Below are 72089 nucleotides of genomic sequence, written 5' to 3' on the forward strand. Positions count from 1 at the left end.
ACTCTAATTAAGCTAGTTACAGCAGTTCCTGTAAATATGTGAAAGATCACTAAAACATGTAATTATGTCCTTATATCATTAATTAAACTATATCAGCTGGGAATTACTGTAAATATGTCTGGAGGTGTCATTAGTCTGTGTAATGGAGACATAGAATTCTTTATTGAACTACAACAAAGTGCTCTGTACTAATAATCCATGTAAAGCACCACTTGTGATTTTTAGAGTTCCACATCTCAGGCATAAAAGGAAAATGTATCTTTCATACCCGTGTGGTTTGAAAAGCTGATACGCACAGGTTTTAGACTTCCTTTATCACCAACCTGGGTGGAATGCACATTGACAAGTGGGCCCCGTTCCCTAGTGGTCATTCCTGGAATTGCCGCGGCAGTGGGCGGAGCCTGAGCCCTGAGCTCTTCTGAGAGAAGCCCAGCCAAGGCCCATACTGGACTGTTCCCTCCTGGATTCTCCTTTACCTACAACCATCCTCTTTTCTCAGCGTTTATGTGTACATAGCTGTGCCAATGTCCCTAACAAAAATATTAGTTTAATAATAGTAGGACTCCCAGGTAAGACTGCATTTTAAAGGACACAAACATCAGAGGAGTGAAAATCTCAAAGTACATTTCCAGAGAGAGAATTTCAGACATTGTGGGCATGATTTGTGAGGCTGAGAGGTCTGGTCACGTCAATAGAAAAGACAACATGGGAAGGAATTGAGAGGTGGGCAAACAATTGTTAGAATTTCACGGTAGAACATCAGTCATAGACTCTACACATATGTCTTGAAACACAGAAAGAGCATTTAAAGCCTGATCCAAAGAAACATCTTTGTGTGTGAGTGTGATGAAAACAGAAGCTTTCAGTTAAAGACAAGACAAGAAAGGGAATGAAAGAGAGGTGTAAGGTTTGTCAGCCTTTGGTCCCTTCAGAGCAGACATTTTTTGCCTTTGGTCCCCTTGGTCCCTTCAAAGCACACATCTCCTGCCTCCCCTTGAGGCAGGCCCCTGCAGTCAGCATTTGGAGGTACAGTCGGCCCTCGTTTATTGCGGTTAATCATTTCCAGACTCTGCCGCGATAAATGGATTTCCGCGAAGTAGGGTTCTTTATACATACGTACTACAAGCCTTATACCAGGAAACGGTACACTGATTCAGTCAAGAAAAATCACAGACAGCTCTGCCAGGGCATGGCGAGCGGCCCCACTGATTCAAAGGATGCTTGCCATAAAGGAAAAAGTAACTAGGACTAAAATGATGAGGGGATCCCCAGAGCTTCAGAAAGACACACAGGAAACCCCCTCCCTCAGAAAATAACAAACAGAGAAAGCTTTCAGTTCTTCAAGTGCAAAAAATAAAAGCTGTAACTCTAAGTCTGATTTTCTTCAGTTTAATGTTTATTTCTGGGGAGAGGAAAAGGTTAACTTTGTTCTTGTACCAAAATCACACACAAGTTTTCATGTTTTTTTGGAAATCAGCATCTACATTTTAGAAGTTTCAATTCTTATTTGACTTTGGGTGGTGAACACACAATGCAATATACAGATGATGTATTATGGAATTGTACACTTGAAACCTATATAATTTTATTAATCAATATCACCCCAATAAGTTTAATACATTTTTTAATTAAAAAAATAAAGTTTCAATTCTTTGAAGTGGACATTTCTAAGTTTAGGAAGAAAGCACATGATTTTATTTTTAATAATTTTAAATATAATACTGCCATTTGTCTCTAATCTTTGTATGTAGTGGATAACATACCTGACTGTGGTTTCATCAAATTCACATTTATGAACTAAACAGTTATTGAAAAACTAGATTTAAATGAGGACTTCTGCCTTCTATCAAATTTACTCCCTGAGGCAGAATTAAGTAATTCTACAAAATGACATATAATAATATACCTCACTTTTGGGGTGCACCAATGATGTCATGAACCTAATGACTCCTATGAAAATCTTCCTCTTAAAAAATGAAATGAATATATTCATTATAATTTACATGCAATTTAAAGTGTCCCCTAAAATCTACTCCCAGATCCAGGTTGGGAAGTCCTGAAATACTCTTTGGATTTGTATTATTTATTGGATTGTGAGTGTTCCCTGTTAGGAGCTCTAGACTAAAGTGAAAAATCTACAGAAAACCTTTAAGGAAAGAAAATCATGGCTTATAATAAAGTGTGATACAGAATACTGGCAATATTTTAATGTAAATAAACACTGGTTTAGAAATTAGACCAACTTATAGTACACAAATTCTACAAATACTACTAATTCCACTCCCTCATTCTTTCTTCCTTTGGTGAATTTTCATATAAGCTCAGAATATTTTACATATATAAACCATTTTCCCACATATTCCTGAGGCAACATTGTCCATTCTGCAGTGTGGCCGTATCTGGCCCGGCAAGTGAGGCAGCCGGAGCAGACCACAGCGGCCCCAGACGGTCAGCTTCCTCTTCACCTCAGGACTCACCTACCTGCAGAGCAACCTGTCTCAAGGTGAAACATGACTCTGAAGGTAAGTTCCTTTCCAAATAAATCCCAGTAAAGGCTGGAGGTCAGGGAGCTGTAAAGAAAAAAAAAAAAAAAACACAGAAAACTAGAGAGATCTTACTAGTTTTCATCACCCCTAAAGTTGTAACTGGCTAAACAGTATCTCAGCAGCAGATACACCTTCGTTAAACTGTACGATGCTACCTTCAAAATCAAGGTTCTCTCAGATCTACACTGAGGAGGAAGAGCAAGGTGAAAACTGCATTTTTTCATATTAACTTGAGTTTTATTTCTTTGAGCAAGTAATTGCAGGAGCTTATCTCTTGGCCAGCCAAAGTAAATAAGAGTTTAGGATCACACACCTGGCCACAGAGTTCATCTCAGGATATTGGACTACAAATGGAGTCCCTGATACCATCAATGAATTAACTTAACCTCATTTAGGTTCATGGTTGCTCTCACACAGTAGTTCAACTGGCATCGGCATGACTGTTTTCATTAAGGAAAACAAGAATCTAATATGTAATTGTATCAACTTCAGTGTTTTCCAAAACATCATATATTTTTGAAAAAAATTTAAAAGACATTTTACAGCAGGGTGAATATAATGTACACATTATGGGTACTGTATTTATTATGGACAGAGTTAAGGCCTGGGCAAAAAGGAAAAAGCCAGGTTAATTCTAGGTTTCTTCCCACATCCAAAAAGTGGGATATACTCACTAAAATTTATCTCCTACAGAATGAGGTTTTTTGTTCTAGTGTTTAATCTGGGTCAATTCTCAACCAAATTCCAACTCAAAACTGAATTCACACTAATATGTCATACTTATAAAAGGATCAATATGGTCGCTAAATTCAAAGCCATAGTCTGACCAAGAGTCTCATATCACCTAGGGTTGCTGTCAGGTGGACAAGGAAAGTATCCTTGGACAGGCCAGTCTACTGAAAACACAGTAGACTGGGTTATACATGGGAAATCCTCACCAGTGTCTTCGTTGGTTATTTTATAACTATGGATAACCTAAGCTCTCTCCCACAGAACTTTATGCACCTTGTATGGTAATTGCTACACTCTGGTATCCCCTCACTGAGCTCCTTCAGAGCAGGGACTTGTCACATTCACCCCTGTCACCAGTGCTGCAGGACTGGCTGGCAGCTGCACTGACCTTCAGGTATATTACTCCGCTGCTGCTCCTGCTCCTGCCGACCCCGGGGAAGGTGCTAATGGCCATCCAGCTTTGCTTCCCCTTGGCTGCCTGGGGACCGTGCTGAGTTAGGCCTGACCTGCCCAGAACCCAGGAGATGAGGCCCTGGGGATGGCAGTAGACACACTCTTAAAGATTGATGGGGTGTCTCATTCTAGCATGGATTTCACAGATTAAACCCTGAGTGAGTGTGTGTTGGCCTCCAAGAAAGTAATAAGATGCTCTATTTATATAAATTTGGCCAATACAACACCATAATAACTGTGAATCTTATAATTGTTTTTTAAAATCCCAGAGAAAAAAAAAAGACAAATGTAATTCTTTCCTACTGTACCAAAGCAAACTAAAGTTTGTAAACCACATTGCTGCCTTGCATCCTTTTTGGTACAAAATGGGGGGTCGAGAGGGTAACTAAAAATGTAAATATAATTAAAGTCTTTTTTATTTTTGGACTTCAATATTGGTCACCTCTGATGATTTGGGTATTTGCTGTTGATTCCCTTTCTTCTCTGAACATCAAGTTACGTTGACCATTAAAAAAAAAGCTTTTAGATGTACATGAAATCTGACCACAGTACTACTAGGGCCCAGTTGTTTTCTTTAATGAATGTATGTCTAATTATTGCCAACTAATTCCTATGGTTCCAGGCATGACTCAGAGCCAGAAATTCCAATAACTGCTGACCTAGAAGGTCATATACTTCTCCTCTGGGAAATTATCTAGAGTAAATCACACTCAAAATCCCTGTGGAGTTATACTTCATTCCATTTGTTACAATGGGTAAGCCCTCATAGAGCCTAGGATTCCACTACTTCTCTCAACATGAGTTACATTCTCAGCTCATGAATTATTCCCAAAAACCATAATCAGATTAACTTATTACATTATTAAAAAGAAATTTGGGGACCTTACTTTTTTGTGGAGTTGGGGGGGAGGGTGGGCAAAGTTTCTAGGAAAGCCCATAGGCTTTGGGATCAAAAAGGCTTAGGTTCAAATCCTGGCTCTAAACTTGAAAGATCATGTAACTTTGCACATGTACTTAAACTTTCAACAGTCTGTTTCCTTCTCAGTCAAATGGAGATCATATCACTTACCTTGCAAGAATAAGAATTAGAGTTAGCCTGCAAAGTACCTACCATATAGCAAATGCTTAAGAAATGGTAGCTATTAATCTAGTGTTTCAATGTATTAGTTGTAAGTTATCCACAGTTTACAAAACACTTTGACCTCTATTACCACTTGATCCTCACTTCGATTCTATAAGATCGTGCATAGAATGGGTACCATCTCTATTATGTAAATGAAGATAGACTTAAATCTTAATCATTTTGCTTAAAGTAACACAATTTGTTTGAGAGTGCTAGGCCAACTCAGTGACTTTAACTCCAATGGCATACATATTTCTGCTCTCATGATACCCTGCCTCTTCTCACTGACCAGGTTAGCCTTTTCATTCAGTTGGGGTAAAATGTTAACTATTCAAGTAAAATGCCAATGTTAGGTAAATAAAACCAATTGGGGAAAGTTTCCTTAATTTTAGCAGTCAAGAATTCTGAAAGTCTTATTCTTAGAAATGATGAGTGTAAGTATCAACAGCTTGAAGACAGCTAATTAGTAAGCACCTGGTGTTGAGCAACTCTATGTTCTAGAGTTACACTGTCTACCACAGTAGCCATTGGGTACATATGGCCCCTGAGCAGCTGAACTGTGGTTTGTTTGACTGAAGAACTAATTTTAAATTCTTTTTATTTTCAATTAATTTAATAATACACTAAAAACTTAACACTTGCTTCAGTTACTGGTAAACTTTTAAGTATGTTGTGAAACAACACGGGTATGTAAATTTACTTTTTCAATTGTACATTTTATAAATTCTAATAACAGATCAAGTATTTCTGCTGAAAATTTAACATTTGAGTTGAGATGGTCTGTAAATATAATATATATACCGGATTTCAAAGAAAAAAAGGATGCCAGGTATGTTCTTAATAATTTTTAATGTTGATTTGCATTGAAATGATAATTTTTTGGATATAGCAGGTGAAATAAAATGAAATTGTAAAATCATTACAATTAGGGTTGTCAGTTTCTTTTTACTTTTGAAAACATGGCCACAAAAACAATTTCAAGTAAATATGTAGCTGGCATTAAATTATATTTGACCAGTACCACTCAACATGAAATCCAATTATTTATGTAACTAGAGAAAATCACAGATAATAGTACTTTTCATTCTATTGATAAATTTTAATTTTTGACTGGCCTTAGTCCTAGATTCTTCATTGCTAAGATCTTTCGGAGACGCTGCTTCCTCTGAGACAGGAAGGCAAGGATGTGTGTGTGTGTGTGTGTGTGTGTGGGGGGTTGTTGAGGTAAAAGCAACAAGATAGGCCAAAGGCCTAAAAAAAAAACAAAAAACCTGAAATTGACCTAACTCTTAATTTAAAAACAATGTTCAACCTAATTCAGTGCCTCAAACATCCATGGAGTATCTACAATGTGAAAAATAACTTGTTATATGAAGGTTAATAGAACCCAAAATACTGGTTTCTGAGGTGCTTGTCATAAACCAGCGCATCAGCATTACCTGATTCTGGGTCATAAAATGTTGATTCCTGAATCCCAGCGAGGCCTGTTGAATTAGACTCTCTGGATCTGGTTACTTAGGAATCTGTGTGTTGAATGGCTATTCTTATGCCACTAAAGTATGAAATGTACTGTTCCAAAGGGTGAGAGAGACATGAAACAAAGGTTGACTCGAATGTATTTCACTGGAGGCACTGAAACATTCATGGTGTGCCATGGAAGACTTTCTTGAGCAGAAGGCCTCCAAACTGAGGCTGGAATGATAAGCATGAATTAGTCACCAAAACAGGAAAGAGGAGAGCAGCAAGCAGAAGGTCAGAATGAACAGGGTACCCGGGCACAGATCTTCATGGCAAAAGTGGTGACATGTAAGCAGTGGACTCTTACTAGGTCATAGGTATGACATGAGGCTATGAAGAGTCTTAGATGCAATGCTAAGGATTTTGATCTTCAACCTGTAGGTCGGGTGTTTTTTAGGGTCAAGGGGACATTGGTCGAGGTGGCAAGGGTGGCACATGTAGTCTGATGACCCAAATATTCTGGTCAAGAGCCACTGCTATAAACAGGATTTTAAACAAGGTAGTATTGTGGCCAGGTCTATGTCTACAAATTTTTCTGTCTGAGAACTGTGATGAGAATGGCTTTAAGGAAGGTAGCCCAGCATTGGGGAGTGGATAAGTGTCTAAACTGAGGTGGTAGTAGAGGAGATAAAAAGGAGGGAAACTATGGGATACATTTTAAAGAAGTGAACTTAACAGGAATTTTAGCTTAATTGAATGTTGGGCAAGAAAGAGTTTAGAGTGAGTCCCAAGGTTCTGGCCTGACAAACTGAAAGGGTGGTGTGCCATTCACTGAGAGGAAACACCAACAACTCAACCTGTTCTACTTTCAGAACGTTGCTTGACATGTTCTTTTGAATGAATGATTCTATGCAAAACCTGTTGACAGTCTTCAAAAGGAACCAATAAAGCTATAACATAGCGCAAGAGTATCAGTCCACAGGAACTGCACCAGGTTTTGCATTAATAAAATCTGTTCCCACATAATATTTACAAAGAAACCTACTTACTATGAAATGCTTTGGGAGTTTGAATCAACATTAACATCATGAAAATCCTGATATTCACATTCTGAAAGGTACCTTTAAGTATATTGCAGTGAGATTTTTTTTCTAAGTTAGGAAGGAAGGAAAGGAAAAGGAAGGAAGGAAGAAAGGAAGGAAGGAAGAAAGGAAGGAAGGAAGGAAGGAAGGAAGGAAGGAAGGAAGGAAGGAAGGAAGGGAGGAAGGGAGGAAGGAAGGAAGGAAGGAAGGAAGGAAGAAAGGGAGGAGGGAGGGAGGGAGGGGAAAGGCATACTTGTGATTGGAAAAGATGCCAATTCTTACCAAATGAATTTCACAAAGACTAAGAAAGCTTTTCCTATCTACTGGAATTAAGCATTCATTGATTTTATGACTAGATTCAAAATAAATGGCTCCTTGAGGTAAAGGAATAGAATTCAATATTCTGTATAGATATAGTGAAGTAAATGAATAGAGATAAATATGTAATGATAGAATCGGCAGGGAAAAAATAAGATTCAGACAAACAATGTGTGAAAAAAACATGCTTTGAAAGAAAACAGTTCCACAGTCAAGTTGCCAAAAGTCAACAATCTGTGCAAATATTGGAAAGGGCACTGCTAGTAAGATTAGGCAATGGTTTTTATATAATTTGTAAGCTTATCATCTTTCATTTGAGGACTGAATTGAATTCATGTGAGGTATTCACAATTTGAGTAGAATTACAAGAGAAACGTAGGAATTAAAAATTGGAGGCTACCATAGAGGAGTGGAAGGAACTCAGGATTTGTAATTTAAAAAATCTGGGTTTAAACAATCCCAGCTCTTCAATTTATTATGTATGTGACCTTGGGCAAATCACTTCACCTCTCTCAAGTTTAGTTACCCCCCTCCCCCCACCTGAAAATAATGGGCGGGGGGAGGGGGCTATAGGCAGAAAGACAAGAACTACTATGAGGATTGAATGAGGTAGAATATGACAAAACTCATTGTAAATTCTAAAATCCAAATATAAAGCATTATTACGTATATTTAAAAACATACACATGCAACAGCTCCAACTAATCCCTCATGAACTGTCATCAATACTACAAACAGTTATGTGCATACTTGTGCCAAAGACCCTGATCCAGGAACTTGGCATGCAGAAAGGTAGAAGATACTGTCCCTCCCCTCCAGCTTATAATCAATGATCAAGATGAGATAAGGCACATTATAAAAAATAAAGTGATTGATAGATAGATGATAGATAGATAGATAGATAGATAGATAGATAGATAGATAGATGATAGATAAGTAAATAAACAGCAAAGGAAGGTTATACAGGTCATATGCTCAATTAAGACATTATCACAACTCACAGGTGGGAACAATGACTGTGGATTAGGGAAGTCATGATAACTTCAGGAGGAAGGTTGGGCTTTAGCTGGGCATGAAGGACGGGGTGGTGGGGGCACTTATGTAAGCAGAGAGGAGGAAGGAAGGCATTGCAGGCAGGAGGCATGGTGTAAGCAAAGGCCCTGAGATTGCCAATGTTTTTTAGGGGGAGGAAACACGGTGAACAGAGGGTGGTAGGAGATAAGGTTGGAAGGTAGGTTGTGTTGTGAAGCAGAATGACATTCAGCCAGAGCACTCCAGTCGAGCTATGCAGGTTATCTAGTCAGGCCCACTCCAATTGGTCTGTACGCGAGCCCCAATTATTAAATACCATCACCCCTGGGGTAAGGGTGCGTGCGCACAGAGGCCAGATCAAGCTCAAGACAGGGAATGCCGAGCTAAGTTCAGATCCTATCTTTTCAACATTAAGAGGCCAATTATGGGTTTTTAAACATTTGACTAAACCACCAAAAGTGGTTATAGTGAGATTGATTCAGCAGTGAGGTGAGAATGGGTGGGGAAGAAAGAGATCATAGAGTGGAAAATTGGTTAGGGGCTGTGAAAGCAGTTCATGCTGAAGTAATGATAATCTAGAAGAAGGTGTCGACGTGGGAATGGAAAAGCGGCCCAGAATGTGCACACATCATCCAGCAAAGGGCCCAGGTCTTTCTTTCTGCGAGTTCATGCAGAGCACCGTGCCTGGCACTGAGTAAACACTCCGCGTGCTTATCAATGACCAGAATTATGAAAACATTGTCAGGCTTGGACACCTTATCGTCCTTTTGCTTATATAAGCCCCTAAGTGTTATAGTCATTGTTATTTCTGTTAGAATTTCTATTAATAAAAGCTCGCTATTTTGTTGACTGATTTTGAAAGCGCCATTTTACATTTATAACATATGTGGGGAAGTATAGAGAGGGAGGAGGAATTGGCTAAAAGAGTTGTGAGAAGAGATGGGAGAAAAATGAATTCTGTAAACTGCTTTGAGGACTTTCCCCCAAAGTTTTGAGAAGATAGGACACTCACTTGAGGAAAAGTTAGCTATTCCAAAAAGCATATTTTCTAAAGTAGAAAGAGGTGAGGCCTTCATCCTCCATGCAGTGTTTTTCAAAGGTGGTTCACTACCTATAAGCAGGGCACAGAACAATGTAGGGTTCCTGACCGGGAAGGATTTAGAACAGAACAGAATAGAACAGAACAGAATAGACTAGATCAGATTACATGGTTGGTACTACAGGGTGAGACTGTTTCATGAAACATTTGTGTGTGTGTGTATGTGTGTGTGTGTGTTGAGATGGGATGAAAAAATGGGTTTCTTATTGTGAGTCACAGCCAAAAGTATTTGAAAACCACTGCCCCAAATACTTTTTCTCAAAGTAAGTTAAACCCTTTCAAAACCAGTTGACAAAATACATAATTCTGTCAAAAGAAGAAAAGACAAAAGCATTCATTTATATGTATTTAGAAAATTTTCTTTGCTCTGCAGCAAATCCCTCCATCTAGCCCCTCAAGCCAGTCTCAATCTCATCCTCGAATTCTCCAAAGACCTTCCCGGGGTCATCTCGCTATACAACGTCGTATACTAGCATGATTGCCGACTTCATGCAGATTACTCTTTTTTTTTTTATCCTCACCGAGGACATTTTCTCATTTTTGTTCAGACAGAGTGGGAGGTAGAGAGAGGAAAAGAAAGAGAGAGAGAAAGAAACATCGACGTGAAAAGGACACATCGAGTGGCCGCCTCCTGCACAAACCCACCTGGGCCTGGGACAAACTGCAACTGAGGTATGTGCCCTTAGCGGGAACCAAACCCGGGTCTCTCTGGACTTCAGGCCGATGCTCTAACTGCTGAGCCAAATTGGCCAGGGCCAGATTACTCTTAAATATAGCCTTTACTCAGTGTTGCCCTGGTCAAGGTTTAACAACCAGTTTTCTGGGGGAAGGCCTCATTTGTAGCATTTGCTACTATGTGGTGTAAATACTACAATCTTGGTCTATTGCAAGCTACCCAGATGACTTCACTGAACATGGTATGCACATTAATACATTACATAGTATTTCTACCATGCAGATATGCTAGAGATAAATAACCTCAGAAGCATATGTAGTAGTAAAGTGTAGCAACATAATTAGGAAATGAAGAGTTATAAATATTTATTACCTTAAAAAATATATTTAATTGTAGATTTAAATAATTTCATTTTTAATAATGTCTGTGTCTAGCAACTGGCTCACAAAATTTCACTCCAGCAAACCACTGTCCTAGCTTGACCTCTCCACACTGGGATCCCACACTCTCTACCACCTGCTAAATAATGCTACTCGGATCTCTTCCATAAGAAACCACAAACTTGACACACCGAAATCTAAACTCACTTTCCTCTTTGAATCTCCTTAGCCCACACTTCTCTTCCCCTCCTGACTTCCCTATTTCTATTAATGGTGCCTCCAAAAGCCATCCAATCAGTTGCTAAGTCTTAAAGGTTTTTCCAATGCATGTTCTTCTCATATGACCCCTCCTTTTTTATTCCAGTTAGGGTTACTGTCCAGACAGATTAATTGACCTCTTCCCCTTCACCTTCTCACTCTGATCTATCCGATGGTATTGTTAGGTTAATTTTCCAAATGTAGCTCTTCCATTACATATACAAACTCTCCCCCAGCCCCCCCACTCTCTCTCTCTCCCTCTCTCTCTCTCTCTCTCTCTCTCTCTCTCTCTCTCTCTCACACACACACACACACACACACACACCCCTGTCCTTCAAAGCTCTCCTTGCTCCAAGCAATGTAGACACCTCCTTGTTCTCCATGCTTGCAATATGCCTTATGGTTTCTGGTTGTGTGCTTTTGCTCACATTTTCCCCTTCCACTGGGATGTTCTTCCCTCATCATGAACTCTTACCTTATATTCAAGACTCCATTTAAATGGCTAGGAAAATATGCAGGTTGGTTGTCATAGGAATATATAAGTTTAAGAGAATCAGGAGGATGAAATCGTAAGAAATGCCAAACCCAGGAATTATTTATGTAGTCACTATCTCATATGGAGGCTCTAGGAAACATTGCACTTCCCCATGGTTATTACTAAAAGGTTTACTGTGAGCCAACATAAGGTTTATCTCAAACCTACAGATTTCAATTATTATACATGATCCAGCTATTTGTCATTCATTAACTGAAATGATCAAGAATTTTATTATTTTCACCATTTGGTGTTTACTGTAATTATTCCCCCCTGAATGCTCTGAAACAAATTACGTTGAGGGAGTGGGGAAAGGTGGGTGGTTAGAGACACAGAGACCCTAAAACCTGGTCTGTCACCATCATTGATAAAACTCATTCATCTTTGGGACACTGGTCACAGGTATTAAAGATCTACTACATGTGCAGGATTTTTCAGCAACCAGAAGCAAAAGAGCTGGAACATAGATCTTTTATACATTTTTCTTCTATCAACTCTTCCCCAATGTTTAGAGTAAAATAAAATGCTTTAAGTGCTTGCTTTCCTTAGGAGAATCATAATGATAATTAGCAAGTGATTCCTTTTCTTCCAAATATCAGATGTGAGACTGATGTTTAGTAGCAAAAGAAGAAGGAATACCTTTGCTAGGTATTCCTGTGGTCCACCCTGTGATCGCTTGGTACCAACTTTCTCAAGGACTTGAGTTAATTGGGGTCATTGAGAACCTGCATCCTTAAGAGGTGAAAGAGAATGAAGTAGGGGAAGGTGGTGAGATGACTGGCAAAGGTAACTATCATCCTGCCTTCACTCTAATGTGAAGACTGTCATTCAGTGGTCTGGACATCTCTTCCACCATAATCATTTGTGTATTTGTCTAAAATGCGGATTCCTGGGCCCTGCCTCAGACTTACTGAATCGTGGTCTCTAGGGGGACTACCTGGGACTGTGCATTTTTCATGGCAACACCCAGTGGTTCTGATACACACTGGAGATTGAGGATCACTGTTTTAGTGTTGGCCAACTATGGCTTGCAGGGTGGATACAGCCTTTGAGCTAAAAATGGCTTTTACATTTTTAAAAGGTTGGAGAGAGAGAGAGAGAGAATAATACTCAACATAGCTATCTTGCCCTTTACAGAAAGTTTGCTGACCCCTGCCTAGTGCATTGCAAATAAAAGCTTGTGTGTGAAGTTAGCTCTATCCTAGCCCTGCCACAGCTAGAATAATGGATACAACAGATACTTTTCTAAATTGAGAGTAATGAAAAGTATATAAATTCATCTAAAAATGTGTTTGTAATGTAAGTGGAGAAAGGAAATGTATATAATTACAGTAAACATTCTGCAATGTGTTTTTTTGTTTTTATTTATTTTTTTTAATCCTCACCCGAGGACATTTTTCGATATTTTGTTCAGATAGAGTGAGAGGGAGAGAGAGAGAGAGAGAGAAACATAGACATGAAAGCGACACATCGAGTGGTTGCCACTCACACGACCCAACCAGGGCCGGGAACAAACTGCAACCGAGGTACATGCCCTTAGCGGGAACCGAACCCGGGTCTCTCCGGACCGCAGGCCGACACTCTAACCACTGAGCCAAACCGGCCAGGGCCATTCTGCAATGTTTTTGAAAATATATTTTTATTTACACAAGAATGTATGGTAACTCCATTATACTCTATCCTTCCATATACGTATCAGGTGGCAATATATCCCAATTAGCCTAGTAAGAATCATTGCATGTATACTCTTTATTGAACTATGTTTGTCCCCAAATATATTTTTGTCACACATATGACGAAAAATGTGAACTGATATCCCAAAATGTCTGGGGAATGAAAGTATTATAAATTCTCAAAACAACACATAGGAAAATGATGCACAAAGGGAATAAAGGAATTTGGTATGTTTCTACTTAAAAGGAGTTTAAGAATCATAGAGCAGTTTTAACTCCTAAGAATCTTGGGAAAGAGGCTATGAACTCACTTTGGGAAGGGTTCAGATATTCTCATTGTGGCAAAGAGGCTCAGTGTTCCGGAATCTTGCCAGTGAGATTCACAAAGTAATCCCAAAGACAAAATACAATTCCTTTAGGGGTGGTTTCAGATGTTTGTTCTAGACACTTTTTAAATGTGTTTATTTATTTTTTTAAATTTCTGTTCTTTATTGATTTTTAGAGAGGAAGGGAGAGGGAGAGAAAGAGAGAAACATCAGGAGCCAGACCATTGATTGACAGCTTCCTGCATGCCCCCCACTGGGGATTTGGCCCACAACCTGGGTATGTGCCCTGACTGGGAATCGAACCAGCAACCTCTTGGTGCATGGGTCAACGCTCAACCACTGAGCCACACCGGCCAGGCAAATGTGTTTATTTTTGATGTGGAGAAACTTTATTATAGAAACCAGAAATAAATACTGGCTTTGAAAATATATACACTTACAAGTGACTTACTTGCCTTTGAGAATTGTGAACTGAAACATCTCACAAAAATTTTGTTTTAGTGTTGTTTACTCACGAAGAAAGGAATTTTAAAACTTTACTAGCAACTAACATTTTTTGATAAGAATTTAGACTATATTTCAATTTTTAAGAAACAAAGTTTAAAACACCAGATAAAGACTTGAAACCTAACATGCTTCACCATTTAATAAAATTATGACTCATTTCGGTAAGAAAATGCTTTTTTAGTAAGAAAAATGCTTTCTGAGCTAAGTTTGAACTGCCAGGGCACATAGGACACCCACAAACCCAGTCAGCAGAAGTCTCAAACTCCTATAAGATTAAAGGAAAAATAAATTAGTGTGTACAGAGAATGAAAAAAAAAAAAAAAATCCCCAATGGTACAAGTGTATAAACGGAAGTAAAACTAAAACTCCCCTAAAATCCCCCAATCATCAATCCTTATAAATTCAGCACTTATCTTCTCCCTTAAATTCTTCGGGAGCCCCGAGTTAAATGAACATGAAAGTCTTGGATGATTTTTATCTACTAAAGCAGTCTTCAAACTAAACTAAACTCGGATACCAACCTCCGTATCACAAATTGTTTAACTTTTAGAACCACGCATGCAAACGTGGGGTTTCCTGAGTTCTGCTAGGGATGGGCTGTTTGGAACCCGGTGGATTTTGCAGGTGTGTTATCCAGGCGCGCGACCCAAGAGCTGTGCAGGGGCAGAGATGTGTGGTGGGCGCTGTCAGGGCCGGGCAGCGTGGGTGGGGCCGGGCGTGCGCCCCGGTGAGAGTGAAAGGCACGTGACCGTTCGAAGGTGGCGTGTGGGCCAGGATCTAAGAGGGCAGTAAGAGCTCCGCCAGTGTCCCATACGTGAGCGGTGGTCTCTCCAGCTCCACTCGAAATTTCCGTCCCTTTTCACTGAGTTAAACTAGAGGTGTTTTTTTCTTTCTTTTTTTTAAAAAAGGACCTTAGCCAAACGTCCTATGAAAATATATGCTCCCATCCCCTACTACCCCATCCCCATTTCCCCATCTCCAGAGAGCTGAGTCTTAAACCCAGCTTAAAATGCGATCCCTAATGCGGGAGTCGCCCCCTCCCCAACCCTCCGCGCGCCCATTGCCACCCCCGCAACAGTGAGTCAGAGCCCAGCAAGCTCTGGTGCTGGTGCCTAGGAGCATGCCGAGTGGGAAGACGGTGGTGTGGCCGCCGAGCAGGAGGGAGGCGGCATAAGCGCGACGTGGCGCGGGCCCTCGCGGCCGCACCGGGGAGCGGGGTTTGCGCAGGAAAAGGCGCCGCTGCAGCCCCGGACCACCCCTCCCTGGCCCCGGGCTCCCCGCCCGCGCGCCGCCCGGGCCTCGCGGCGCGCCAGGCGCAACACGGCGGCGCGAGAGCCGAGGGAACCGCGGCCCAGCTAGCTCCGCAGCCCGGCGGGCTGCAGCCAAGACGACCGCGGAGGCGCGGAGGCGGCGAAGAGGGCGCGTGCGCACTGCAGGGGCGCCAGATTTGGCGGGAGGGGGGAGTGTCCAAAGCTCTTTGTTTGATGGCATCTCTGTTTACAGAGTTTACACTTTAATATCAACCTGTTTCCTCCTCCTCCTTCTCCTCCTCCTCCGAGACCTCCTCCTCCTCCTCCTCTTTCTCCTGAGAAACTTCGCCCCAGCAGTGCGGAACGCCGCTGCGCAGCCGGGGAAGGACGCAGGCAGGCGGCGGGCAGCGGGAGGCGGCAGCCCCTTGCGGTCCCCGCGGCTCCTGGCGGAGCCCCGCGCCCGCCGCGCCATGGCCCGGAGACCCCGGCACAGGTAACGGGGAGCCCGGGCGGGCGGCCGCAGGTGGGGGCGCGCGGGGCGCCGGGCTCCCGGAGAACAGGTGGGAATTCGATTCCGGATCTTGTGCTGGGCTGTCAGATCCTGCGAGGACCTAAGAGCCTCTGCCTCCGTAGCAGAAGCCGCTGGAGAGACTGATGAATGGAAGAGCCTAATGCAGGAAATATATCGGGATGTCGGGACGCGCGCCCTGCGGCTCATTTTGCAAGTTGCACGGGGATACATTTCTATCTAGGGGAGAAAGCAGCATGTTCCAGCCGGGGGCACAGGGGTGTCCACCAGCCCCTGGGAACCCACTAGGTCCCTGGCTTGATGCAGCGGGTGTCGGCGAGGGAGTCGCAGCGTAATTACTGGATGCATTACGATTTGTTTGGACTTGGAAATGCAGAGCATATGGCAGGTATAGGGAAAATGACGGATTGTTTAGTAGCTGCAGGTAGTTAATTTAAATTTCATTCATTCTTTATGGAGTCGAAGAAGAGCGGCAGCTGACAGGCGGCTGGAAAAACAGATTTTAGGGGAGGAAATGATTCTCTACGTTTGCAAAATTGTTTTAAACCCTGTTTTAATCATTATTTTCTGCGAGGTTATTATTTCTAATACAAACATTGCACATGCGCCCGCGCCGCACATGTCACCGCACTTGGGGTGGATGGGTGAAGTCCCCTTACATTTTGGCCGGACAGAGGGGCAACGGGAACAGAGAAGGGAGGAGACACTTGCCCGAACTGTCAGTTGCTGGCGCTATCCCTTCCACCCGTCTCTGGACTTCCCAGAATGGACGCGCCGGAGTTCCCTAAGAGCGGCTAGGTTTGGAGGCTAGTCGGTGACCGTCTCGGTTGCCACTCAGCGGAAAGGGACGGAGGCGGGCAGCACCCAAGGCCGCTGCCGCGCAACCGGGACGCAATCCCCGCGGGTTCTTTCCCTGGCTTAGAGGTCCAGGCGCGGCGCGCACACGTGGACGTAGCTGAGGTCGCGGCTCTTCCCTGCACCCTGTTCCCGCCGCCTTAGGTCGCCCGGGCGGAGGAGGGGTGACCAGACGGACCCTAGCGAAGAGGTTCTTGGAAAAAGTCTCTTGAAGCAAAGCAAACTCAACCTCTTTTTCTCCGGGTTGTTCGGTTTGCTTGTACTTGTTTTGGAACCGGCGATCGCAGTTCCCCGCGCAACACTGGGAAGTTGCAAAGAGCGTGGGTGTGGGCCCTGCAGCAGCACCCTCGGACCATGCCCGGCGGGGAGCAGTACAGAAGCATGGCTGGGCGCCGGAGAAAAAGAGAGGCGACTTGGGGGAGGGGGCTGGCTCCCTTCACCTCTCCCCGGGACCGGCCGAGCGGGATAGGGGTGCTGCTCCTTAAATGGTTTCACCTTCGCTTTTGGGACTTAACAGTAAAGTTCCGAGGTCATCTATTTTTTCTGAGAGCACAAACTGGAAGGAGCTGGACGAGAGCTGGGAAAGGGTGCTGGGAGGAGGCCCGCTGAAGGCTCCGCTCAGGGAACTCTTGATTGTCCCCGCGGGGCGGGGCCTCTCTCGTTCCCTGCGGCTCCCAGGTAGCGGAGGGGGGAGGCGGCCTGGTGGGGCGGGAGCCTTGAACCTGCCTCAGGGGGAAGAGAAACCCGGCTGCGGCTCGAAGCCGTTTCTTGCAGGGCCGGCGTCAACTCGGCTGGGATTATTAACCAGGTCAGCGAAATGAGTCTGAACCCCTTTTCTAGAATCACAGTAGCGGCCACAAGGCACTTCCTCCCGCTCCCCTCCCTCTTCCCAACCCCCAACACCTTTTTGCTTTTTCGTTTCTTTGCACGGTTTGTTTCCTTGACAGAATGTAATATTCATAGTTGTACTCTTGTAACCACACCAGGTCTAGCAGGTGGGGGAGTCGAGTACATCAAGCCTGAAATCAGCCTTTGAAAGTTCTCTGACTGTTGGGTCTGAGATCTTGTCAGAACAGATAAAGGAAAAGTTATTTCAGGCCCTTAGTAGAAATTAATCATGCTGCTTAGGCGACCGGGACAATTTAGAGCAAGGAAATCGCATGCAAATCTCACAGGCGAGACCCCGTGCCCAGCCTGCTGGTGGACCCAGGAGCCGTGCGGGCAGCCCTTGGCTCGCTCTGGTCCGCACACGTCTTCCTCGGGACCTGCAGAAGGCACCACGTTTCCCCCAAGACTTTGCTTTAGCACATCTCTGCTTCTGTGCTTAATTTTTAAGAGGCACGGAAGACGCGGGACTATTATTTGCTAGCACTGGAAAGTACCTTAGAAATAGAATCCAAGCCCTTTCTGCATACGCGAGGAACTGAGGTCCTGAGAGAGAGGAAGTGATTTGTCCCAGTCACGCAGCTAGGTGGAGGCAAAACTGGGACTGGCACCTTTGCCTCCAGAACTCTAGTCCTGTTTGATGCCTGTTCTCCCTCAACTGATGTTGGCTGCCCCCTATGGGCGGCTGAGTATGTTGCTTGTTCTTGGATGTTGAGCTGTTTCCAAGAGAGAAGTTCTGAAAATGTAATCTCCAGATCCCGCCAAACCTGAAAAGCTAAATTGAGTTGAAACTATGGCTCCGCTTTCAGATTACTCTGATTTTCTTGGTATCCCGGATATTTCACAAGGATGCCATTTTATTTGGGGGATTTCTGAGGAGTTCCCTGTGAACCTTTCAAAAGATGCTGACCTACAGCTCTAGGCTTCTAATAAATAATGTTTTCATTTATGATGCTTGTGGAGTTTGTTTGTTTTTAAAGGGAAATTGTTGTAATTATTGATCAGAAGTTACAGCCCTCTTGTTGACACTGCAGAATACTATTAAGCTCATGCCTGAAGGGATGGACATTAAATGAAAGAAATGGCTATATATTATGAATACAGTTTAATGGCTGTGTGTGTGTGTGTGTGTGTGTGTGAGTGATGGCATTTTATGTGTGGATCACATCCTACTTGTCACTCCACATCCTGGACCTTCAGATTGTTGCCCAAAATAATAGTTTTAAATTATAAGAACCTCAAATTCAGGATTTTTGGTAAGCAATTTTGCTTGCTTTATAAAGGGTGGGTAATTATGCTTCTAAGTTAATTTGGAAAGACAAACCTGATAGTCATATAAACTTCCTTTTTAAAAAGAATAAGTTTCATTTTGATATTGCTTTATATCATTATTTTATTGATCTCAGTTTCATGGATTTCTCAATATTACAATGATAAATTTTATTGACATTTTAAGATAGTATAATTTTTATTCATATCTTAATTTGATAAGTAAAATTAAGTAAAAGTAAACTGTGACTGTAAAATTACTCTCGTCTAATCAGTATATGATTAATAAACATTAAGTATAGAGTAACTCCAAACGTTATTAAAATGCATAGTTTGGGCCAACTAGGTAAGAGAAAAGGCTCCTTTGAAAACAGTAATGGGTTTTTTTTAAACGCACCTGGGGGAATCCCTCAGTTTTGAATTAAGTACATTTGAAGATATTTCAAACGCCATTCAGTAAGAGGTAAAAACAAAACAAAACAGTAAGATTCTGAGTATCAAGTGGCCTAATTATTCACTTAGTTACTCTGGAAACTGAATATTGTAAACATGGCCACATGTTGGACCAACCTGGCCTGGAGTTTTGAACTGTTTAATATTAATGTTATTTACAAAGCAAATCACTTGATTATATTATCCTTCCTCAGGTTTTTAAATCTTTTCCTCTTAGATTCCCTTAATCTTCTAATCTTTAAGAGATGATTATAATTATATTGTTGGGTATATTACTTCCTGAAATATTTTATCTTAATAAAACACTAGTCCCATTGGAACAACATAATTGAGTTGTTTATTGTAGTGGGGAACTATTATTTAAATATTGTGACATATGCCAAAGATCTTGAGTGTATACTTATATAAAGGACTTGGACTCTCATTCCATTTGTTGTCCTTAACATTAAGTTTTAAACTTAAACCTTCATTGGTTGGAAGGTTGCCAAATGTGTAACTTGTCACTGGTCTAACATTAACAGCAGGTTTAAACATGCAGAGCAATAAGAAAGTGCCAGGTCCTTTGCTGTATCTGTGGAGACCAGTAACAGCAGAACCAGTTTACACTACTAGAGCAACAGAATGCAGAAAACAATCTTGTTCAAGTTTTCAAAGTTCTATTTTCATAACCTTTGAAAAGATTGTTGAGAAGTTTTTGTGTAATTTTTATAATGCCATAGCTTAAATTTTCTTGTTTCAGTCCACGTCTGCCCATTTTTTATTTCTGCAGCATATACAGTAGTGACGAGGATGATGAAGACATTGAGATGTGTGACCATGACTATGATGGGCTGCTTCCCAAGTCTGGAAAGCGTCACTTGGGGAAAACTAGGTGGACCAGGGAAGAGGTAACTAATCATGTTATTAAAACATGGGGAAAAACCTAGAATGCGTCAATGTATGGAAAACAAAATTTCAGCTAAACTACAGGTGCTCAAACTCATTATCAGGCTTTTGAAGTCGTATACTAGCTTGCCTGTGCAGCATGCTTATACTTCCCTCTCACTACCCCCCCCCCCAGATGTACACTATGCCATCAACTTCCAACCTTTTTGTGGTTCATTGAATGTCCTCTTCTTCTCACTTAATGTTTCCTGCTTCATCTGTGTTTCCCCCTGCCTATTCTGTTCTTATCCTTTTGCCCCACAACTTCTTACTACTTCTTCATTACCTGTGAAGATATTGCCTCTTCTGTGAAATCATCCCTTGCTTCCTAAACAGGTTAGATGCATTCTCCAGTCATTAGATACATGTTCTTACTTTTTGTCGCTATAACACACATGCCTTTTTCAGTAGGCTACAAGTCTACTGAGGGCAGGGCTACATGTCTGGAATATTAACAAATGTTCCCTGAACAAATGGATGAATTGCAATTTCCAAAAACAAAACAATAGAATAAAACAAAACACTCACAGAACTTGTCTTGTTTTAATGGACTCATTTTACATTCTTGATATAGAATATTTCACAGAGCCCTATACATGGAAGTATGTTCTTAAAGCAGCCAAGGAGATATATCTGCTTCTTACCTTTTTCAGATAGCTTATCAAAAGTTTGATCTTTGTAGGGATAAAAAATATTTAAGGAAAGAAATTATTAATGTATGGGGAAAGTTGCTTTTTCTTTAAAGTTTCAAATATTTTGGAACTGATTTTTAAAGATTTTTATGTTAGAATTAATGGAATTGACTCTTCTTCAGTTTCATTTCACCCTACTTCACTTAAACCAGAGCTCCTCTTGATAGATAGGTAGGATTTCCAGTGAGGTCCACAGGAAATGCATATGTTACCTGTGGAGATTTTGACTTAGGTGATCCTTAACAGATATAGAGATATAGAAGATCTGGTTTCCTCAGTCCTATGTCTGTATTATGCCAGGAATCCAAGTTGTATGTGAAGTTACCTTTGGAAAAATGTGAGCCTTCTCTTTCACTCGATAGAACGAGTTTAGAAAGAGTGAACTGAAAGATTTTCCCTTGATGTTTTGTGTCTTCTCCGTTCTAATAAGTATGTTCTATTAAGTTCTGTGTTCTAATAAGTTTAAATTATATATATCTTGATACAAAAATGAAATGATTTTCTTATACATGCCTTCAAGTTTATTAAGAAAAGTGATCTTCCATATTTCATATGAAAGAGGTTAAACTATCTAAATGTTAGAATAGTGGTTGAACTATTTCTTATTTGAGATCCTATCTATTGCCATTGTTAAATGCCTTGATTCTAACATTGGAGTTCTTTAGTTTCTTTCCCCACAGAGTAAAACTTTAACAGTTACCATGTTTTAAACATTCAGCGAGCCAGGAATTATGCTAAATGTTTTGCAGAGTTACTTCATGTTACCCCCAAATAACGCTGTTGACATCAGCATTCCCATTGTATACTAAGGCCCAAAAAAGCAAAATGATATACCCAAGCTTATACTACTAATTAGTAACTGAGTCAAGATATGGTCTCTGGTCTGTCTGACTCTAAATAAATCTATGCTCTAAACCAGTATATTACATTAATTATCTGTTGTATGTGGATATTTTTGAGCAATTAGATGACTGAATTGATTCCCCTTTACTCTAACTTGAATAGAGTTGTACAGTAAATGACTGATATCCTCAGATACTTTAAATATCTTAGGATGAAAAACTAAAGAAGTTGGTGGAACAGAATGGAACAGATGACTGGAAAGTTATTGCCAATTATCTCCCGGTAAGTTAGTAATTTTTTCTTCCTGTAAAAGGAAATCTCCCAGATTTAAAAGAGTATATTAAGACATTACATATTTGCTACACGTAAGAAGTAGGGGGAGAAATCCCTCATCCGTAACTTGTAGTGTATATTGTAATACATATAATTGGGGTTTCTAAATATATTACTAAAGGATTTTACAACATTTAAAAAGGTTTGCTTTTTGTTTTGTCTTGTCATTTGTTAGGATAAATTAGAGCTTTAGTGGTTTGTTATATGGTAGATGACTAACCTTGTGATATCCCCCCCTCCCCCATCAGCTTCTTTTAAATTACCCATTTTTTAAAATAGCCATGTTTGCCCTGGCCAGTTTGGTTCAGCGGTTAGAGCCTGCGGTCCAGAGACACCCAGGTTCGGTTCCCACTAAGGGCACGTACCTCGGTTGCACTTTGTCCCCGGCCCTGGTTGGTCGTGCGGGTGGCAGCCACTCGATGTGTCCCTTTCACGTCGATGTTTCTCTCTCTCTTTCTTCCTCTCCCCCTCCCACTCTTTCTGAACAAAAAAAAAAGGAAAAATGTCCTCGGGTGAGGATTAAAAAATCAATTAAAATAATAATAATAATAATGATAATAATAAATAAATAAAATAGCCATGCTTTTGGTACCCCAGTTTAAAAAATGGAGTGCTTCTAGACTTATTTCACTCCCCATCCCCTACACCTAAGCCTGACTAAGAGTTCTGGAATTCCTTTGTCATACTTGCCTTCTTTTTATTCCCCTCCATCTTCCACAGGTCCGGTCTCCTTCCTCTTCTCTGGATCATCACAATGGCTTTCTAACTGGCTTCTCTACTTGTAGCTTTCTATTTTCTTATCCATTGGCAAGGGGAGCTTCCTAAAATGCAGCTTCCCCTTATCTTTGCAAAACCAACAACAGTGACTTAGTCTCACAAATTAAGTCTACTGCCTGGCCCTGGAGCACAGGGTCCTCCCATATGGCCCCAACATACAGCTCCCGTTCTATTTCTGACTTCTTCTCTATAAACGGATGTAGTTGACTTCATTTCTGCTTTCCCTCCTCTGGGCTTCTGTCTCTAGTGGTGCCACCTCCTAGAATGTTCTGCATAGTTCATAGTCCTTCAAAGTCCATATCAAGAGCTTTCCCAGATCCCTCCTATGGAAACATCATTTCTCCTCCTAAGGAGGTGTTCCTTTTCCCACCCCAATATAATTTTGCTTTGATTTATTCTTGCATATGAATCAAATTCTGCCTTCTATTCATTATGTATTTGTTTTTTCCTTCTTATAAGATTAAAAGCTCTTATAAGGCAGGGCCTGTCTTTATTCATCTTCGTTCTGAAATATTAACACGGGTGACCCTAAATTGAAACACATCTCTTAGTTTGCGTGGGAGTCATTAGCGTGGGTTTCCATAAAAGCTTGACCTTAATATGGAATCTCTAACAAGGCTTAGTCTTAGTCCTAGTTACCTTCACATGCAACAGACGGAGGTTAAGTTAAATTCACAGCCATATGTGCAATATGATGGCCCTTTTGTCCACCTGGCAAGACTGTTGCCCTCAGGAGGAAGAACTTCTAATTTCAGATGCAACTTTGATATAATCTTTGTATGTTCTTTAGTTGTAAGTAATGAGGGATAGGTGGGCTCTCCAAACATGCCATAGAATGTTCTTGAACATTTTCACTGTATGTTATCTATGTATGATTCATATTATAACAAAGTCTTCCTGTGCACTTATCACATCACAGCTACATGACAGTGCCTACTTTATCTTCTTTGTCTAGAATCGAACAGATGTGCAATGCCAGCACCGATGGCAGAAAGTACTAAACCCTGAGCTCATCAAGGGTCCCTGGACCAAAGAAGAAGATCAGAGAGTAAGTTTCTTCTTCATTGGCATGTGAATCATAATGAAGAATATCCCCCAAACGTCTTTGTTGAATGTTTCCTGACTTGAAGAAACAGGTAAAGTGTGCAAACAGGAAGCAGAGGAGTCTATTCCCCTATTTTCAATGAATGAAAGCAAATTTTTAGAAATTTTCTAAAGATCTTGTAACAGAATGATTACATTGACTCATTACATAACTTTAAAACCTAGGTTATTTTTGTGTGTTTATCTGAAGGTGATAGAGCTTGTACAGAAATACGGTCCGAAACGTTGGTCTGTTATTGCCAAGCACTTAAAGGGGAGAATTGGAAAACAATGTAGGGAGAGGTGGCATAACCACTTGAATCCAGAAGTTAAGAAAACCTCCTGGACAGAAGAGGAAGACAGAATTATTTACCAGGCACACAAGAGACTGGGGAACAGATGGGCAGAAATCGCAAAGCTACTGCCTGGACGGTAATAATATGTCAAAAAATATATTGATTGGGAAGAATGAGGGAGTGGGTACGGAACAGTCTGTTTGAAATGTGTGGTGAGTGAACTACATTCCATCAAGTGTAAATGTTCCATTAGTTAAACCAGATCCATATCTTTTCAAACGCGAGGAGATCTTAGTTTATCCGGTTGAGTCCTTGCAGCCCCACCCAACAGTGAGCCTGGGGCCAAGTCACTGAACTTCCCTTAGTCTCAGTTTCCCCATTTTTAAAATGAGTAATAACCTACTTCATAGGGCCAGTGATAGTGTCAAGTAAAATCAGTGTCAAAGCACATTGTAAACTGCAAAACTCGAAACAAACAGAAGGAAACTGAGATAGACAGTTTGTCTCTGTCTGAGTCCATATTGCTGGTTAAGTGACCAGAAGGACCTCAGCTACCATTTTTCTGATACCAGCATTTTGTTATACCACTTGGCTTCAGTTTTTTGTTTTTTTTTCTTTTAAAGAAAGAAATAGTATATTTATAGATCATCATACTGCTTCCAAGTTTTTAAATAATGTCAGTGTTATGCTTTCTTTCAATGAACAAGACAGAAAAATGACCTCGTTATGAGGGATATGTGTGGAATGATGGAAGCTCATTTCTATCACTTTCCCTATTTAAACAGTTATGAGGGGTTTTGTTTTTGTTTTTGTTTTTTGTAAAGCTGACATAAAAATACATAAGACAAAATGTTTTAAATATTTTTTCTTGAGTTTTTTTTTTATCCTCACCCGAGGACATCTTTTTCCACTTTTTGTTCAGATAGAGTGGGAGTGAGAGAGAGGAAGAGAGAGAGAAACATCGACGTGAAAGGGACACATCGAGTGGCTGCCACCCGCACGACCAACCAGGGCCGGGGACAAACTGTAACCGAGGGACATGCCCTTAGCGGAAACCGAACCCGGGTCTCCCTAGACCGCGGGCCGATGCTCCAACCGCTGAGCCAAACCAGCCAGGGCGAGCTTTATAATGCAAAAGTGGAGGAAAGGTCATTTCAAAGAAGGCCATGGCTCTGATGGTTTATCTAGTGTTCCCTTGTGATGTCCCAAAGCATTTCCTCCCTGGTGATTCAGTGTAAGCTGTGAGAACTCAGGAGGTTGATAAAAGGATGCCTTTTCTCCCATATGGTCTCAGAGGATATGCTGTTGATTCTTCTAAAAATTTAAGGGGTGATTGAACTTCCTCTTTCTTCAGCATACCTTCCCCACCCCCATCGAAAAAATAAAAAGGAGGCATAAAACGGTTTTTGTTTTGCTTTTTGAACTGAGAAACTGTTTTCCTGAGAATTGAAAGACTTTGTTAAAAATGCTTTGCAGTTAGAAAATATATCGGGAGTGAGCATCTTCCCTTCTGGATCCCATTTCCATTCTCACCTCTGTCTGCCTCACAGAACAATTTGAAGTGGTTTTTTAAAAGGTGGGCATGTTTTCCACTCAAAATCGCTCGGTAGTGCTATTGAAGATAAAGAGAGGACAGTGAGGTGACAGCAGCATCCTTGTCATTCACCCACTTTCACTGTGATGTAAGGGTGGACCCCGCTCAGCGGAAATCAAAGGAGAAGGTTCTAGGACAGCTGGAACTTGACGTTTCATCAGCGTCGTGTACCAGTCAGAATAAACACGAGGGGTCGTTGTATGGAAAATACTCTTATCAAGGAAACAAAAAGGTTGAAGGATTTCAATATTTACAGAAAACTACAACTCCATATTTTGTAAGAGACATGTATGGATTTTAAATCAGGTCATAGGGGAAGCATGGTTTTTAGGAGGTAGAAAAGACTGAAATGATTAAAAGGAAAAGACACTGTGAGTGGACCAAAAGCAAAGGTCTCTGTTAGAAACAGTTTTCTGTCAATTACCTAGACTCTAAATTGAAATGTTTGTTTGTGGAACCGTGATATATTTCTGTGCAGAACTGATAATGCAATCAAGAACCACTGGAATTCTACAATGCGTCGGAAGGTCGAACAGGAAGGTTATCTCCAGGAGGCTTCCAAAGCCAGCCAGCCAACTGTGGCCACAAGTTTCCAGAAGAACAGTCATTTGATGGGTTTTGCTCATACTCCACCTTCCGCTCAACTCCCTCCAACTGGTCAGCCCTCAGTGAACAACGACTATTCCTATTACCACATTTCTGAAGCACAAAATGTAAGCCACTCCTGAAAATTTTGTTTAACAAGAGAAGTGGTTATTTTAGCTCCAGGTGATGATAATACCCTGCAGTTGCGTACTTTTCAGAGAGCTTTCATAAACAGGATCATGGGGTAGGTGTTGTTCTTTCTGCTGTGTTTCCAGAAACGAGGGCGTTCAATGATTGTCCAGGTTGCACAACTCAGGGACAGTGCAGACTGGAATCCAAGTTCCGATGCTGCTTCTGATCTAATTGGGAGTTAATGTTTGAATGTAAACTTACTTAACAAGTCCTGCTGAAGAAGAATCAGGGAATGGGGATGCAGCTGTTGTCAAATATTTGTCTCTCCCCAAATGACAGTGAATGTAATATTATATTTAAAGAGGAGATAATTCGATGCTGAAATTCAACAGACAATTGTAAGTTCCATTCTGGTAGTGATCCAGCAGAAATGTCTTAATTTATTCATTCTGTGTTTACCATCTTACTCCAACTCAGGGGCAGGTTTTTTGTTTTGTTTTAATTTTTATTTATTCATTTTAGAGAGAGAGAGGAAGGGGGAGAAAGAGAGAGAGAGAGCGAGAGAGAGAAAACATCAATTTGTTGTTCCACTCATTTATGCGGTCATTGGTTGATTCTTGTATGTGCCCTGACTGGGGATTGAACCCAAAATTTTGGTGTATGGGGACGATGCTCTAACCAACTGAGCTACCTGGCCAGGGCTCAGGAGCAGTTTTGTGACATTGTTCTCTGGTGTCTCCTTTTATCCTCCTTGGATCAATACAATTCCTTTTTCACTTCCCAATATTTATTTATACTTAGGAAAAGAAATAGTCTTAGTGGGTAGAAAGAGAAGAATAAAGAGAAAAAAAAATCAAGAAACTTTAATCTTTATATTAGCAATAAGAAACAGTGAAATTTACCTAAGAATACAGAGCTCATATGCAAATTCTATGCAAAACATATTTGTAAGGCGTTTTGACATGTGTTTGACTACAGACTTTCCAGAAAAGTCTCAGGTGAATGAACTAGCATAAGAGGTTCTGTCATGTTTACTAAAACTCATATTATTCCCAGAAAAATATTTTTATTTATAAACAGCTAGTGCCATCACTTTTTCCCACCAAAACACCTTTCATGCCTTTATGGATATATTTGAGATTTATTTTTTATTGTGTTTTTCTCTAATTAAGGAAGACTTTCTGCCAGGATCGGTGAGCACTTCAAATTTCTTTCACTATGTTGCTTTAGCTATTTAGCCATTATTAAAGGCCTGGCTACAATTTCAAACGAGAGGGTTTTTTTTGTGTGTGTGCACGTGTGTGTGTTTTTTATGTTTAGTGAATTTGATCAGTGAAGTACTTTTTTTTTCTCAGTCCTGCAGCAAATCCTCAGGAAGCCAGGTGCCTTAACGCATACGTAACTGTGAATGACTCGCCCTTCGTTTTTGCCTTTTTGCCTAGGTCTCCAGTCACGTCCCGTATCCCGTCGCGTTGCATGTCAACATAGTCAATGTTCCGCAGCCGGCCGCTGCAGCCATCCAGGTAGGGGCATTTTAAGGTCATTTCATAAAGAAACGTTTTTGCTGTTTAAGGTACCGTTTTGAGACATGCTTTATTTCTTTCTTCTAAACACTTACTGTCACCTGACCATCTGAAGTTAAAAGAGAAGGGACGAGTGGAGAGGTGGGGGGAGCTCCAGCCAGCCATCTGCCCATCTTCACTTCTAGAGTGAGTTTGCTCAGGAATCCCCGGATTCTCTGATGTTCTGAACAACCGCTCAGTCAGCATCCACCTTAGCCTCAGACTTCACATCACTCCCCTACATCTAGAATAGCGTTCACAGAGATTCAGCGGTGGCCCGGTCCCATTGCCACGGTTGCACGGCTCTCTGGGCCGCGTGTCCCCTCGTGACTGCATGCCACGGCCGTTGCGTTTACAGCCTCCAATCGGGCCCTTGTCTTTTTTTCTCCCCTAACTTTCAATTTCAGAGACACTATAATGATGAAGACCCTGAGAAAGAAAAACGAATAAAGGAATTAGAGTTGCTCCTAATGTCAACTGAGAACGAGCTCAAAGGACAGCAGGCGCTACCAGTAAGATTGTCACCGTGGGCGGGCCTGGGGGGAGAGGGCTTTACTCCAGGGCTCTCTGTTTCTTTTCCCTTCTCTCCTGAATATTACGTAATCCAGACTATATCCCCATTAACCACATTTAAACACGAGAAGTTGTGTGTAATAAAACACGGTTCGTATAAGAATGTTGACTAAGTTGGAAGTAGTCTTTTTGTGTTGCAGTGGAAACTCAATATCTATTAGTGATTGTATCATTGATTTTTTTTTTCTTTAGAAGGACAGGAATCAATTTGAAGACTATCAGAGATAAAATGAATAAAAATAGGCATTTTTTTTACATGCTTTGTATCTGTATGATGCCTATTTATTTTACTTTTCTTCATTATTTTTGTAACCTAGATTTTCATACTTTATGATTTCAAATGTGATCTGATGCATGTCTAGTATATACATGTGAAAAAGGTACATATATTCTCTCCATGAATAACATTAGCTGCTGTTTTGTTTGCGTGCATGAATGCTGTGTGGACCATACTGAATGCTGACGTCTTTTTTAGTGATTGGGCAGCCAACTGAGAAAGCAGTTTGTACTTTGTAATATATGTAGTTAACCAGCCAAGAGAATAAAAGAGATGTGATACAGAGTAGGTATTCTTAGAAGTAAAATGGGGTTTTTATTGGTTAAATAATAAAATGATTATGTTCTTATGTTAGTTCGACCACTTTTTAACTCTAATGTTTTGCAATTTCTCCTGTTGCATGGTCATGCTGAAAGGAGACTTCTGTTAATTTGCTCTTCTGCTTTCCTAACCACGTAGATTTGGCAGCCCTTCCCTGCATTAGGGCAGACCTTAGCACAGAAAGGGATAGAAGCAACAAGAATATATAAGAGCGACTCTAGCTCTTGCATTCTCTAGCCTTTATGTAGGTTAGAAAGAGAGTAAGAGAATTCTTAATTCACAGTAAACATTTATGGTCTTATTGGAAATTATATTAAAGTTGATTTTTAACTCCATATAAGAGTTGTGCTTTGTAACATAGTCCCCCTGTTTGCATTATTAACAAAAGGATGATAATTAAAGTCACCGTGTAAATGACAGATTATACCACCATTAAAAAGCAGGGTCTTGCATTGATAAAAGGAAACATCTTGACAACTGTTTCATAGACGCAAGTTCTGGATGATGCAACTACTTTTATCTTTCCTCCAACAGCATCTGATACCTTGTGCAACTTCATTGCTAAGTTCCTTCTCCCTTTCTTCTCCCCGCTCTTTCTTTATTCCCCTGCCCCCCTCCTTAGACACAGAACCACACATGCAGCTACCCCGGGTGGCACAGCACCACCATTGCCGACCACACCAGACCTCATGGAGACAGTGCACCTGTTTCCTGTTTGGAAGAGCACCACTCCACTCCATCTCTGCCTGTGGATCCTGGCTCCTTACCTGAAGAAAGCGCCTCTCCTGCAAGGTGCATGATCGTCCACCAGGGAGCCATTCTGGATAATGTTAAGAACCTCTTAGAATTTGCAGAAACACTTCAATTTATAGATTCTGTAAGTAGAATTGTTCAGGCATGTTAATGTTTTTAAAAAGGGAATGAGGAAACCCATTTCTCAAATCATTGCCATTTTCTATAGCAACTAGCATGTAATTAGCATATTTAATGTAAGGTAAAAGTATGATTTTAGTCTTTGTGTGTATGTTTTTTCAAAGATCTGATTTCATAGGCTACGCAGATAAAAGGTAGCTTTTCACACATTTCTTTCAAAATGCATATTTTTTAAAGTAGTGAAGTTAATGACCCATAAATAGAGCTTGGGTTATGGAAATGATGTTTGAGTTATTTTTTATCTTTAATTTGTTGACTTCTTGTGTTTCTCTAGAATTGTGCTTTGCACATTAAGAATTATGTTTGCTCAGAGCTTAGGGCAATCTTTCAGTATATTTGAAGTGGTAATAATTTTATTGGCAGTATGTGGCTTTCTCCATAAAACGTTGATTATTGATTACTAGCCCAAGTGGTTCGCCAAGACAAACCACCTTTAGTGAAACAGCCTTGAGTTCAGCCCCTCAAAGGCAGACATTCAATTAATTTTCTTTGTTTCCCAGTTGGTTAAAAAGCCTTTATTGCCTACCTATCAGATGGGGTGAACAATGCCCCTATCAGATGGGGTGAACAATGCCGAAAGGGCTATTTGCTTTGGGTTGCATGCAAATGCTAAAGTACCCGGAGGTCCCTGCATCGCTCATGTAGGACCGGCCTTGAAGCAGCTTGGCAGACCTGCCATGCAGGGTATCAGAACGATTGTTAATCCCGAAGGCATTGCTCAAGAAGTCAGACAAGGGGTCCAGGCAGGTTTTTCTTTGCACTCAGCATCTCTCTCTCAGTGCTTTCAGGTGACGGCACACCATGCACACACTGTCTGAGTTCTGCGCCTCCCACATTGTTTCAGGAGTCTTCACCATGGTGTGACCTCAGCAGTTTTGAACTCTTTGAAGAAGCAGAATTTTCACCTAGCCAACAGCACACAGGCAAAGCCCTACAGCTCCAGCAAAGAGAGGGCAGTGTGACTAGACCTGCAAGAGAGCCTAGCAAATGCAAGTTGAGCGAGGGTTCAAGCCCGCTCAAGCCCGTACCTCCTTCGAGGCACAGCATAATTCCTCTGGTCATCCTTCGAACGAAGCGGCGCCAGGCCAGCCCCTTAGCCGCTGGAGACTCTAGGTCCTTCATATTTGCTGACGTCAGCAGTTCAACTCCCAATCGGTCCCCTGTCAAAAACCTGTCCTTCTCCCCCTCACAGGTAGAGCACAGTTTCTGCACAGCTGTTACTAATTTTCAACAGAAAATTGAGCCTTAATAATCTAGAAACTAATCCTTTGGAACAAATGACTAATTACTGTTGCCCTTACTGATTTCATTCCATCATTGAATCTAGTTGTTGCTAAGTCACAATGCCTCCCAAAGTTCAGGCTGTCTGTAGCCTGGCTGATGATTTTGTCATAATTCTCTCTTTTGGGATATTTGAAGATGGTTAGTTGCATGAGATGTGCTTTTATTTCCTTCAACACTAGAGTTTAACATTTCTATCCCTTTCTCTTCTCCTCTCCCTTTAAAAACTTTAACAAATTGTCTGCCTCTTTGTTTACTTATGATGTGATTCACTGACCCAGGGGAGGAAGAAGCAAACTATGCTTGAATTGCAACTACAAATTTTAAAGGTTCCACTCCATCTTTAAGTGGAAAAGTTTGGGAAGAGGATAAGGAGCAAATACTTAAAAAAAAAAAAACAATTTATGTTTAAATTTCAATTTCTCAACATTGGCTCTTTTGAGTTGTGCTATAATATTTTATTAGCTCAGTTTTATTTATTTATTTATTTATTTGCCAGTGAATATTCTTGTTTCATATAGTGTTTTTTAAAGACATGGAAATTATAGTTTTTATCAGAAACTTATGTTTCTTGATTATTAAAATAATTGCAGTTAGTAGGTAATTTGGCACTTTCAAACATTTTTCCAATTATGTCTGCTGAGTTTGTGTTAAGAACAGCTTTAAGTACGAACAAATGTGATGCACTCACCAAAACAGTTATCTTGCTTTTTGCTTGTATTTTCCAAATTGGATTCTGGACCATATTCATTCTGCAAGATTTTAATAGATGTTCCAGAAAAACATCTATGTATATATGTATATAAGTTTGGGAAACGCTGACACACTAAGTTAAAAATAGGTTTCTTTACTGCAGCACCTGTCAGAGTTTTTTTAATACACTGATGTGCATTGTGAATTTTTGGGAGGAGATTCCGATATGTTTCCCAAACTTAGTTCACCTTGGACCTCTTTGAGGAATACCTGTTATTTTCCTAGAACATCGATGTTCCAAGAGAGACAACTTACTATTGAAAAATTTTTCACCTAATGTAAACCTTCTATAATAATGGCTCATAGATCATTAAAGAGAGAAAAGAGTATAAAAGGGAAATAATCGTTACTTGCCCCAAAGTCACTGTAACACTTTTAATCTTCATGAAGAGTGCATCTCATTTCTTTAATGGCAAGTGTCATTTATCGAGAATATTTTCTTAACATTTTGCAAGTTTTCCTGGCATTGACCCTAGATTTTGTTTCTTGGAAACCACATTCCAACTCTTGGTGCTCAGTTAAAATAAAACAATACCCTAACACTACATGTTGTTAGCATCTTTATTATTTTATATAGTGGGTCAGTAAAACATACTTGTTTGTTATCACAGTGTGGTTTTAACATTTGGTTGAATAAAGAATGACTGTTTAATCTAAGTAATTTTCCCCCTCTATTTAGTTCTTAAACACTTCCGGTAATCATGAAAACTTAGACCTGGAAATGCCGTCTTTAACTTCCACCCCTCTCGGTGGTCACAAATTGACTGTTACACCACTTCATAGAGACCAGACTGTGAAAGCTCAAAAGGAAAATACTATGTAAGTCCTTGGTTCAAGAATAAAATTATTTATCTTATTTACTTGTAATATCTGATAGAATATTGCCCCCAAATGCGTGATTCATTTGTATGTATATAATCGTGTATACTCCGCCCTGAATATGTCTGTCCCGGGCCTGTTACAACTAACAAGTGAAAGGCGGGAGGATAAACTAAATTAACCTTTGTAGTTCACCTTGCATTTTCCCACCTATGTAGACCCCTACATACAAAGTTTTCATACAACTTTTTTACTTAGTTCTCCTGTTTGTTCAATAGGGCCTTTTCTTCTTCACCGAAAATAAGATTTTCAACCTCCGTTTCTCTTTGTTGATAAACTTCAGAATGAGTATGGTTCTTTACAGTTCATATCTTTTTTAATCTTATTTTTTTCTTTTGGAATTTATCTGTAGATAGGTCCTCTTCAGACACCCCCAGTAATATCATATGATTAGAAGCCTAGGAGTGATTAAGCAGTCATTTATATACAATAAAGTCTTAACCAATTCAAAGAAATGGCAGAGAACATCAAATGATAGACCTTTAATCTTATTGTCTCCAAGTAAAATAAGTACAGTTTAAAGGATTCTTATGTTTTCTATTGTGGGCCCTGTTTTAATGAGTAGGTGAAATTGATTTGTAAATGACATCAGATCTTTACAATGTTTATGGGCATTAGAGAGAGACCCAGGGACAATACTTGTGTTTTCAGAATGATTGAAAAAGATCAAACATATTTTAATGCTCCTAGTCTTATGGGGTGTAATAGTTTGAAATATTTGAAAATATGTAATGTGTATAATATCTTTTGCTTAACAACATATGAATGAGTAAACAGCATACCCAATTCCATATCAATAACAGAGTCTATTTTATTCAGAAGAAAAATATTAACTGTAATAGGGAGAGCGGTGTAAGGGACATACATTCTTGGGTATTGAACCAACACTTGTTTTCTTTTTAAAGTTTCAGAACACCAGCTATCAAAAGGTCAATCCTAGAAAGCTCTCCGAGAACCCCCACACCATTTAAACACGCACTTGCAGCTCAAGAAATGAAATACGGTCCCCTGAAGATGCTAGTAAGTGTTTGCAAAGTTATTGAGTCTAGTTGGTTCATTAGTTCAGACAGAAATGTTCCTCTGATGCAGACGTGCTCTCTCTTCCCTTCAGCCTCAGACACCATCTCATCTAGTAGAAGACCTACAGGATGTGATCAAACAGGAATCTGATGAATCTGCAATTGTTACTGAGTTTCAAGAAAATGGACCACCTTTACTGAAGAAGATCAAACAAGAGGTAGATCCCAGATCCTCTGAAAGCAGCAGGCTGTGAATCCTGTTCCCTTTGCTCCTGTGGGCAGCTTGATGTGTCTGGCAGCAGCACTGTGTAATGACACCACTTTTCCTACATGATTTTTGTACAAGGTGCAGTTCGGAGCTGCTGCCAGGCTGCAGGCATGTGGCCTTTCCTAGCGGAAGCCAAGCAACTTCTAGCACTTCATGTTTGAGCAGAAAACATGCTGGAGAGGGTACAGGAAAGAGGAGGAAGTGGCTTTTTACTTACTTTCATCACTGCTCCAGAGATGGACAGACGATTGACACATAGATATTTAACTTTCAGATGCCACGGAGAATTAAAATGAAAATAATAGTGTCTTTAATTCATAGAATAAAAGAAAGGGAATCTTTCTTTTAGATCAAAGTTATAGCTTGGTGGCAAGAAACTTTTTTAACAGGTTAGATACAGAGACTCTCGAATTCATTTTCATATAAGGATGAGTGTTTAGGAGACTGCCCAGACATTTACTCTCTCTCTCTTTTTAGTTGAATTGAGATATAATTGATAAATAAAATGGAAAAATATTTAAAGTATACAACTTGATGATTTGATATATGTATACACTATAAAAGGATTCTCCCGATTGAGTTAGCTAACACATCCATCACATCTCATATTTGCCCTGTTTTTGGTGAGAACATTTAAATTCTACTCTTCGCTGATTTCAATCTTACAATACAGTGCCATCAACTATAGTTACCATGTTATACATTAGCTCCTCAGACCTTTTTTATCTTACAGAAATTGACTTTTGAGTGTGAATGTTGCATGGGAAGTTCTAGTTCTAGAAACAACAAAGCACTTCCTGTTTGCTTTTAGGTGGAATCTCCAACTGATAAAGCAGGAAACTTCTTCTGCTCCAACCACTGGGACGGGGAGAGTCTGAACACTCAGCTGTTCACACAGGCATCGCCCGGGGCAGATGTGTCGGTAAGTACACGCCCCTGTTAAGATCCACCGGTGCCTCGAGGAACTCTGCGTGCCAACAGGGCTGCTGTGGTTCCAGCACTCCTCGATGCATCATTGAAACATTCTCTTGCGGGATTAGTTCCTTCCGATTATTAATGTTGCATATACATTTGAGATTTTGTTTATATATCGGAAATCAATTCTGTTCTATTGCAGAGTTGGTCGTCATTTGTTTTCTTAGGATTTGAGAGTTCTTGCCACTTAAAAAATCTGCTGTATGTATGTATGTATTTAACATGAAACAAAATGGTAATTTTTACATTTTCTTTTGATTTATGTGTTTGTTTTCTAAATATAATATTTCCTTGTTAAGTTGTCACTTGGTTGGTTCTATGTAGCATGTAGGGTAGTGCTAACCACGGTGGCTATGGTAGATGCCTTTTACTGTGCCCTGTATCAGATTGCTTTGGTTACCACCATTTTTAATAGACTTTATTTTTTATAGCAGAGATTTCCCATATACCCCCTGCCCCACACATGCACAGCCTTCCTCACGATCAACATCCCCCCTTAGAGTGGTACATTTGTTACAGTTATCACATCCAGTGCCTGTATTTTATATTAGGGCTCACTCTTGGTGTTGTAAATTTTATGGGTTTGGGTACATTTATGACATGTATCTACCAGTATAGTATCATACAGAGTAGTTTCACTGCCCTAAAAATCCTCTGTGCCCCACTTACTTATCCCTATTCCCCCCTCAGCCCTTGGCAACCAGCTGATCTTTTTACCGTCTCCATGGTTCTGCCTTTTACAGAAAGTCCTAGAGTTGGAGTCATACAGTATGGAGCCTTTTTAGACTGGCTTCTTTCAATGATACGTACTTTTGTTTCCTTCTTGTCTTTTCATGGCTTGGTGGCTTATTTCTTTTTTAGCACTTAGTTACCACCATTTTTAAAGTTTGCAATTTGTAATGATTGTCCTTTATGATGAATCAAAACTAGTAACGATTGCTAATATTTACTCAGTATGTACCCCAGTGGTAAGTACTATTTTAAGAGCTTTGGATACATTGACTCATTTAATCCTTTCAACAACCTTATAAGGTTGGTAATATCATTTCCATGATACCAGCTGAGAAACTGAGGCACAGGGAGGCTTAGTCACCTTCTCAAGATTATATAGCTAATAAATGGGGTTCTGGGTTAGAATTCAGAAAGTCTAGTTTTCAATTACGCTTTTAACCATTATACTATATTGCCACTAATTTGTACCTCTGAAATATTTTTGCACCAATATAGAAAATAAGTAGTTCTCTCACCAGAGATTAATAAAGCTTTCATTTTTAATAATTCATTTAGCAGATGTTTTCTGAGTGCCTATGTCACGCCCAGCTTTTTTTCTTACTGGTGTTGGCCGCCAGTGGGATTAGGGTTAGTACATAGTTAAGTCCTCTTTTTGGCTCCTTGAGAAGAGACTTCCTGGCAGATACCTGCATTTTCCCCCACTGTTGTGTCACCTCATAGCAATCTACTCACTGTTCTGTCAGAATTGTGTTGGCTCTCATATTATCCAACCTAATTCAAATTTCAAATTATTGTCTTTCCCTTTAGAATATTCTTACAAGTTCCGTTTTAATGATGCCAGTATCAGAAGATGAAGACAGTGTTCTCAAAGCATTTACAGTACCAAAAACCAGGTCCCTGGCGAGTCCCTTGCAGGTAATTACTATTCAAACATTGGTATCTTAAAAGTCATTCCCTAGGGGTAGGGCTGGGCGGAGTCTGTCCCTCACCCCGGCCCAGGGCCCAGTGCAACTGGCAACAGTTGAGGTGGACCATCCCACCCCCAATCAGAGCTCCTCTCTCCATTGGGGGTGCATAGGACCCCCGTGGGCTATGTATTGTCCACTTTGATGGTCAATCAGTTGGTCCCTTGATCGATAATCAATCTTTTGATTTTATCTCCAATTAAACTGGGGCTTTCGCTAGAAAACAAAAACAGAAAAGTCATTCACTGAAAAACTGTCACCTTGTTATCTTGTTTTTTTTTTTTTTTTGACAAGATTTTAGACATAGAGGAGTACTACTTCTGCTTTGAAATATTCTCTATAAAGTTCATGACTATAGTTTATGTTTTGTTCCAAAATTTTTTTATTCTTTGTCATTAAGCCATCAAAACTCAAGACTATTTAGATTTTAGATGAAGTTTGAAATGAGTTAGCTAAAAAACTAATTACAATATATTTGACTATCAGAATAAGAAAGTCAAATGTCAGTGCCATGTGGCTATGACCATCTGCCGCTGGGTTTTAATATCAAAAGAGATTTCTCTTGTAACTCTGAGGTTGGTATATGTTAATGAAATACAACAATTTTCAAATTAATCCTGCACCAAATGTAAACAGTAATGCAAATTTACTCCCCTAAATTATTTAAAGTAGTTCCCAACATAAATAGCCCAATACCCAGCCACCTGCAGAGCGCCCCCTCCACCTCCCTGAGCTACACTGAGGGGAACTTCACAAACCCTGGAGCACATAAAGAACCTGAATTGAGAAGTGGACAGTCGTGTGTGCTGCAAGTTAAGTGGAATAGGATGTGTGCTTTGAGAGCTTGCCCTTTCTTCAAAGGGAATTCCCATCTTTGCAGAAGGCCTTCTCTCTCCAAATTGTGGGCATCTTAAAACTTCCCCTTTTAAAGTATTTGTGATATTTAGCATTGTTTTTTAAGTGATACAAATAATGTAATGCAAATAAAACAGCTGGAAGGGTAATAGGCACATTTTGATGCTTAACTCAATCAGACCGTTTTCTTTGTGGCCTCTGTCTGAGCCAGCTGCTTTGGTGAAAGGTGACTGTGGACCAGTGTGGCTAGGCACACTCGGCACTTGTGCGGAGTCTGGAGAGGTTCCTGAGTCAGTCAAGTCCGTGTAGGCCCCATGTGCAGAAGACTGAGAATATCACAGAGAACTGGGAGATGACAAAGGACAAACTCTGCCGAGGCATAAGAGGGAGATAGAAGGTGGGTTAGAAGGATGTCCAGGCAAAGGTAGCTATTTCAGAATTTACCTAGTGCCGATCCCGGCTCCAGAATGCAGATACCCTCGTTTTCTTTCCCTCTCCCTCCCTAAATTACTTGGCCCTCGCTTCCCACAGCATAGGACTTGACTGTTATTCGTACAGTAAGCTAGATTAAGTTTTATATATATATACGTTGTAACAGCCTGGGATTGGACTTACATTTATAGTAATATATAAAAGGGACATTCTAAATTTCAAAGAGCAAACATGTTAATTTATTGGGGGGCAGTTATCATTACTTAAGTAGTTATGATTAAGGTGAAGATCCTTGGTTATTTTCCTAAAATCAAATCCTAAAAGCTTTTGACATAACCAAATAGTGTTTAGCCAAAAAAAAAACACAAACAAAAAACAAAAACCCTTTGAGCTGAACATGGTATTGATATAAAGTATATGTTGTATAAAATTGGCAAGTTGTCAGTACAGTTGGCCCTTGAACAGCATGGATTTGAACTGCGCAGGTCCACTTATATGTGGATTGTTTTCAATAAATATATAATAGTAGGCACTACGTATCCTCGGGTTTTGCACCCACAGATTCAACCAACCTCAGATCACAAACAGTATTTTCAATCTGCGATTGGTTGAATCTGCAATTGCAAAGGGCTGACTGTATGCATTAAAGAACATAATTTTATATAAAGGACTTGAACATCCGTGAATTTTGGTATTTGTGAGGTTCCTGGAACCAATTCCCCAAGGATGCTGAGGGATGACAAGTTTTAGGGGAGTCAGAAGTTATACACTGATTTTCAACTGCAGAGGTCGGTGCTCCTAACCCCCACATTGTTAAAGTCACTTGAATTTATAAAATATGGATTGTCCAGATTTTTACATTAGAGTTTTTAATGCTATTGCATTTTTTAAAAATCAGTACGGAACTTTATTATCAACATATTCATGTTTTATTTCAGGAAAAAATTTCTTATCTTAGAAACTCAAAATTAAGTAGTAGCTTTATTTTATTAATATTTACTCTAGCATATTAACAAGGCCTCTTTGGCACCGTACAGATTCTAACATCTGCATACTGAGGTTAAGCCAGATATGTATATCACATGGTGAAGGTGATATTTGTCCATTCTACTAAACTGAATATATGAGACTCAAAAAGTTCAATTTTAGAGTCCATGCTTCTGTCAGCACTATATGGTTTACTGATTTACACTGCTGAAGTGTATTTTAATAACCTGTTATAGTAGATAATTAATTCATTTTGAGAACCATTTATTAAATGAATTAATGCTACACACCAACTATATCCTTTGTTTGGTGACATAGAGATCTAGCTTCTGATACCATAAAAATGTGTGATTTCTAACATGTTTCAAACTTTTATGATAAATATTGGAAAGTGCATCAAATAATCCTAAATATTTAAACATATATTACCTATACTTCATATGATCCTAGTTCTACAAGATTTATATAGGTTTTTATGCAATGTGGTAATTTTGTTTATTTAAAACATAGTGCTTTATCATGTGTTTCCATGATAATTTGACCTAATTAGGCAGATCTCTCATGGATGATATTACCGAACATATTGTGCCTTTGTTAAATGGCGTGGCTATTTGACTTAGTACTTTCTATAACCTATAACTTCTGTAATTTGTACTTATAATAAATGAAATATTAAATGAGGTTTTAGCCAAACTTTATATTTTTATCATAGTGTTTTTAATTAAAGCAACTAAATATGATTCCTAAAATAGTTTAAAATTCTGCTATATCTGAAAAATTTCCACTTGTAATAATGCAGTATTATATAAATATTACCTATCCTTCTAATTATCTAAACAACTTTCCTTAGGTACAAGAACAGTTTATTGCAGACTACTGTAACTGAGCAGTTGTGTTTTCTGTCATTTTATTTTTAATCACCCCAGCTTAACTATGGGAGTAACACTTTAGATAGCAATTACGGTTTTTAAGCCCAGATACTGGGCCTTTGTGGTTCAGCTTCTCGTGCACATATAAATGCACATGCTTATACAGAAATGTGTGTAAATTACATTTGATATTTTAAAATTAGAACTGCAAAAAGTGATGGGTTTAATGTTTCATTATAAATCTCAACCATACATAAACATATAGAAAATATTCTATGACTTAGATTTAACAACTTATTAACATTTTCCCATGTTTACTTCATCTATTTTTTAGGAAGCGTTCTAAAATTCTAGACAATACAACATTTTACCCTTATGTATCTCTAAAAGTAAGGACTTTTTTTTTTTTATCCTCACTCGAGGACATTTTTGCATTTATCGTCAGATAGAGTGAGAGGAAAGGGAGGAAGAGAGAGAAACGTCGATGTGAGAGAGACACATCGAGTGTTTGCCATCCACATGACTCCAACGAGGGCCAGGGACAAACTGCAACTGAGGTACATGCCCTTAGCGGGAACCGAACCCAGGACTCTTTGGTCCACGGGCCAACACTCCAACTGCCGAGCCAAACCAACCAGGGCAGGACATTTTTGTATATACCCTGATACTGTTATCACACATTATTATTAACAATGCTTCCTTGATAGTGTAATTCTTGGACTGTATTTAAATTTCCCCATGAACCCAGAAAAGAATCTTTTTTATTTGGTCACAATTGAAACAGTTTCACACATTGCATTTGGTTCTTATGTCTCTTAAATCTCTCTTAATCTTTAGACCAAAGCTGTTCGACGGAACCTCTGCAGTAGTGGAAATGTTCCTTGTCGTGTACTGCTGTCGTGTGTGGCTAGTGCCCTGAGGAACAGCATTTTCTATTGTATTTCATTTAAATGGCTTTAATTTAATAGCCATGTTTCCTTTTTCTCTTCCTGGAAACCAACCATTTCCCCAGGGTGCTCTGACCATTTTAGTGGGAAATACATGTAGAGCCCAAAGTCGGGTGCTAAGTATGCCCATTTGTTATCTGAGCTGTCATTGAGAAACAATACATTTTAAGAAATCAGAATTCTCCATATATCCCCTAATACATAAACTATAATGTTTAAATAGAGGCGATTGTTAGCCATTATGCACAAATATAACTTTATTTGTACGTGATGGCTAACCATGTTATATTTGTTTTTAAAATTATATATGCTGAATTTTTTCCCAAAAGTAATTTGTGGTAGCTACATAATCTTATAATTGTTGGGTTTCTTGTTTTGTTTTCTTTTTTAAGGTGCTTTAATTTTAAATTGTAAAAGCAGACAGAGATTCATAGTTGAAATGTTCTGAGACGTTTTGTGTAGCTCAGAATATGTAAGATTTTCATGTTGCACCATTGTTCCATTTTTCCCACGTTGTGGGGTGGAGGGTAGAGGTTGGAGTCTAGAAGCTAAAAAATGATCACAGTGAGGAAATAAACATTCAGCCTAGAAAGCTTGAGCTGTTCAAGTTACCCTGAGAGAGCTCTCAAGAGAAGCGTGCACACTTACACACACACACACTCTCACTCCTCAGCAAAAGAGGTGCCTATTTTCCTCAATATGCTTCCAATTTACTTTACATCTTGAAATAAATACATTTCACCACCAAACATTTCTTAAGATCGACATTTTTATTAGTAGATCTGAAACTGTACTTAAGTTATAAGCCTTCTGAACTTCTGTATTTTTCTCTTAAATTATAATTTCCTTTTATTCCTATTTAAAACCCAAGAGTAAAAGATGTGTTCATATGCTTTTTACTCACTCACTTTCCTCTTTTTGGTAACCACAGAATGACAGCCTTAAATTTTAATTTCCTGACTTGGCTTGTCATGGCCTTACTTTTTTTAAAAAGTGGGTTTAAGTCAATTTCTCAAGCCATTATTATTTAAACACATTTGCACAGCATCAAAGAATCTTAAAATGTTACTGCAAGCAATTGAAACTCACTTTTTCATGTCCACGTGTTCTGGAGTGCTCCTATTTTTATATGACTTGCTTATGAATTTTTTTTAAATAGGGCAAAACCTTTTTGCATGATCAGCATTGCTGACGAGTGTAATAAATTAGCTTGCAGGCAACAGGAGCCTGGGTTCTAGTCCAGATGCCATCATTTTCTAATTGCATGCATGTCTGTAATTCATCAGCCTCTTCAGACCAAAATGTTCTTGTCTGTAAATAGGACCATCATATATCCTTCACTCATCATACAAGGTAGCTATGAAGTTCAAATGGACATAGTAAAGCTTTCAAAATGGCAGCCCACTTGCGAGAGTACACTGGTGGTATCTATTATTAAGCGATGGCTACGTGCAGCCCTGTCCTTAGAAATACAGGCAGGGAGGCCTCACCAACGGCCAGCTGTGGTGTATTATTTCCTCTAGCGCACTCTGTCTCATTCCCTGTTCCACTCCTGCAGAACTGTGTCAGTGGGTCACCAAAGAGATAGCTGATTCAACTGATTCCTGAAATAAAGGTAGTCAAATCGCTTTGGTGCTATAGAGATGAAACAACTGATTTACTGGTTTTCTCTATTTTTTTGCTACTTGTGTTGGCATGCCAACAGATATGGAAACAGTCTGTCTACGTGTGACATCGAGCTCTGGGCATTTTTTAGTACAGTGCGCTGTTGGTGGCCTGCCCCCTGGGTACGTGTATACTCATTTGGTTCTCCCTTTGGGTCACTTTTTTCCACTTGTCCTGGCAAGAATTTACATAGCTGTCAGTATTTCAGCAACCTGCTTTTAATGTATGTTATAAAATAAGCAAGCTTGGCAGGTGGGGGAAGGTAGAACTGAGTTTAAATGGTGGAACTGAGGACAAATGGTGATGGGAGGAGACTTGACTTTGGGTGGTGAACACACAATATACAATATACAGACGATGTATTATTGTATATACAGAAGATGTATTATTGAATTGTACACCTGAAACCTATGTGATTTTATTAACCAATGTTAACCTGATAAATTTAATAGAAATGAAAAATAAATGAATTAAGCAAGTTTGCTGGGTACAGTTTTTAGGTTGACCTGAGAAAGGCTAAATTAGTGGGAAGGTACGTCAAGCTCTCCAATTCAGTGTGTCCTGCCCAGATATGACAAGATGTGGACTTTTGGTTTGGTAAACACTATGATATGGAATGTTCCTCGGGCCAGCAAAGGTAGACTTGCTTTAGAGCAATCTGGCACTTGTCTTAATCTTAATAGTCTGGAACTAATTAATGTGACTAAGAAAAGAGCTATTCTTCCAAAAAATTGTGACACCTTAGGCTATGTAATATAAACTTTTGGAAAGTCTATAAACATGTAAGGTGAAGAGACCCCTAGAGATATCAGAAACAAAATCCAAATTTAGGCCAAGTCCCTGCGTATGAGCAATTGTTCATTGAAGCTTGGATAGGAACGAGAGGCACTGGGGGATGGGCAACTTCCTGTCGCTGCCTGGACCTTCTATTCCCTAACTTTTAGGGCCCTTTTCTATGAAAAGTTAGCAACCCTGAAGTTGGGGGCATTAATTGTTTTGTGCATTTATGCATAGAGTGGCATTTATGTGTGAGAAAAGTTTGTAATCATTAACCTTACATTAGTGACTGTTTATCTCAGGTTCATCCCTGACTATAAAGATTTCTATGTTAACTCTAATACATTTTAAAAAGATGCCCCTTTGGGAAGAAATTCGGACTTCTAGAATTTTAGTCCAAAGTATTTTTTCCAGATGAGTTAAATAGAATAACCAGATCATTCTTATTCTTGCTCTTTTGAACATCATTCATATCTGCTTATTATTAAAAAGAGAGAGAGAAGAAAACCATAACACCATCTCACAAGTTACCTTGGTTTCACAAAATCATCTTTTATGATTTATGCAAATTTCTTATGAGGCCTGTGAATTGAAGAGCGACCTATCTTGCCAAGACTTTTGATTTCAGCAGCGATTGTATGAAGCTGCTGTTGAATGTAACAATAATAGTAGTTGTTGTTCAGCCCGATGAAAAAACGATTCATATTCTAAATGAAAAACATGAAGATAATCTGACAGAAAAGCACCTGCAGACATGGTCCTGTCTCCTTTTATTTCTTCTGTTTTCTACAGAGGATCTGAGTGTTCATTTAAAGTGCCTTAGCAGGATGTCCCAGTTCAAGCTCGGCTATTTACAGTTCACTTCTGCCCCGGGGCAGGTAGAGGCAGATTACAGGATAAGCAAGGTGACTCGCAGGAAAGAGGAGGAGGATTATTCATGTTGAAATAAATCTGGGTAGTGACATGTCTGCAATAGTACCATGGGTTAGTAATTTAACAAGAATTCATGTTCACAAATCTGTAGTTCTTATCAATTCTTTACTGTAAATGGAACTAAAATTTACAGAGAGGGAATAAGGAGGATGCACAGAGATCTACATGGCAGTATTAAAAAATCTTCTCCCAGCACAAAGACATTTAATCCTTGTTTGTCAAAACTGTTCTGTCTGCATGAAAAGTTGGCCCAGGGCCCCAGGGCTTCAGGGTAAGGAGGGAGAAGGAAGTAGCAGAAGAGGAGGCAGCTGCCATTTGGGCTGTTGGACCTGAGCATTTCTTTTCTTACCCAAGTACTCGGCCTTTTGCTCTGCCTCTCGTGCTGCAGGTCTGGGTAGGTGTCCTGAGCAGCTTTATTCATTCATTGTAAGAAGTGCTTGCTTTGTGCTCTCACGGTGTGGAGAAGGAGCTGCCCACACACTTACCTGTTGGCTTTTGTTCCGCACCGTGGCTCTTGTAGGAGAGTCAGGTGTTCCCAGTCGGCTTGCCCTTCGTAGTCCCTGGGCTTCGGGGCGCATGTGCCCCTGAAATGCTCTGCTTTCTGGAATCCGAGTATTTCCGTCAAGTTGGTTTCTTTCTTGGTAAATTCCATTTTGACTTAAGAGAAGAAGCAGATTGAAAAGTTTTCCTTAAAATCCTGATTTAAAATATAAGTACCTTCCTTCTGTTGATCTTGTTTCAAATACCTGGCCCTGGAGGAGAGCCAAGCACGAGCAAAGCGACGAGCCACGTGGGAAATCCACCGAGAACACAGTCACGTTTCCAGTTGGAAACATAATGAACTGATGACGCGTTAGATACTCCTGAACAGATTTGGGGAATTCTGAATTAAGCACCATATTGACAAGGATCAGAACTTGACTTTTACTGAGCGGCATAGTGAAAGCAAGCATAAGACTGTTTCAAATAGTATCTGAGGTGCTTAGTTTACAAGTTTAGAAAATTAATCCTATATTAATTAAAGCACACTTAAATAGAAAAATTCTAAAACCTTGTGAGTAGAGAAGCAGAAACCCTTCCCGGCTCCTCACTCTGACCTCCGTTCTCACTTTGCTTCCCCTCTCCTCGCGTGTGTGTACACGCGCGCTTTCAAATAGGTATCTTTGGTTTTTGTGTGTATCTTCATGTAATATTATTATTACTATTATTATAGTAAATGTCCTCACGCAAGGACATTTTTACACTTATCTTCAGATAGAGCGGGAGGGAGAGAGGGGGGAAGAGAGAGAGAAACATCGATGTGAGAGAGACACATCGAGTGGCCGCCACCCACACGACCCCAACCACGGCCGGGGACAAACTGCAACCGAGGTACGTGCCCTTAGCAGGAACCGAACCCGGGACTCTCTGGTCCACGGGCCGACGCTCTAACCACTGAGCCAAACCGGCCAGGGCTCTTCATGTAATTTAGATTTACATATAGGATATGAGTATATTAAGATATTTCATTTCGCTGCTTCTTTAGTCGCGATCCAGGGACTCCAAGCACTGCCTAGTACTTCAGGGTAGACATCCATAATATTTAACTGTTCGGTCTCCAGTAGTAGTTATACGTCATCCTGCTGCAGTTACTGCAAACGCAAGCTCAAGATTTGAAATGATAACATTACATTTCAGTTTTTAAATTGGGTTTCTCATGTCAATTTGGAGTTTCAGCGCTGCACTGAAAAGTTTTAGTAACAATGTGTTTTAGTAACAACATGTAAGCAATCAACTAAACTAAAATATGGAGTTTGTATGGACAGATACACCCCAGAGAAATGTTCATTTGTTCGAACCTAGAGAAACTTCACTTATTCAGCATTGTTCCATGGATGCCGTACCTGCCCTGGTGATTTTTTCAGGAAAACATGAAATGTAACTCAGAAGTCAGCCCTCACACCTGTCATCTTTGTGATCCAGTTCCAGGAAAATATTGCAATAAACCACCTTGCTATGTAGTAGTTCAGGTTACATGTGGAGCTCTGAGCCTTCAGAGCAAACATGTGTAAACTTGGCCGGTGCCTTTGACGTCAGTGATGAGATGGATGGCAGATCCGGCAGAAGCCAGAGAACCAGTCTGTGTCCTATGAAAGTTTACAAGTTAGACACATGGCACTATAAACCTTATGTCACTGAAACTCTGTTCCAGCCCCTAGGTGAGGAAACCCCATCACCATACCAAGTTCATTCAGAAGTTCATTTGACACCCGTCTAAGCACTCCTTCCCACGTTCCAAGGCCGTGCTCGCCCGACCCCACGACTGTCCACTGATAATGTGAGAGCAGGTGCTTACACTCTCTAGGCCAAGGTCCACATCCTTGCTGTGTCCCTTAGCTGGGTGGCCTTGAGTATGTTCCCTAACTTCTCTCTTCCTTTTCAATTGCCTGGCCTATAAAACAGGTGCAGCGCTTCATGTGTTTGTGTGCAAATTAAATGAGATGATGTGTGTAAAACACTTGGAAGCAAGGGAGGCACACAGTGAGCACTTGTTAAATGTCGTCATTGAATCCACTATATCTCTTCCTCTCCCCCAGGCCCTCCCACAAACGGTGTACAGCTTCAGCTTCCTGTTCCTTTCATACTGTTTCTCCACCTGGGTTATACTCTTCCTCACCTGTCTATCGAAATCCTGCCTGTTCTTGCCCTTTCCCCAGAGCGGTAGTCTTCAAGGTTTTCAACCCGTGTGTCGCAGAATTTTTAAAACGTGCAATACCTGACTAGTCAGAGGCACTGACTTCTTTTCCCTTAGATTGTCAAATAAAAAAAGACAACACAACAATAGCCATTCAGTGTGAATGAATCAAAATTATACCGATTAATTTCTTGTCAGATCAGCAAAAACTATATTTTTTGGTGTGCCACAGAATTTTAGTAATGAGTTATGTGTGCCATGAGATAGAAGGGGTTGGGGCTCGCTGCCCTAGAGCCCTGGCCTGGCAATTCCTCGGCGTCCCCTCCCCCTCCCCCGGGAGCGGCCCCGCCCTCCTGTTACTGCTCCACCTGTTTCACGTGTGTTCATCTTGTCTCCTAAAGGACACCTGAGGCTCTAGAGAGCAGAGGCCTTTCTTTTCGTATTCTTTTGCCCCATGAAAAAGAAAATCTCTTTGATGTTAATACCCGGAATAGTTGTGTGTATGGTTTTTTTTTTTAACTGTTGGTTTAGTTTTGAGCTTAGAAACACCAAATCTGATATCTGCTTGTGTTTCTGCTTCCCTCTCTGCATTGACTGTTCGAGAGCTCGGGGCCAGGGCTGAGGTTCCCATTTAGGCGCCTGCACTTCATGGGAGGGGCTTTTTGTGTACAAATCTCACCCCATCTTCATATGATTAATTTTTTTAACATTTATTTATGACCCTGCCTTGTCCACATTTTAAACCCTGTTATCTTGTCTTTATTTTGTAAGCATCGTACATCCTTTTGGGAGCTAAGTAGGACACAGAAAGAACATATTTTAGTTTGAAGCAACACAGAGGGAAGGCAGGAGCAGAACTGTCGAAGACAGACAGAGGTCAAAGCCACTCCACGACTTACCCTCGCAGTGGCCTTGGCCAGTTATCTCCACTCTGCCCGTCTGTTTCCTGCCCGACTAAGGAAACAGTGAACCTCCTCATGGGGTAGTTGTGCTGCTCAAATGAGATCAGGTGTGCGAGGTGCCAAACACCGGACCTGGGTCTGGATGCTGCCCTTTTAGGTGTTAGTTCCACCCTGTATCTTCCGGTGTGTCTTTAAAAAGTAAGCTATCGTGGTAAATAGATATTTCTCTATTAATAGTTATGTAATTGATATCAAACACCATATGTATGTTGAGTAATTGTTGATCAGTTCTAGCACTTCTGGGAAGAGGACTCAAGCACCCGTGAGTGTGCTTAATGAGTGACCACCCAGCTCTCTCCGTAGGTATCTGGGAAATTATGCTCATTCTTGTCTTTGTAAAACCACCTAACAGGCAGAAGGCACCACGTATGAAGATGTGGCTGGATCTTAAGATACTGATTAGAGTGGATTTTTTTTTCTCTTAGTGATAAACAATTTCTAATCAGTAATATCACTTAAGAATGCTGGATTCCTGGGTGTCGAGGGGTTAAAATTTGGTCTGACAAAGGCCCCCTGGTGCCCACCACTTGCTATCTGGAGGTCAGAATCCCCTCCGCTGGCCCTGCTGGGATTGGGACCCCACCTGTGGGCTGACCTGTGCCCCTGTCTGACCTCGCCTTGCCCTGCTTTCCCCACCAGCCCTGCAGCGGGTCCTGGGAAGCTGCGTCCTGTGGGAAGATGGAAGATCAGGTGACAGCCTCCGGTCCGGCTCGGAAATACGGGAACGCCTTCTCAGCGCGGACTCTGGTCATGTGACACGGTCCAGACAAGCATTATGGTTTTCAGAACACTTCACGTTGACTTAGGATTATTGTTCCTCTCCATGAAACTTTTCATGAGTGGGAGAAGAACCTATTTTTGTTGTGGTACAACAGTTAAGAGCAGCACCTAGTGCATTTTAGGTGGATGAAATCTCATCGGATTTCACCCAACTAAAAGGATTTTTAAAAAAAAATAAATAACAGTCTTACCTAAATTATTAGGTAATGAATTGTAGCCAGTTGTTAATATCTTAGTGCAGATGTTTTTTAAACATAAAGTGATTTATTTGTATTTTAGAAGATCCAACAGACCAGTATTTTTTCATGATGAGGTTTTTGAATTTTTATCCAGAAATGGTACTCCAATATTTCACTTGTCTCAATCACTAAACACAATGCATTACTATAAATGTTCGTTCAATACCATAGAATAATCAAGATTGTAAGTGCTCATTTATGGTTAATAACATTGGAGGTACATTTATTGTACGAAACCATCTTATGAGTTTTTTGTTAGCTTGCTTTAAAAATTATTACTGTATGAAATAGTTTTATAAAAAATTATATTTTTATTCAGTAATTTAATTTTGTAAATGCCAAATGAAAAAATGTGTTTTGCTGCTATGGTCTTAGCCTGTAGACATGCTGCTAGTTTGAGAGGCAGTAGAGCTTTGAACAGAAAGAACACAAACTTGGTGTTAGGTAATTGACTATGCACTAGTATTTCAAACTTTTTTATTTTATATATGTGTACTTTTTTTTTCCTCTTGTAATACATTGGAAAACTTATTTGGGAGATTTTTGCATTTGTTTTTGTCATTGTTTTTTGTTATTGTTGTTACTGTGGGTTTATAAGAGCAAGCATTGCACTTCTTTTTTGGGAGATCTATGTTGTTCATGTTCTATGTTTTGAGTTCAGCCTGACTATTCTTTAATTCAGGTGTTACGTGTTTGATCAGCATTCTCCATGGTTTTGAAGTCTCTGGTTTTGGAACTGCCTCATAGAACCTGTATTTGTAGCTGGAGTTGAAGGACTGGAGTTGGTAGACAGTTGTTGCCTTAACATTTGGTACCAGATCACTAGCACTGAACTTTTGATATGACCATGTACTTACTGCCTTCTAGTGAAATAAAGCTGTTCCCTTATTTTACTTACTTTTGACTTCTCTCTTACTCGTAGTTAGTGGATGTTAATTATACTTTTAAGAGACTGGAGTGAACTCAGAGTTCTCTCTTTTGTTAATTTGCACACCATCTGAACTTCACTTGAAGAAGCCAAGAATTATTACTTTGGAGAAAGAAGAACAAGAAAACCAAGTTCAGTAGTTCACAAAAATAATCATATGTGTAATGACATCTGGGAGGACTCTTCCAGTACCAGTCAGGATTCCAGCAGCATTCGAATTGGGATAATCCAAGGAGAGTTCATTTACAAGGGCACTGATGCTGCAGATATGAGCAAGGAGTAGGAGGACCACAAGTGTAGTGCACATCCTTGGGTACGGGCTTGAAGAACCTGCCTTGTGCAAGGGGAGAGTCATAAAACAAGAGTCCTTGAGAGGAGCCGTGACTTTGGAGACCTTACAGAGAAAGCCAACCGTAATCCTTAACTTTCCTCTGCCTAGCCCTCCCATCTCTGCCAAGGGCCCTCCTCATTGGCAGAATCAAACAAAGAGGGCAAGGGATCACCTGGATGTAAGGCAGCTGGCCAGCCTCCTGGGGCAGAGCCAGTGGATGTTTATCTGTTGGGGCAAGACAGTGTCACGGCCGAGTCATCCAGTCCAACTCCCTGTTTCACAGACGAACTTCCACTGGCTTCCATCTGTCAGCTCAGTGTTCTTTTCACTGTGCTACAATATCCCTTTCACATGGATGCCTTATAATTTCCTTTCGTCACTCTTTTCCAACCCAGACTTTGAATTCTCATCTACGTGATGCACTCGGGTGCTCCTGGAGCGAAGGATTTGCTACCTGTCATTACTCATCTTCAAGGCTGTGTAATATTCTTTGATCATATTACTGATAGATAATAATACACCATCCCAGTATTAGAAAGCTTTTAATATTCATGCACTTTCAAAGTATTTTCCAGGTGCTGAGTCTGCCACTTACTAGCAGTTTGAACTTGGACAAGTCACTAACCTCTCTGTGCCTTTTTTCTTCATCTGTGAAATGAGTTCATTTTTACAACGAAATCTTATTAAATAATGCACTATGCAAATGTTTGTTATTACATATGCCTTCCATAATGAAGTGGTGCATGTCATGTAGCACATCAAATGCTCATCTGGCTGATAATGTGCATTGCCAAGTACAGAGTTAAACTTGGGGTCATATTACAACTATTAAAATAAACTGATGGCAAGAGTGAGCTCAGCATTATGCAGAACTGAAATAAATATTTACTTTTTCACATATGTAACCCAATAACTAGAAACTAAAAACCTAAACTAATGAAAAGTAGTGTAAATGTTGGTTTTATGTACAAACACATTCATGTAATACCCATTTCACAAGCATCTCTAAAACATTTATTTGTCCTGGTCATTTTTTAAAATCCTCCTGCCTTCTACAGCAGAGATGCTGGTAGTAAAATAAATTGAAACAGTATTACTCATTGCTCAAAGGAAGGTTGTCCTTTTGAGTTACTGTGTGTGAAGCTTGTGTCCACAAGTGCACATCTGGAGAATAGGAGACTCGCTGAGAAGATTCTGAAGTAGCTCCCAGCCACTGAGAATCCAAGAAAAGAAATATGTGCAATGAAGAACTTTTTTTGCTTCTTTAGAAATCATGCCCTATTGGAACTGGAAAGGACCGTGGCCATCCTAAGAGGCTTCCATTCAAGGGCTCATCACATTGCTTTATTTGAAAGAAAATCCATTTTGGAGCCCAACCAGTCTTGGTTTAAATCCAGACTCTGCTCTTTAAGAGCTCTGTGACTTTTTATGACTTTTATTTAATCTTTCTAAGCTTCATTGTACTTATATTGGAGAGGAAAGTCCATCTCAAGGTTGTTGGGCACTGTGAAGGTTATGTGAGGTACTACAGGCATCCGTGCATCTTTGTCAAGTGCTGCAGTGCCTGTGGATTGGCCAAGTCACCGAGACTTACAGTCAGAGGGAAACCGTGTCTGTTACCTCTCAGCCAAGAGGTAGATACCACAGAGGCCCACGTCCCTGACGGTGTGTTCCATGTATTCTTTGTATGAAAATTAACTTTAAGTCTAAGTTATGACTTCTCAAAATATTCCTAATCGTTCTAATATATATATAAATATGTGAGAGCTATGAGGTATAGTTTTCCTTAAACTCGTTGGTTTCTTATTCAATAAAAAAAAAACCTGTCTAGTAGATAAAATGTGATGTGCATAAAATGTAAACTGCATTTAAAATACAAGTTTTGGTGCTAATTTTTCTTCTTTAACCATTGCTATTGTAAAATAAAGTCTTCCTTATTCACCTTTTTTTTTAATCCTCACCCCAGGATATTTTTCCATTGATTTTCAGACAGGTTGGGAGGGAGAACAGGAGAGAGAAACATCGATGTGAGAGAGACACATCGATTGGTTGTCGATTGGTTGTCTCCTGACCAGGGCCGGAGATCGAAGTGCAACCGAGGGTGGTGCCCTTTTTTTTTTTTTATCCTCACCCGAGGACATTTTTTCATTTTTTGCACAGATAGAGTGGGAGGGAGAGAGAGGAAGAGAGAGAGAGAGAGAGAGAAACATCGATGTGAAAGGGACACACCGAGTGGCTGCCACCCGCACGACCCAACCAGGGCCGGGGACAAACTGCAACCGAGGTACATGTCCTTAGCGGGAACCGAACCCGGGTCTCTCCGGACCGCAGGCCGACGCTCTAACCGCTGAACCAAACCGGCCAGGGCGAGGCTGGTGCCCTTTACTGGAATTGAACCCGTGACTCATTGGTCCTCAGGCCGATGCTCTAACCACTGAGCTAAACTGGCCAGGGCATTATCCACCATTTTTAGAGGGTAGTGTTGAGGAAAGTAACTCAGCTAAAATGCAAACCTCTTTTTTTATTAAATGTATTGGGGTGATATTGGTTAATAAAATTATATAGGTTTCAAGCATACCATTTTACAGTACAATCATCTGTATATTGCATTGTATACTCACCACCCAAAGTCAAATCTCCTGTCACCATATCTTTGACCCCCTTTCCCCTTTCCTACCTGCTCCCATCCCCTTTCCTTCAGGGAACCACCACACTAGAGTCTGTCTTATTTGTTTATTTGGCAACACCTTTTAAAAAGAACTTGCACAGCATTATACATAGTAACTTTGGGGACTGCAGCAAGAGGAACTTTATTAGTGTTTTTGGTATAAATAGGTAAGAATTCTTTTCATTAACATTCAATGCAAGTGTTCTTAATGTGAATGTGGAAATTGGAGACATTAATATTTGCCTCATGGACCACATTTCTTTTATTCAATTAGCATATGTTCAGCACCCACAGTGTGCGGAGTGCTATGTTTGAGGCTGGGGTAGAACTCGAACAACAGAGCTAAAAAGTCCTCGCCTCCTGTGAGCTTATGCTCAGCTGGCAGACACTACTGTCACAAGAGTTCACAGAGGCCAAGGAGAGCATCAGATCTAGAGTTGGGGAAGCACCGTGGGTTTCCCAAAGAACTGGCATCGGCAGGACTGACAGATAAAGCCAAGCTAAGGTAGGGGAGGAGCTGGAGGGGGCAGCAGGGTGAGGGTAGATCTGACAGTTGCTGGAGGAAAATACCCAGATACAACCGACTTGTCTAATTTCAAATTCATGATGACAAATTGCAAATGGACACTCAGGCAATTTTGCCTGAGGATATTCTCTAGTACATTCTCTTCCCCATGCTCTAGACAGCAATTTCACACCCTTGCTTCTCAAACCTCTCCATCGCATCTCCACGTAACTCCCAGCTGATAACCTTGACTCACCACCCCTCCAGGAGAAAATAGAAGCATGCACCTTCCCACACTGAAGCCATCCACAGACCTGCACGTGTCCTGAAGTCCTTGACTTCCTTGTTGGCGTGCACAGCACCCCCAGCTGCAGTCGTTGGCCAACCCTTGCATTTGGCCTCTACGAAGCCGTCCCCTCGTATCCCCCAGGGCCTCATCCTGCAGACGCCAGCTCTTTCTCCCACAGCATAATGTCTTCCTCTCTCTGAAATCATTCTTATCACATTAGCATGGTCTACATCTCCCAGCAGTAAAATGGAATCATCCCTTTTGCCCACAGCACCGCCATCCGGCTCCGTTTATCTGCTTCTCTTCTCAGCATCAGGGATTTCTGCGGCCCTGGCCACCACTCTCTCGCCTCCTCCTGCAGCCCGCACCACATGAACTTTCACGCCCCGCTCCTCCCTGCTGGCCCTCGTCAGTGCCGCCACTGGGCTCCATGTTGCCCAGTTCTGTGGTCACTTCTTAGGCTTCATTTGACTTTACCTCTTGGCAGCCTTCAACAGAGGCGACTCCACTTTCAGGGCACGACTCTGCTGGTTTCTTGTTTTCTCCTCCTCCTCCCCTGGGCCTTGACATGACCATTTCCCCTTCTCTCTCTGCCCTTTTTCCTAAGGGACTGCATTATTGCTGTTGCTTTAAGTACCATTTCTATCCTCAGTTCTTGCCCTTTTCTGGAATTACAGACTCCCGTTTCCTATTCCATGTTAACATCCTCCCCACAGAAGCATCTCAAATATAGTCTAACCAAAATAAAATTTGTCATCACTCAATGCTTCTATTTTTCTCGTTCGTAGCAATTAGCCCTAATTTCTTAATTCATTTTTTCATTTCTCAAGCCAAAAATGTGTCATCTTTGATGTCTCCCTTTACCTTATTACCCCTCTTACACCTAAGTGCTCAGAAGCACCTGAATACTGTGACTTGAAAATATGTTTTAAACATGTCCATTTTCCTTTATTGTCAATAATAATGTTAGTAGTAATGACACAGTATGTGTCGAGTGCTTACTGTCTGCTGGGAAGAAGGGAGAGGAAGGGGAGGTTGGAGCAGAACAATGGTGATGTCTGTGAGGTCAGAAGGAGGAGTAATGAAAGGGAAACCTGGGGAAGGGGGAAGATAAGAAAGAGGCTGGAGAGAGAAACCCTATAAATACTCCTCAGGGGACCCATTAAATGGTTTCAGGCAGGGAAATAAAATGATTATTTATACATGATTCATATAAACAATTTTGTTCAGATCCCTTTGTCATAGACAATATGCAATTAAACTCACGTTAGCAGGGCCAGATGATTGCAGAGTCTGAATTTTATACCCAGTTAATTGGTTTTTACATAGTACATTTCCTACTGCTTCTTCATTTCAAAAGAATGTGCTTTAATTCCAGAAAAATCTTACTGCAAAATATCCTTTGATCTGAAGTATTCAAGAGACTTTTTACATTTTTTAGTATATAAATCAATACAGGAAGGATTGTTTGCATTAAACACTTTTCTCCTGTAACAGCAGACTATTTCAACCAATAACCAATAATTTATCTAAAACCTTCCTTGTTGTTTTCAAACACCAAATCTTCCATTGACTTTTAAAAATGTGGTATAATCTTTGATTTGTCTGATATTTTGTCAATTAGGGAATCCTGCCAATATTTGTTCTTGAAGGTATCTTAAGCTTATTTTTATATTTATTTTATTTATGCTCTAGAACACATTTTTATAACCCAGTGGTTTTCAGACTTTTGGGGGCAATAGAAGCACCCTGGGAACTGTTCAAAATGGAGTCTTGGCCTCACCCTCAGGGATTCGAATTCATGAGTGAGGTGAAGGCCTAGGAACATTTTAACAAATTTGCAGGTGATTCTCCTGCAGGTGGTCTGAGAGGCCCACACTAAGACCCTGCCTTAGGCAAAACCTTCTACACCCCCAACCCTGTGCTCCTCTTCCAACGCTTACCCGTGGCTTTCAGTTCCTGTGGAGTCCATAATTCTTCATTGTAGTGCCCGCTGGTCTACAGAACATTAGAACAATATTAAGTCCATAACTATAAGTAGAGTTTGACTCTAGAGAATCACTATCTTACAGACAGTAACTAAGGCTAACCTTGGCTTTCAGATCTTCTTGATTTTTACAATATGTAAGAAAGCTTAATTTTACACACAATATACCTCTTTAATAATATGGTTTTATTGCACACGATCTATCAAAAGGGAATTTGTATCTCAAGAAGCTTAGCACAAAAACAAAACAAAATCAGTGTTTTCATCCAGAAGTCCCTGGTACTAAACCAGTCTTTAATCAACTTGCAGAAAAACCCTTGTTCAACTCACTTTACACCTCTGTGCTTTGGGATGTGTATTTAAATGGAGGAAGTATTTAATCCTGTATATAGTTACAAAGCACATGGAAGTCCTCAGATCAAAGACAAAATTCAAAGTAGCCCTGAGACATTGAATACTTGTGAGGTTTTCCTGATGGAAAATCTCCTCGGAAATAAAATTGTAAGTTAATAAATCATCCTTAGCCTGTGGGGTATATGTTAAAGGCAGCACTAGGATTTGTTTTTATTTAGTCACTTTTCTAAAGAATCTAAGTCCACCTACCTATTCTTTTTTTTAATTCGATCCTCACCCAAGGATATTTTTCCCATTGATTGTTAGAGCGAGAGGAAGGGAGGGGCCGGAAAGGGCAAAGCGAGCAAATGTGCAAACCAGGTACATGTCCTTCACCGGAATCAACCCACGACCCTTGGCTGCATGAACCAATGTTCCTACTACGGAGCCACGCCGGCCAGGGCCACCCACCTTTTAATGGTCCCAGATATCCAACAACGGAAACACTCTCCTCCCTTTCCTTCCTGGGTCAGTTTCTGAGTTGGTGCAAGCAGTGACCAAGTGAATAGCCTGAAAGACACTAGAAAGCTGGTCGCTGGGGGAGCAGTATATATTTGGCTTTACTCAAGTCATCCCCCATCAGTTTCCCTCCCCTATTTCAAATTGGCCGAAATAAAAAGACATTAGAAACGTACTCTGGTTAAGCACAGTACATTGAAGACATGAATTAATGTCACTCCATTAGGAAACTCCACCAATTGACAGTGAAGGGGAAATAAAGGGCATAAATATGTAAGCCAAAGAGAATAAAAAATAACAGGTGAGAAATTGTTTGCCAAGAACCTTACTCACTTATTCAACAAATATTTATTGAGTACTTCCCGTGTAAGGCAGAATTTAACACTATATATAATTTGATACAAATGATTTTCAAATTCCTGGTAGAGCAGTGTGGTCTTGGATACCCCCAAATTACTAAGAAAACAGCCTGTTTCAGATTTGCTATTTTAATAACTATGTCTCTAAATCTAACATGTCCTTTTTCATGTTTTAACATTTCTTACATCAGGCTGTATTGTTAACATAGCCTAGTTTTTCTTTCTTTGAAAATTATTGGTCCTGGCCAGGTAGCAAATAGTGTCAATGCCATACACCAGGGTTTAAGGTTTGATCTCTGGTCAGGGCACATACAAGAAAAATAAGTAAATGCAGAAATAAGTGAAACAGCAAAATGCTGTCTCTCCCTCTCTCTCTCTTTCTCATATCAATAAACAAACAACCTTTTTAAATTGTTATTAAATTCAGGGCCTTATAATTAATGATGTCATAAAATAAAGGAAGGGCTTAGAACTCATAAGCAAACATTTTGGAAAGCACTCTTAGCTTTTTATTAGTAATGAAACCAACGAGTGTTCAGCCCTCCACAAACTTTGTCCACTTTCCCCAGCCACATCAGAGCCACATGTTTAATTATGGCTCATGGGTTGGTGCATGTCTAACATTTCAGGGTTGGAAGCCCCCTTTTTTTTCCCAGTATCTAACCCAATGCCCCACATGTGGTAGATGCTCAAAAAATATGTGTAAAAATCCATGAAAGAATGAGAGTTAGCAACCTTACGTGGTCTCACCTCCACGTACCGTGTGACTATGGTCAACTACTTCATCTCTCTAGGTCTGTATTTGCTCAGCTATAAAATGAGTTTGGACTTCGGCCAGTGTGGCTCAGTGGTTGAGCATCGACCCATGCACCAAGAGGTCGCTGGTTCGATTCTCGGTCAGTGCATATGCCCAGGTTGTGGGCCTGATCCCCAGTAGGGGGCATGCAGGAGGCAGCCAGTCGACATTCTCTCTCATCGATGTTTCTATCTCTCTCTCCCTATCCCTTACTCTCTCTCTAAAATCAATAAAGGAAGAAAAATGTTTTTAATAAATAAATAAAATGAATTTGAATAAGCTCAGCTACAGACTTCTTCCAGCTCTAACCATCTCTGAGTAAGTCAAGTCATTAAGATGCAGCAAATGGGAAATTACGGTAACTTTAGAGGATTTATTTGACATATGTCTTGCTCATTAAGGTAATGAACCTGATAATTGTTATGGGCTGAATTATGCCCCTCTCTCCAAACTAATGTGTTGAAGTCCTAACTTCCAGTACCTCAGAATGTGACTGTCTTTGGAAATAGGAGCTTCAAAGGGATAATTAAGTTAAAATGAGGCCATGCAGGTGGGCCCTAACCCAACATGACTGATGTCTTATAAGAAGAGTTTAGAACACAGACCCACACAAAGAGACAATGGGAAGACACGAGAAGAAGAGAGCCATCTACACGTCAAGGAGAAAGGTCTTAGATGAAACTGACCCTTCCAATACCTGGATCTCAGACTTCCAGCCTTAAGAACTATAGGAAAATGAATTTCTGTTAACAACCCACTCGGTCTGTGGTACTTTGTTATGGTAGCCCTAGCAAACTAATACAATAACATTTGCTCAACACCAATCGTATAAGAAGGGGAAAGGAGTTTTCACACTTCGGGGCTCCTCCCATCTCTGTCCCAAGCCTCACAAGTGCTGCTTAAATGGGAGTCCTTCTATTCCAAGGAACTCAACAATACTCTACTGTACCACTTGAAAGCTACCCAACATATGGAAGCTCTCAGCGTCTTACAGCTACTTGGTATAACTTTACCTAACTCGACTAGCCAGCTGTTTCATCGTGCTGAAGTCCTGGGTGACTTACATCTATTCTCTAGAACTCTTATGGGAAATCCATATCATAGAGCTAGGGTTGGACAATTACGGACTTTGGACAAATCTGACCCACTGTCTGTTTTAGTAAATACGGTTTTATTGGAACACAGTCACACCCTTTCACTTACACATTGTCTATGGCTGGTTTCCCACTATGGTGGCAGAGTTCAGTAGTTGCAAGAAAGACACGTGGCCTGCAAAGACTAAACTATATATTATCAGGCCCTTTGCTGAAAAAGTGTGTGACCTCAGCCCTGGAGGAAGAATAATAAAAAAATCACAAAAGAAGCTCTATTATTAGTAGTGAAAATCATGGATTCTGCTTCAGTTAAACAGACTAATTGAGCTTACTGATTTCTCCATATCCTTGGCCCTTTTGTTGACGACATGCCATGATTGTTTTTGTTTGGGAGCTGAGAACACCTATAAGGTTAAACGGCCAACGTCTGACAAATTCTGATCTACAACTATGGCAACTTTATGTGAGTCAATCTAATACTTTGATCTCCTTTAGTGTGCTCAGTTTCAATCCCAATTTCCCTTTGCAGCCTTCCTACTACCTCAATGGTTCTCAATTTTACATATTAAGTGGCAACATACAAGTCGCTCTTGATGCTGCTAGTTCAGAATCCACGCTTTGAGAAACACTGTACTATTGCCATCTTCCACGGGCATGGTGCCTGGGTCATAATGTCTTTCACGAATGTTTGTTGAACATATAAATGGGAGAATTGTGACAGAAGGTAAAGCTGGTGTTTCTCTATGCTAGATGCTAAGGCTATAGCCATGAACAAGACAAACAGCCTGTCGTCACGGTTCATGGAGAAATACAAAACTTCAAGGGTGAATATCAATACTGTAAAGGGGAAAGAAGAAATACTCAGCAGCACACAGAAATCCCCTGGCCTAATGGTTCCTAGTCCTCTGAAAAAGCCCTTTTAGATTCCATGTTGTCAAGTTCTGAAGTCACTAAATTGGCTGGAATTTAAGAACAGAACACTGACTTGGGAAAATAGATAAATATATATATATATATTTTGATAAATATATATATATATATTGAGAGAGAGAGAGAGAGAGAGAGAGAGAATGATAATGTAAGAGAGCTGGTTATAGATAAAAAGAAGAGCAAAAAGTGTTTGATCAGGTGTCAGATCTAGGTTCCTATTTTGGTCTTGTTACCACTGTAGTAGTCAGCTTGGGCTGCCGTAACAAAATACCACAGGCTGAGTTGCTTCGAAGAAATTTATTTTCTCATACTCTGGAGGCTGAAAGTCTGTGATCGGGGCACCAGCGTGGTCAGGTTCTGGTGTAGTTTCTCTTCCTAGCTTGTCGACAGTCATCTTCTCACTATGTCGTCACCTGGCACTTCTGTGTTGTGTGCACATGGAGAGAGAAAGAGATCTGCCTTCTCTTCCTCTTCTTATAAGGCCACCAATCCTATCTGATTAGGACCTCACCCTTATGACCTTATTTAACCTTAATTACTTCCTTTAAAAATGTATCTCCTAATACATTCACAGGGTTACGGCTTCAACCTATGAATTTTGAGGGGATACAATTCAGTCCATAGCAAGCACTGACTATAAACATAGCCTATTAATCAACTATAAAATTATATTGCTTTTAATATATCTAAGATCCTAATACTTTCTACAAGGAAAGACATGGAAGTGTGAGAGAAGTTTTCATACCTCATCCCATCCCTCTGCTCCTCTCACACACATACAGAGATCACCTTAGAATAAGAGAAGGTCTCCATTTTTTTTTTTTATCCTCACCCTAGGACACTTTTGCATTCATCTCCAGATAGAGAGAGAGGGAAAGAGGGAGGAAGAGAGAGAGAGAAACATCGATGTGAGAGAGACACATCAAGTGGTCGCCACCCGCACGACCCCAACCAGGGTCGGGGACAAACTGCAACCGAGGCACATGCCCTTAGCGGGAACTGAACCCAGGTCTCTCTGGACCAGGGACCGACGCTCCAACTGCTGAGCCAAACCAGCCAGGGCAAGGAGGTCTCCATTTTTAGTTCTTTGATCCGCTTAAGACTGCAAAGACCAAAGACACACTCAGACTTAGGTCTCGTGGAGAGCTGATGGTTATTGTGGCAGTTGTGATGGTCCAATTGCTCCAAGTGGTCCTTCATTCCCACAGTTCAGTTGCTGTTCACTCCTGTCCACTGTGGCACTACAGCCATTCTTTTCTTTCTTTCTTTCTTTCTTTCTTTCTTTCTTTCTTTCTTTCTTTCTTTCTTTCTTTCTTTCTTTCTTTCTTTCTTTCTTTCTTTCTTTCCTCACCTGAGAACACCTTTCCATTTTTTGTTCAGATAGAGTGGGAGGGAGAGAGGAAGAGAGAGAGAGAGAGAAACATCAATGTGAAAGGAACACATCGAGTGGCTGCCACCCGCACAACCTATCCAGGGCCAGGGACAAACTGCAACCGAGATAGGTGCCCTTAGCGGGAACTGAACCCAGGTCTCTCTGGACCACAGGCTGACGCTCTAACCGCTGAGCCAAACCGGCCAGGGCTCTACAGCCCTTCTCACCACGAGTTCCCCTTCCAAGCTGCCATCCATCTCTTTCAATGGTCATAGCCTCATACTGTCTCCATAACCAATTAGGATGACACGATTGTTTTCATCTTGGGCTTAGTTTTTAAATTATTTTCTACAAACTATTATCTAAGATTCTTATTTTTCAAGCCAAGGTCCAAGTAATCTTGTCCATAGGGAAATTCACAAATAATGTACTAGACGCATAGTAGACTTAGGTAAAGTGAAATTGTTCCTTACTCTTCATACAGTTGCTTAAATTCCTCCCAAATTTCCTCTTTCAATTCCTCTGATTGTTCCCTCTGCATGCTCTCTTGCTAGGTGGTAACATTCTGTGAACATCTGCTTATCCCCAAACAGGGTGTTTGTGGTTTTAGCAGGGGAAGGAGTCACCGGGCTTCACTTACTGGAGAAACTCCCAGCAGCCACAGGACTTCCCCTACCCTATTTACAAAGACTGACAGAAACACTGGAATCTGTGGGGCTCCCAGACCCATGTGTTTCAAATCTTTTGGTTCAATACTTGTATTAAGTGAGTGGAATAAGGCTTGAAGTAGCAAGTTTCAGGGATAGAAAATCAGTGATCGGGCCATGCGGTGGGCATTAGGGTTTTAAACTAGTATTGGAGCATCGCCGGGGCTCCGTCTCCAGAACCCTACCCCCACCCACCACGGCACAGTTTGGCCACTGGTCCTTCCAACATCTGGCTGTATCACTCTTCTGGAGTTGCCTTGCATCTTCTTTCCATCACTATACGTGTTTTAGTTTTCTGTGTTCAGTGACTTGACCCTTCACCTGGGCACCGGGCCCCTTTGGCAGAGTCATACGGTGGTCTCCTGATCTCTACATTCCATGATTCCATGATTCCTTCCAAGTCTTATTTTTATTTATATCACTCTTGAGAGGGAAGTCCCAGGAGTAAAAAGAGAAGCCAAAGAGAAAAAAAAAATTTTTTAAGGCCCAAAATGTGACTCAGAATTGGAGCTGCAGTAAAAGAATGTTCTCTGGGCCAGCGGGCAAGAGTTGCGTTTTTGCCAACCCTTCCCACCAGCAGGCAGGCGGCACTTCCATTCAGGCCACGCAAGTCATCTCGAAACTGACTGCAGTTGGCGCTTTCATTGGCATCCTTCCTTCAAAGTTGACTTTTAGATCATCGGTGGTTTTGTCTGAAACTCATCATATGTTTAATGGGTATTTTTTTTCCACTCTTAGAAAAAAAACAACAACATGGAAATAAAATAGTGTAACTTTAAACTGTACTTCTTAAGTAAATTACACAAAATTGGTGTGTACCTATCATAGAAAGATAGTTTGCACATTTTTGAAACAAATGAAATATGTCATGTCGGCAAAGTTCCTGTGGGAGAAATCTTTGTCCCAGATCATTATTTAATGTTGCTACCAAGGAACAGAGTGGGACTTGCCCCTTCAACCTGCCTCAGAAGAGAAATGGAACTATGATTGTGTAACAGGGCGACCTGTCTTAAAACAACAGCCGTGACTTCTTGCTCTCAGCGGGCTTCCTCCAGCACCTGACGTCCAGCTCTCCTCTGGGCTTGGTACGTGGGCACTGGGCTTGTTCACCTGGTGGCTCCGCAGAGTTCCAGAAGAGCAGGCAGGTGGGCTCGGTCTGGAGACCAGGGATCAGCCACCTCTTTTTTTTAAAGGATATGTTTTTATTATTGATTTTGGAAAGAGAGGAAGAGAGAGAGAGAAAAACATTGATGTGAGAGAGAAACACCCATCAGTTGCTGCCCTTATGTGTCTGTCTAGGGATTGAACCCCCAATCTGGGTACGTGCCCTGACCTGGAAATGAACCCTCAACCCTTCAGTGCACTGAACAATGTCCCATCCACTTAGCCACACCAGCCAGGGCACTCAGTCACCTTGTTTGCATTCTATTGGACAAAGCAAGCCCCAAGGTCAGCCAAGAGTCAAGAGGAGGGAAAACAGGCTCCACCTCTTGTTGGGAAGAGCTACAAAGTCAGAAATGTGACGGGAGCGGAATAATTGTAGCTATATTTGCAAACAGTCTATCAAAGCCACCACCACACCGCTCACTTTTACCCTGGAAGAGGCTACTAAAGAGGGTCCTTACATCTTCTTCTTTAAAGCAGATGTGCAGCTGTAGACAAAATCCTGTTTCAGGATTGCCCGTCGAAAGGCGAGAGGCCTGCAACAAAGATACTTTGTGAGCTATAGAAAACCTATAGGATGATACCTGTATATTTTTTAATCATCCTTGGGATAAAGAATAATATAGCAACAGACAATCTGTTAGCTAGTCTGTTTCTTAATGCTATGAAATTGATGTCTTGATGTCACGGTTTATCTTTAAATAATCACAACTAGATCTAACTCAGAAAGCAGGTATTCCCGTCTTAGATGTGAAAGAACGTTTTCCAGTTTGTCAGCACACGGACATGCGCATAGTAGCGGGAATTCTGGCGGGGCCTTGATGAATGGTTTTTCCTTAGTTGTGATTGTGATTGTGAAAGGCCTGGATGCCTGGTCTCTACGGGCCTCATCTCCTGAGCGGCCCTCCCACTCAATCTCCTGGATCCCTTAGCTGGAAATGATCTTTCTCCCCTCCGACTTCACAAAGCATTTTCTTCTTCCCTCTCTTTTGACACTTACCTGTTTCTCCATTGTCTTCACGTAGGTAGCTCATCTTCCTCACCAGACTTTTATGGCAGAGATTTTTGCATTTATTTTTTTATCTTCCACAGCACTTTGTAAAGTGCCTCCTAGTTGCTGGAGGAGAGCAGGGCTGCCATTTGTCTGCCGTGGACTCAGAGCCGGGGGTGCATTCTGACTGCTCAGTAGCCATACCGTACCACTGATAAATGCACACACACTCACACTCACAACACAGACTCAATTCATTCATAAAGAATCAGTGGACAGTGAATCCATCATTATAGGGGTCCATACACTATAAAGTGCCCTCCTGTTACAACATAACTAGATCTTGTATAAATTTCAACAACTATACTTTTAAATAAATTTTAGTCTAATAAGAAAGAAGGGGGGATTACTAAGCCCCCAACCCCTCAACTCAAAGAAGACAGAATTAGATGAGGAAGAATAGCAGTTAAAATCTAAATGATAAGTAGCAAGTATCATCTAAATGATAAAAGCTGAAGTTGCCCTAGGAGAAAATACTCACACCAGCTCTGGAATATGGGGGCTTCCATGTGAATCCAAGACCCTCAGAGGGGACTAAAGTGCTTCCAAGTTGGGTGCTGTGGTGGGCAGAGTTCCCCCAAGATCTCCGTACCGTGGTTACTTAATCGAATGCTGATCTTGGTGCTGCTATGGAAGGGTTTTACAGATGAGATTCTATTGGTGAGCTTACCCCAGACTGGTAAGCCTTTAAAAGCAGAGAATTTCCAGAACGTAACAGAAGTGAAAGTCAGAGAGACTCAGAGTGTGAAGGAACTCACACTGTTGTCTTTGAAGATGTAGGGGGGACCTCAGGCAAGGACCAAAGAGAATCCTCTAGAAGCTGAGTTGTCCCCACCTGACAGCCAGCCAGAAAATGAGGACCTTAGGTCTAACCAGTCTCAAGGAACTTAATTCTGCCAACAGCCTGGATGAGCTTGGAGAACCTCCAGATAAGAGCTCAGTCCAGCCAACACCTTGACTTCAGCCTGTGAGGCCCTGAGCATAGAACCCAGCCAGGCCCTCCTGGACAGTGAGCTACTGAATGGGCATTGCTTGAAGTTGCTACATTTGTGGTCATTTGTTATGCAGCAGCATATGACTATGTAGTTAAAAGGTGTGAAATTTAAAGAGGAGAGGAAATATGAGCTATTTTAAAAAAAAATAATTGTTCTTTATTGATTTTAAAGAGCGAGGAAGGGAGAGGGAGAAAGAAACATCGATGAGAGAGAACATCGATCGGCCGCCTCCTGCACGCCCCCCACTGGGGATTTGGCCCACAACCTGGGCATGTGCCCTGACCGGGAATTGAACTGGTGACCTCTTGGTGCGTGGATTGATGTTCAACCACTGAGTCACACCAGCTGGGCTATTCTTTTTAAAAATATTTTTATTGATTTTTATTTTTATTTTTTTTGGTACATGCTCCTAGTGGAAACTGAACCCAGGACTCTCTGGTCCGCAGGCCGATGCTCCAACCACTGAGCCAATCGGCCAGGGCTTTTTCATTGGTTTTTTAAACATCAGTGTGACAGAAAAACACCCATCGCTTGCCTCCTGCACACCCCCTACCAAGGATCAAGCCCGCAACCCAGGCATGTGCTCTGACTGGGAATCAAACCAGGACCTCTCAGCCCATGGGAGGGTACTCAATCCACTGAGCCACCCCAGCCCGGCTGAGCTGTCTGTTCTTGAGAACTGCTTATAAGGAAAGCTGTCATCAAGCAAAACCAGGTTTCAGTTAAGGTAGAGGCAGCGTTCACGTCAGCTGAGCCTGCCAAAAGGAGAAGATGTTGTGACTAACAGAAGATGCTGCAAATACCATGAGCAAATACAGGGGCTTGCTTTCTCTCTTTTTTTTTTCTTTTGTCACATCAAGAGATATATAAGTTTATATTTTATAAAGGTAGCTTTCATAGAGTAGATGATAGCACAGAGGAAAGTAAAGCTTCCCAGGTCCCAGAAAGTTCCCCGAGGGACACATAGCTGCCGCGGAGGACCGCGCTGCCAGCCTGGAGTGCAGGCTCTGCCAGGCGTGAAGGACTTCTTTGTCACCTCTTGGCTCGTCTCCTACCTGCACTGTGGGAAACCCACCTTCCTGCCTGCTCACCAGGGCCAAAGAACGAGCATAAAACAATCCCAGAAGGGTCTCAAATGCTTCCTGTGCGATGGAGGGATGTGATGGCGACTGTCCCCCGAGCACCCCCCGCAGGCCAGCGGACCCACAGGGCTCCCTTCAGGGAGGGGAGCATCACTGGGTTCAGAGAAGACCGTCCGAGGCACATGTGAGCGCAGGTCTCATACATGGTGCTGCCACTACGGTCCTGGCGGAGCTGGGCCACTTGATCCTTCTGATATGATATACTGTAAGTGAGGGGTGACAAGGCTGCCGTTGGGGTACGGGGTGGGGACGACAGTTCTCCTAACTCTCCTAAGAGAAATGATTTGCTTTGTTTTCCATTTATACACAAGAGAGACCCAACAAAAATACACAAACACAAGGAGGGGAATTGTGCAGCATAAATCATGATTCTATGGATCGCGTACCAGTGTAAACATTTTTTTTTTTCCTAATCAGAGAACTACTACGGTCACTTGGGTATGGCTCAATGTAAGACGGTAGTTCGGTGATACCATCTCTCCCTGTTCTACTCACTCATTCTTGTGAACTTTCATTTCACGTGGACATTTACACGCCCTTGAATCTGAACTCTGTCTGGCACATACATTTGTTTTTTACTTGATTCATTGACTTGATCAGTTGTGATTTCTACACTGTTTATTTTGAGGGGAAATCCAAAACAAAAGTCCTAGTCACTGTTTTTCTCAAAAATGCTTAAGAGATTACCCAGGAAGTCAAGCACTATTTTGAGGAAGAGTCCAAACCATGAGTGTTTGATCCTCATAAAGTCAGACATGCCCATGTAATTGTAACATAGTTGGGGCTGAACAATAAAGAACCCATGGATGTGAACCCCAGAAGTTATATGCAAAGTTTGGAGTAACTGTGCTGTTTTCTTTGCACAGAGAGGGTCTTTAGTGATGGAGAGCTCTTCAGTCTCCATGGTATTAGCTGCGATTTCCTTGGATGTGAATGACAGGAACCCAGTGTAACTGCTGGAATCCCACCTTCTCTGTCAGCCGCACCGAGGAGTCCTGAGAGGCCCGAAGGGCCACTGTGTCTGCAGCTTTCTGTGGGTAGGCTTCGTTCTCTCCAACCCCCAGCCCCTGCGGCTGCACCCTGACAAGCTTTCCACCTCCCAGCTCCAGGCACAAACATCCCAGGCAGAGACACCGACCCAGCTGAAGTCGGTGCTGGCTCGGGTGAGGCTCCCTAGGAGCAGAGCCTGCAAATAGGCCGTGTGTTCAACTCATTCATAAAGAAAGTGCTCTCCGGAGAAAGGGACCAGGAGCGGAGCAGGAAAGGGGAAAGAAACCAAACCAGGGTGCTAGCTCAGGCAGAGTGTCCAGCTGCAGCCTCGTCCTGCAGGGAGCTCTGGAGTGTAAATGGCTCTGAGTTTGTACAGACACAGGCAGATGTGCAGCACTTGCCAGCTCCCAGCTAGTCCTTGGCTACAGGCCACCCGAAAAGCAGAAATTCCTGATGGGCTGACACTCCCACTGGCTCGCAGGGCTGTGTGAAAGCAAAGCCTCTCCAGTAGCCCAAGGCAGGCCTCCTTAGAGAGTAAAGATGTGAGCTCTTTGATGCAAAATCATCAAAGCTCGGACACAGGCACACAGAATAGGTACCTGAGAGGACTGGTGCAAAGAACAATGCGTGGCTGCTACACGTGGCTTTTCCAGGATCGAACAGTATGGTCAGTGCCTTGGGATTCTAAGTATCTTCAGTAAATTCAGAGACATTCCTCTTGCGTAGTCACTGTGGCCAAGTGTACAAGGTTCCGTAAATGATGGCCGCTTCCATTTAGATCACATGGTTAGAGGTAGCAGAAGGAGAAGTTCCCCAGAGGAATGTGATAGACAGATGAAATATAATTTTCTACTCTAGCTACTCCCAAAGATCAAAAACAGCAAAACATTTTCAAACAGAATTCTGCAGATAACGCTGAAGCTTCAAAGAATCTTGGTGTTGAGTTCTAACACTGGAATATAGTATTACAAAGGATGCAACATTCTTCACAATGCTCGTTCCTTTAAATAATATTCACCCATGGAGATGCCATTTATAAACAAATGTTTCTAGCCCTGGCCGATTTGGCTCGGCAGTTAGAGCGTCGGCTCGCAGACCAGAGAGACCCGGGTTCGGTTCCTGCTAAGGGCACGTACCTCGGTTGCGGTTTGTCCCTGGCCCTGGTTGGGGTCATGTGAGTGGCAGCCACCTAATGCATCTCTCGCACATTGATGTTTCTCTTTCTCTCTTCCTCCCTCTCTCCCTCCCACTCTATCTCAAGATAAATGCAAAAATGTCCTTGGGCGAGGGAAAAAAAAAAGTTTCTAGCCCCGGCCAAATTGGCTCAGCGGTTTGATTCTGGCCAAGGGCACTACCCAAGTTAAAGTTGGTACCTCGCCCTGGTTGGGTCATGCGAAAGACAACCAATCAATGTGTCTCTCTCACATCAATGTGTTTCTCTCTCTCTCTTTCTCTCTCTCTCTCTCTTTCCTCCCTCCCTCCCTCCCTTCCTCCCATTCTATATGAAGATAAATAGAAAAATATTTTTGGGTGAGAATTAAAAATTTTAAAAAGTTTCTAATGGAATGAAGAAGCTCTGGAGAATTTGAGAAAACATTCATAATTAAAATGCATTTGAACTCATAGCAATGTTCGAGTCAAGATAGATTTATGGGGAACTAATCTGGCATGCTAGACTCTGTTATCTTGATCTAGATTTCAGGAAATAGAATATACATGTTGTTGAAACGATTGTATTTCCTAGAAAACAATTTTTACAGTTAAGAGGGCATATGTCTTTCTGATTTTTATTAAAAGCACCTTTTTTTTCCTTTTTTGTTCAATCCCTCCACCCCCCCACCCACCTAGCCCCCCACCCAACATCTGTCAGCCTGCTCTCTCTCTATGAATCTGTCACTATTTTGCTTGTTAGTTCATTTTGTTCACTAGAGTCCACATATAAGTGAAATTATATGATACTTGTCTTTCTCTGACTGGCTTATTTCACTTAGCATAGTGCTCTCTGGTCCATCCATGCTTTTGCAAAGGGTGAAATGTTCTTCCTTCTTAAAGAAGAGTAGTGGTCCATTGTGTAAATATACCACAGATTTTATCCATTTGTCTACCGATGGACACTTGGGCTGCTTCCAAATCTTGGCTATTGTAAATGAAGCTGCAGTGGACATAGGGGTGCACGTGGACACGACAACAGTGTGGTGATTGCTGGGGGCGGGGGAGAGAGAGGGAGAAGAGTAGAGCGAGAATAAATGGTGATGGACAGAGACTTGACTTGGGGGGTGAATACACAATACAGTATAGATTATGTGTAGTAGAATTGTGCTCCTGAAACTTGTATGTTTGGTAATCGGTGCCACCCCAACAAATTTCAGAAAAAAATAATTTGAAGTTGAAAAATAGTTAAAAGTAAATAGTATTACTTACAGTTGATTCCAAAAACCCCATGTTTCAAAACAAAGTATTGCAGAATATCACAAAGTAAATGTTTCTTCAGCTTATTCAAAAAACTTTAATGAGGCAGCTGTGACGGGAGACTCGCTGACAATGTGTGTAAGATTTGTGCAGAACACATCGCACATCATGGCGTCTGACGGGTGCTCGGATTTCATTCAGACAGTTCACAAAGGGCTCTGAAAGCTTCTTTTTGGTTCGCAAAATGCATGGCCAGGCCCAGGACAACACTGCTAACCCAAAGGGAAATTCAATGGAGTTGTAGAAAAGCACCAAGAGAAAGAACCAAGAGTTTGAGTGTGCACCAATAATCATGTGAAGTCTGTTTTCTGATTTATTCTTGATCTCCAGGGTTCTAGATTTCTTCACACCCTTTCTACCTTTCAAGGCTAACGCACTCCTCTTGGACGTGATTCTTGACATCCTCCTCAAATATGGAGCTGGAGTCCTTTTCTCGGCTGTGATTTATGTTGGCCTCTTAATTCATGTCTGCTTCAGGCTGTTCTGAGCAAAAACTCATGAAACCCATTTTGGCTCAGAACATCCCATATTAAACTATCCTAGTCACCTTATCTCAAGGAGTACAAGAAGGAATTTCTCAGGTTTAAAGAAATACCATCAAATCCCAACATGATATTTTAAAATCTTATAATATGACTTTAAATTTCATTTCAAAGAAGGACAAGGTTAAAATACCAAAGAATATTCCAAGGGAGAAAAAAGGCTAAGAAGGGGAGCCTGCATTGCCCTTTATTAGCAATAATAAGTACATGTGTAAAGCTGGGCTGGGATAGTTTCAACAGTAATAATAATTTAATACATTTAAGGGAGATCTCACAAAATGACCAGAAAGGAAAGCAATAGTGGTTAGTGGTATTTGTATCACACATTATTAATACACTAGAAAACTAAATATTTTAATTTATAGAAAAAGAGTTGAATGTTTATCAAATAATAAATGCTGAATTGCTTTATTAACCTTAGAAGTAAAAGAATAAATCACAAAACTATTGATAGCATTGTAATGAACCCAGTAATTAATAATGGGAAAGACCAAATATTATGGGCATGCCATTTGTGAAACTTGGCCAGAAAGCTACAATTTAGACGCATGTCCAGTAAAGTCTGAGTGAAATAGGCAAGGCACCTGCCTGTCAGTCACACCGGGGAACACATTGGCCAGAGTAGCCTGGTCACTGCAAGCCTGGGAGGATTTAGATACTTAAAACTTCTACCCAAAGGAGTTCTCTCTGTCTTGCCTCTCTTTGCTATCTTAGGACTCTTGGTGCAGGGAGCGCACTCTCCTGACTCCCCTGAGTTTGCCCGTATGGCTCATAGCCATGTGGACCCCACACACAATGAACTGATCGACTGCAACTAGCCTGATGCTACGCTGGACCCAGCTCCAACATGGGACAGCAGCTCTGGACACTGGCTCTGCTTTTAGCTGTGCGGAATCCCCAGTTGTACATCTTCCAGGACTGGATTAAGGAAAATGGGACTTTGCAAATCAAGGGATATAACTCCACATCTCATCCTCCTGTGGGGGCCTCTGGAAATGCTTATTGCAGAGGTACCCCAAGAACCTCACTCGCACTAGCAACGAAGAAAGCCCATCCATGCATTTCTCCAATAACACTATCAGTCAATAGATTTAGCTAAAGAGATTGAAAGACTCCACATTTCCAAAAAAATAAACACACAAACTTCTTTAATCAAAGTTAAAAAAAAAACATACAAAAGGTGTGAAAAGAGGTGTAGAGTAAATATGATAAATACAGCAAATTTTTTCATACAAATTAATAAGATAAAAAAGCAAAATCCCAGTAGATTAATGAATGATTCGAACAAGAGAAAGCATAACTAGCAAACAAAAAGACTTAAAATTATGAAACTTTTTAAAAGTAAAAAATATACATAAAAATAACAAAGAGTTTTTGTGAATTCAAACATACTTCAAACTGTTAGAAATAGTGGATGAAATTTGATACACTCACCTACAAGGGTTGACAGTGTGAATTGCTACAGATATTTTGAAAAACAAGTTAGCACTGCATATACAGAACAACTAAAAATATCGTTTGCCTTGGCACAGTGATCCCACTTCTGGAAACTTAGTGTAAAA

At 41.0% G+C, this 72089-nt stretch overlaps 1 protein-coding gene across 3 annotated transcripts; it reads left to right on the forward strand.

The window, feature by feature from the left end:
• The first annotated feature begins 15712 nt into the window (after positions 1-15712).
• MYB (MYB proto-oncogene, transcription factor) lies at positions 15713-50249 on the forward strand. 3 transcript variants are annotated; one of them, XM_036247978.1, is made up of 16 exons: positions 15831-15941; positions 20209-20326; positions 22109-22180; positions 23964-24056; positions 24303-24523; positions 26460-26694; positions 28141-28221; positions 28668-28772; positions 30054-30308; positions 31209-31556; positions 33078-33217; positions 34183-34297; positions 34389-34514; positions 35376-35486; positions 37079-37186; positions 48977-49398. In XM_036247978.1, exons 1-16 carry the CDS (start codon positions 15919-15921, stop codon positions 49091-49093), a joined length of 2268 nt encoding a protein of 755 aa, XP_036103871.1. In that variant the 5' UTR covers positions 15831-15918; the 3' UTR covers positions 49094-49398. The 3 variants fall into 3 exon arrangements, with proteins under 3 accessions (XP_036103869.1, XP_036103871.1, XP_036103870.1); XM_036247976.1 differs by lacking the exon at positions 31209-31556 and having other exon boundaries at positions 15713-15941; positions 48977-50249; XM_036247977.1 differs by lacking the exons at positions 15831-15941; positions 20209-20326; positions 22109-22180; positions 31209-31556 and having other exon boundaries at positions 24032-24144; positions 48977-49396.
• Positions 50250-72089: the final 21840 nt, after the last annotated feature.

This window comes from Molossus molossus, unplaced genomic scaffold, assembly GCF_014108415.1.
Source record: "Molossus molossus isolate mMolMol1 unplaced genomic scaffold, mMolMol1.p scaffold_m16_p_8, whole genome shotgun sequence".
Taxonomy (NCBI): Eukaryota; Metazoa; Chordata; class Mammalia; order Chiroptera; family Molossidae; genus Molossus; species Molossus molossus.

What these genes read in the sequence shown, in the direction of transcription:
- MYB (XM_036247978.1), top strand. Translation starts at nt 15,919, where the DNA reads ATGGCCCGGAGACCCCGGCACAG. An exon ending in CGGCCGCTGCAGCCATCCAG is followed by an intron (nt 28,222 to 28,667) that starts GTAGGGGCATTT and finishes TTTCAATTTCAG; the next exon opens with AGACACTATAATGATGAAGA. An exon ending in TGTCCTTCTCCCCCTCACAG is followed by an intron (nt 31,557 to 33,077) that starts GTAGAGCACAGT and finishes CCCTCTATTTAG; the next exon opens with TTCTTAAACACTTCCGGTAA.